This window comes from Bidens hawaiensis, unplaced genomic scaffold, assembly GCF_021521415.1.
Source record: "Bidens hawaiensis isolate Kalapana, Puna unplaced genomic scaffold, B.hawaiensis_p1.1 tig00063334_1, whole genome shotgun sequence".
Taxonomy (NCBI): domain Eukaryota; kingdom Viridiplantae; phylum Streptophyta; class Magnoliopsida; order Asterales; family Asteraceae; genus Bidens; species Bidens hawaiensis.
This window is the reverse complement of record NW_027501325.1, coordinates 1-61,722: the sequence shown is the minus strand read 5'-3', so window position 1 is coordinate 61,722 and position 61,722 is coordinate 1. Positions and strand designations below refer to the sequence as shown.

Here is a 61,722-nt window from a genome sequence, read left to right as displayed (position 1 = left end):
TGTTCGATCCCTTGAAACTCTTCATCAACTAACTTTTGTACGGCCTGCATCAAATCATCAAACTTTTAATAAATATGACATTATGATAAACAAAAAAAGGTAAGTAGCATACATTTGTCATTGTTGCAGTCACCAAAACGGTTTGAAAACCAAGCCCGTCAGGTTTTTGGGCCCGGTTTTTTAACGGGGCAAGAAACTTGCGGATATCCGGTCCAAACCCTCGATCAAACATTGTGTCAGCCTCATCCAATACCTAATAACATAAGATTTAAAATCATATTAAAAAATGTGAAATATAAACGGATACGTAACTAAAATTAAGGGTCAAGTTATTCTACAAAGGGGAACAATAAATGAAAAGGATTTCAGCCACACAAAAAAAGCCCCTAAAAAAATTAATAAAAAAATCATAGCTTAAAATTTGATAAAAAATGAAAAAAGTAAAAACACAAAAACGTGTCCACCGTCTTTCACGTTCTCAAAAAAAAAAAAAACAATGGTAAGTGAAAAAAGTCGCTGTGTCTTTTTGTTTATCATTGTGTTTTGTGTTTATTTTCGTCATAGATTGTGCCTTTTTTCCCTGACATTGCGTCTCTTTTTCTTTATATTGTGTTATATTACTCAACATTGTGCTATATTTTGTTCGGCATTGTGTTATATTTTGCGATCTATTGTGTCCTTTTTAGTTATCATTGTGTCTTTTCGTCAATTTTTTTGCATTTTTTTTACCGGGAATGATGGCTGAAACATTTTAAATTTTTTATTTTTTTCGTTTTTTATTTATATTTTGAGTTATGATTTTTTTTGTATTTTTTTGAATTTATTTTTAAGGGGTTTTTTGCAGTGTTTTAAAAACCGGTTTAAACCGGTTTTCGCACAGAAGACCGGTATTTTGAGTCCGGTATTTTTGACCGGTTTGCTAGAACATCGTACCGGCGGTTTATGTCTAAAATACCGGTTTTTACCGGCAAACCGGTTTTATGTCCGAGAAATTTTTGATATTTGCGGCCCATATTATTTCTATATTACTTTTAACCTAACAATTAACATTCAAATGTGTAAACTTTATGACGATTTTTTTTTAAAATTGAATGCTTTTGCATTATTTTTTTAATATGGATTAACATTTGGATTATTTTTTGTTATGAAATCATTTACTTTTGTGTTATTTTTGCATTAAAGTTACATTTATAAGAAATTATAAGGTAAATTATTCAACCGGTTGAACCTTCCAGTATAACCCGGTTCAACCGGTTGTACCATTTTTTAGCACAGTCCGGTACAAGTAAAATACGGGTTTTTAAAACATTGGTTTTTGTGTGGTCAGAAATCCTTCTCACACTTCTCATTTTTGTCTCCCTTTGTATTTTAACTTAACCCCTAAAATTAAACCATTTATAAGTAATAGGTTACCAGATATCTGATATCACCGTAGACCAAGTTCCCTTCTTCAATATGTTGAAGAACCCTGCCAGGTGTCCCCACCACCATGTCTATCGGTGAATTCAGTGCATCCTCTTGCGGTCTTATACGACCACCACCACTGACCATGGTTGACCTAAACCGAGCATGATGACTAATAGCCTTTGCAACACCAAATACCTGCAATAGTAAAGAAATATTATTTATTAAACAGACGCATGTCGTTCTTAGAAACAATGAAATCATGATATTATTATTATATTATTGTTAACCTGTTCGCATAGCTCCCGTGTTGGGCAGAGGACAACTGCACGTGGACGTCTGGGCTTCATCACCATGCCATTGATTGCTTCATCTTGTCTCAATAACTGATTATAAAATAATTAAATAAAAAAAATAGAACAAGTATGAGTGATTGTATACATGTATTATACTATATATATAAGTAAACGAATGGCATTTAATAAGCACTTACTATCAAAATGAGTTACCGAATAATCATCTTCCAAACTTAGTCCATACATTTTATCTTAATAAAACTTATACTTCATTTAAAGCAATCAAACCCCTAATATTGTCAAAATGCGCAACTCCTAAACCAAACAAACCTTCATTATAAACAATCAAAGTGTCTTCCCAGAACCGGTATAAAACCCCAACTAGTTAATATAAACTAGCCGAGAATCCGAGATCGAGCTCAACATTTCAACTAGTTAATATAAACGATCCAATCTCGAGTTCAACATTTTAACTAGTTAATATTAACAAGTCGACCTCTAGCACAACATTTCAGCCTGTTAATATAAACAAGCCGAGCTCGAGCTCGACATTATAGCTAGTTAACGTACTTCAGCCCGTTAATATAAACAAGCCGAGCTTAAGCTCAACATTTTAACTAGTTAACATAATTCAGTACGTTAATATAAACAAGCCGAGCTCGAAAACATTTCAGCTAGTTAACATATTTCAGCCCCTTAATATAAACAAGCCAAGCTCGAGCTCAGCATTTCAGCCTGTTCATATAAACAAGCCAAGCTCGAGCTCATCATTTCAGCTAGTTAACATATTTCAGCAAGTCAATATAAACAATCCGAGCTCGAGCTCAACATTTCAGCTAGTTAACATATTTCAGCTAGTCAATATAAACAAGCCCGAGCTCAAGCTCAACATTTTAGCTCATTAATATAAACAAAACGAGCTCGAGCTCAACATTTCAACTAGTTAACATATTTCAGCCCGTTAATATAAACAAGCCAAACTCAACCTCAAGCTCAACATTTCAGCTAGTTAACATATTTCAGCTAGTTAATATAAACAACCATAGCCCGAGCCAAAGCAAATATCTAAACATATAAACCTGCACAAGAGGCAACAAATAAGCAAGCGTCTTCCCGGAGCCCGTATGCGACCCCAACACGACACTCTTCCCCTCGATAACCTTCGGTATCCCAAACGCCTGTATTTCCGTCGGCTCGGCAATCCCCATCTCCTCTAAGGCCGCCAACACCTCATCACTCAACCCCAATTCACCAAACCCTAGAAAAATCTTGTCTTTTTCACTCTTTTTGTCAAAAGTTTGAACCTTTTGAGTCTCAGCTTGCAAAATCTTGGGTTTGGGCTTGTGGGTATTGGTGGGTATTGAGTCTTTGAGGTGTTTGAGTCTTAAACGTTCGAGTAGGAGTGAGTGTTTTGAAGATTCTAATGTGGGTTCGTCGGAGATGGTGGTGGCGGCGGTGGTGGTGATGGGTTTAAAGGATGGGTAAAGGTTAATGGGTCGGTAGAATTTGGGGAAATTGATTAAAGATTGTGTAAGACGGAAACTGGAGGTTGAAGATAATGATAAGGTTATGATTCTTGAACTGGTTGCCATTTTTTTGCAGTTGAAGGTCGAAGATTGAATGATTGAAAGATTGAAGAGTGGGTTTGATCTTTAAATGGATAAAAGAGTTGGAAAACACGGAGAAGCTCGAGTTCGGCTTGTTTTAATTTAAAACTCAAAAGTGGTCGAGAGTAGGTTTTTCAAGCTCGAGCGGTTGTAAACGAGTTGCGCCGAACTGAGCTTGTTAAGGCTTGAGTTTGGCTCGTAAGCTCTGTTTATGAGTAGTGTTAACTTGGGCCCTGTCTGTTTAGAGTTATATTTATTAAGCTCGAGCTCGGCTTGTGACAAAACCAACGGTGTAAACGAGTTAAGCAAGGTTGAGCTCGTTAAAGGTTGAGTTTGGTTCATTTTAACTAAAAAGGACTCAAGCTTTATGCCTAAAGTTTAAACTCAGAATGTGAACACTTTCTTTAAGCTCGAGCACAACCACAAGACCAGGGGTGTAAGCAAGCTTAGCGGGCCCAAACTCGTTAAGGCTTGAGTTTAGCTCGTTTAAACTTAAAAGGGCTTGAGCTTTAACCTTTGAGTTTAAGCCCATATCGTGAGTACTTTTTTCAAGCTCGAGCTCGGCTTGTGACAAGACTGGACCTGGATATGACCCGTAGAAAGAAATAGGTACTCAACGATTTTGTTCAACCCTTGTTTTTCTTAATTTCTTTTATTTCATTGTACATGATCCGTTTAAAAGTTAAATTATAAGACTAGATGTTCATGTATAAATAGGAAAAAATCCTTATAGTTTATACACATCCTGTCATGAGATTTGGAGGGGTGACATGGTTCGGTTCGGTTTAGATCGACCGATATGGTTAATCCAACATGATGAAAATTCGATATGGTCATGGTGATGATAATTGGATCATAAAACGGATCCAATTAGGTGTACCCGGGTTGGATACAACCCCACATGTAAAACTGGGAAAGGTTACATTTTGTAAGAATTTGGTTTAAAAATTATGAGATTTAATGTGATAGTGACAATTGACAAATACTTAAGTTTTATCTGAGTCAATAAAAATTAAATAGTAATAGCACTTTCACATGGTAATAGGAAATCTTAATAATTTTACACTTGCAATTGTTAAAATTTAAGCATTTGCAACATCACAAACAAGTAATTGAGTGCACAAACTATGTAAGAATGTGCATTACATTTTTTTAAAGAATTTACTACTAGTAATACTGCACCGATGTCTACCACACAAAACTCGAATCCTCCGCCTCCAAATTACGGAGTACCTTACACCACACCAAGATATACTCTTTTTTTCTTGTCTACATCATCAATACACGGTGGAAACCATATTGATACTTGTCTACATTTTCTTGTCACCATTTTGAAACCTGCAACGAGATTTACCTTACAAATGCATATAATAGAAAATTTGAAAACTTAACAATAGCGAATGGATTGCTTTAAGCTATTTCATTTAATTGTTTTGAGACTAAATTGTAAGTCAACCTGTTAGTAACGTTTTTAATCATTGTAACCTAAAATTAAAATTCAGAAATGAAATCGAACCATACTAAACCGTTACTAACAATTTGATTTTACTAATTAGTTTGTGGGGTTGGATACAAACTTATGACTTAGAAGCATGTCAAATGCCAAACAATGTTGGGAAAAACAAACTACACAACACTTCACAAGCTCACAAAACTATTTATTTTCTGGGTGCAAACTTTTCATGGGTTGGTCGCGGATTTATTTTACTCAAGCACGCTTAATTATTGAATTTCCATCGCATCCACAATTAATACATCCAAAACTCGATGATATTTGAGGCGACTTATTGCTTGTGAATAAGATGACAATTTCTATTTAAGCATGTTTGAGTGGGAGCAATCATAAGATGTCTTCATTCAAGCAAACGAAAACAAATAAGTGAGCTCTTCGCAAATAAAGCAGACAATGTTGCAAAGCATGAGTGGTCGAATGTTAAAAACACATTAGAAAGATATTTGACATACGCTTTTTGGACTAAAAAGGAAGTCAAGCCGTTAGTAACGTTTTCGATCATTGTAAATCAAAATCAAAGTGTATTGTGAAACATATCGACCCAAATGGTTGCCAACGATTTGATTTTACCGTTAAAATCTTGTAGGGCTGAATAAAAAGCTTATAATTATGTCAAATGCTAACCAAATAAGATGGTATGCTCTCCACATAAACGTGTTTTACGCCCAAATCATGCTGATAAAACTTTGGTCAGGTGATTGCTTGTCAATGATAGGACAACTCCACGTTTAAGTATATTTAAGACCATGTGTAGTAATAAAGCTCCACTACCAGGGGTTATGTGTCACGTGGCGCCCAGTCAGAGTTATGGTTTTGTACAAAAACAAGCTGTAGTCATAACTCTCCACTGCCAGGGGTTATGCGCTACGTGGCGCCCAGTCATTATTAATTTTATTTGTTTTTTTAAATACTAAATCATTTAAATAAATTAACATAAAATTAAAAATTACATTAAACTTCCAAATAAAAAATACATTAAACTAAATTAAAAAAAAATACATCAAATTAAAATAAAAAAACATAAATAATACTAATAAAACTAAAACTCATTTATATTTTTCTAAAATTTTCGCTCGTCGATTGGCTTTTAGAGATTGAACTATCGGGTCGTCTTCGGATAGCTCGTTTGATAAAATCTCGATGTCTTTGTCCATCTCATTCCTTCGAAGTAGGTCGACGGCGTCCAAATTTACTTGAAGTCGTTGGGTTCCAAGTTGGTGTAAATCTTGGAGTCGAGAGTTCATTAATTGGAATTGGCTTTCCAATTCGGGATTCGAACCCGTTGCCGACGACGAACCGGCCCCTTTCCCCTTTCCTTTGCCTTTGGTTCTTCTACCCCCCGGCCGAGGCATGTCGGTAGTATTCACGGGGTCATTATCGCTTAAGTAGAAGTTTCGAGCGTCGGAACGAAGCGTGTCTGGATCAACCGAAGATGATGTTTTAGACTTTTTTTTACGCGGACCACCTTCGCCTTCGGCTTCGCCTTCGGCATCTAACACCATGCCCCATTTTGGGTGATGCCTCAATAGGTCTTTCCAAATGCCAAAGTAGTTGAAGGTCTCGCCGACCTTATGTTGAAACTCAACCAACGCGTTATCCATGACTTCCGCGTCCGAGAACCGCTACTCCTAGTTCGATTCATCCGAGAGAAAACCGCATGGAAAGCCATGCATTTGGTGTTTATGTCGCCCCATTTTGACAGTAACGAATCTTTTTCTCGACGCGAGTTCCCGCCAAGGTTGTGAAACCTCTCTATAATTTTGTGCCAAAATACCCCCGTTTTTTGATAGTTCGCTAAAAAAATAAAAACATTACAAATTTAATGTTTGTTATAAGAAATTTAAAAATATATATATGCATTTTAAAAACCTACCGCATTTGGCATCTTCCGATATTTGACACCAAGCACGAGCACATAGTACGCACTCGTCGATACTCCACGTTATCACCGTCTTTTTAACCCGAGGTTCGCCGGCAGACTTCTTTGCGTGTTTTTTCGAACGTCCGCGTTGGCTCGAACCGCCCTCGGGTTGTGTCTCCGGCATGAACTCGACCTCGGGTTGGGTCTCCGGGGCGGGTTGGGAACCCGAACCCGGAAAAATGTTTGTCATTGGGTTTTGGAAACCGGGCAACGCATTTGGCATAGAGCTTTGTAGAAGTGCAAAGTACGCGGCCATTTGCGGGTCATACATTTGCGGGACGGATATGGTTGGCGTCGGGGCGGTAGATTGGTTCGGTTGTGGATTTTGGTTGGCTTGACGGGCATATTGACCGAAATCGAGAATATTTTGGTTGTTGTTTGGAAACATGATGGTAGAAATATTAGTGTAAAAGATATAAATATTTGTGTAAATTGGTAGATTGGAAGGAATGTGTTAAAAAATATGAGTTTGGTTTGTTTATATATAGTATAAATATAATTAATTAATTTTTTTTTAAAAACCCCAACGGCTCCAAGACCAACGGTATTTTTTTTGGATGTGTGTGCCATTCTCGCGTTGTATCTAAAACGCACAACATAACGCGGGGGGGGGGGGGGGGGGGGGGGGTTGTACCCCCCACGTTTTCACCCACAACGCAGCCATTACACATGGTCTAAGTGAGAGCAATCAATGTATGGCGTCATCACGTGATGTTTAACAAAACGAACAATATAGCTAAGTATGATCAGTCTGATACTACAAACCCGTTCAAGATAAAGATAAACCTAACAAACCGGCTATATACATTAATTACAAATAATTTTATAAATAACACCGTTTTTAATATGAATTTTAGAAAATCGTTTTTTTTGTTAACCATATACAAAACCACTCTAATTTGAACATTTATAAACCTATCGACGATTTTTTTAAAAAATTAACCGTAAAACCAAACTAATAACCGTTTTCACCAGACTGGATCATAAACATCCTTAATTACATAAATAAAATACAAAAATCTAATAGATCAATCACATTGTTTCTAGTGATAATGGTACAAATAGGAAATCAAAAATAAACTAGAATGGTAATAAATTTGCAGATTATTTAGATGTTTTACTAATAAAAAAAATTTATATAAACATAATTTTATACTTCTAATACTTTTAATTATTTATAAAATCTTACTTATATTAACACGTTATAAACTAAATTCAAACCGATTACACCCGCGTTAACTATAACCACACGAATCTATTTAACAATACGATAGACGATCCAACAAACACCCATAATATAGCAAACAACACACCAAGAACCGAAAAAAACACAATACTTCTACTTGAACTCGGTTTTCCTAACCTTGCCATGGTTGTAGTGCGGCTAGTGGTCGAGGCGGAAGAAGCTAAATTTACAATTCTACCCCTGCTAAAGCTAGATATTCGCTTAAACGCCCTGTTCACAAGTGCACTACTTTCTGAGGCGGAAGCCGGAGTGGTTGGTATTGAATCAACAAAAGCCCATAAAGCAGATGAAAACTGAGAATCCGGATTATTATTGTCCGTGTTTTCGGGACATTGATTTAGATTTAGATAATATTCGGGTTTGGCGACGTTTCCTTCGATTACCACACCTAAAATTAAAAACCACGAAAAACGCGGAGAAAAAACACATTATCAGCTAATGATATTATACCGCTCATGAAACGGGCTAAGAAAGCTTGGTCTTGAACTCCACGAGTTGGCCTCGAGAGCTCTTGCCATTGGCCCATTATCCATCTGATCATGAGCCCGATAACGTTAGAAAAAATGTAAAAAAGAAAACGACATGATAAACGACTAAATATTATTCTACAAACTTACTAGTATCGAGTTATTAGTTACTTATATATTATCTTTTCACATTTACACGTCCTGTTTAGAAATCTCGGGTACAAATTCAGTACCTGATGACAGGTTGGAAACGGGCCTGCTAACTGTCTGCATGCTCGTCATGCTGCTAACGTTTTGATCACAGTGATTCCATAGATTGTAGCTTACTGGAAGTTCGTCGAGAAACTCGTGACCGTTTTCGGGCCCACCGGGCCCGGGCCCAAACTCCAAATTGTCCATATTATGGTAAAAGTCGAACTCTGATAACGAATTAAAATCAGTAACCGGGTCACAAATTCCCATTTCTGGACCGATCAAATCATCGATTTCAAGAAAATCTTTCTCGACATGACTCGTTGAACCCTCGGTTACGGGTTCAGGAAGAGCTTCGGGCTGGTCAATAATTTTATGCAAAAGCGCGACAATATCATCCGAAAAGCCCGTTTCTTCTTGTGTATTTATATTTTCGAATTTATTTATCGGGCCAGGGCCCGAGTCCGAAATGGGCTTTTGGGCCAAAAGAGAATCAATATCCAAACAATCTTCATCATCCCATTCTTCTTCAACAAACGGTGCACCGTACTGCTCACCGTTCTTAGGCCCGGCCCCACTTTTCTTGAATATTTTGGACAACACATAGTGTTCTTGAGCACTCGGGCATCTTTTGAGTTCTTCTTCATTCAAGGTGTACTCATGCATGACCCAATCGGTTCTTAGGCCCGAGGGTGCACGGCCTTGATAATAAACGAGGGTTTTTATATTCCCGACTGATGATGATTTTCGTTTGATGACTCGGTCTTTACCGGTTGCTTTCCAGTAACCATTCCTTGTGGCTCGACTTGATCTTCCACCGTTCGGGTATTTTCTATCTCTTGGGCTGAAAAAGAACCATTGTCGGTCCCCGGTTTTCAACTTAGATAGCCCTGCATATCATAAAGAAATAATATTAGAACTTTGACCGATTTTGACTTGAAAAGTACCAAAAAGTTGCTTACTTTTGTTAAATACTTGCAAAAAAAATCCTAAACTAAACAATCAGCACAACAAGCAAAACTCATAACAAATAACAGTCAATAAATAATAAACAATTTGAGCTCAAGCTTTATTAAAAAAGCTCCAACCAAGCCGAGCTCAATCTCTAGTAAGTTAACGAACCGAGCTCGAGCTTAATGAAAAAAGCTCCAACCAAGCCAAACTTGAGCTCTGGTAAATCAAAACAAGCCAAAGCTAGAGCCTGGTTGAGCTCGGGCTCGGCTCGTATACACTACGGAAGAGTCAAAACTTTTAGAGAACATAACCATTAACGGTTTCCCTCCAAAGAGTTCATACAAATTCAATATTTAAAATATGTAACTCTCGTTTATATTAAGATAGTTTGAATAGGTTTGATTAATTTTTATTATATATTTAATATTCCAGATATGTAGCTTGTAACCGATTTCCTTTTCCTTTTCTTGTATTTATACCTTGCTATTATTAATAACGGATTAAATTGGTTTGATAAACTTATTCACCAAATAATCACAAAATTCTAAACTTAAAACAATCAAATTCTTCAATGAACAAGATCCTAAACTAAACAATCATCACAATAAACAAAACACACAACAAATAACAAACGAGCCGAGCCCGAGCTCTATTCAAAAAGCTACAACCATGCCAAGCTCAAGCTCTCGTCAACGAGCCAAACAGCCAAGTCGAGCTCGGGCTCTGCTCATATACATCATAAAATCAAAACCTAAAACAATCAATCAATCAATAAAGCATTTCATAATATCAACAAACCCTAACTAATAACAAATAACAGTCGATAAATAATAAACGAGCCGAGCTTTATAAAAAAAAGCTCAAAACCAACCAAGCTCGAGCTCGAACTCTTGTTAAGTCAAACGAGCCAAACTCGAGCCTAGTCGAGCTCGGACTCGGCTCGTTTACATCACAAAAGAGTCAAAACCACCAAATAATCACAAAAATTAAACAGCATCATAAACTGCACAATCATCACAATAAACAAAAAACAAATAACCGTCGATAAATAATAAACAAGCCGAGCCCGTGCTGAGCTTAAGAAAAAAGCTTGAAACAAGTCAAACTCGAGCTCAAACTCTCGTAAGTCAAACGAGCCAAACTCGAGCCTCGGGCCCAGCTCGTATACACCACAAAAGAGTCAAAACCAACAAATAATCACAAAAACCAAAACTTTAAACAATCAAATACTTCAATCAACACAATAAACAAAACCCACAACAAACAACACTCAATAAACACTAAAACAGTAATAATATTATTAAGTATTGACATACCAGGTAACTCTTCTGGGTCCCACTTATACACATCAACTTCGGCAATAATATCCATCTGAAGCGATCTCCGGCAGATCTTCCTCTTCAAATAATACAAAACCAGTTCTTCATCCGTCGGATGAAACCTAAACCCAGGTGGAAAACACTTAGAACCCATCAAAATTAGACCAAATTGAGATATGGGTTTGCTGAATAATCAATCAATTGACTGAATTGGAAAGTGGGTTTGGAGAATTAGACCAATTGGGATATGGGTTTGCTAAATAATCGATCAATTGACTGAATTGGAAAGTGGGTTTGGAGAATTAGACCAACTTGGGATCTGGGTTTGTTAAATTATCGATCAATTGAGTGAATTAGACCAAATTGGGATCTGGGTTTTCTGAATAATTGATCAGTTGATTAAATTTGAGTGGTGGGTTGAAAAATTAGACCAAATTGGGATCTGGGTTTGTAAAATTATCGATCAATTGAGTGAATTTGAGTGGCGGATTAGAGTAATTGGTTGATCGGAGAGTGAATTTGGGGGAATTGAAGGAAACGTGTTGAACAAGAAAGAAATTGAGACCCCCAATTTGGGGGGATTTTGTGGGTTATGTGTTTTCTGGTTTGTTTATGGGTTTTTATTTGGTGGGTGAATGGATGGATGATGAGTATCTAGGAAGCTACCTTAAAGTTTTGTAATTGACATATTTACCCGTATGTCTTGATAATTTTTTGTTGCGTTTGAAACCGTCTTCAATACTTCAATACCTAAGTGAGTCTTCTTAGGATAATAGGATGAGATGCCAAATGTTTACACTGATTTTGACGCTTCAAGTCTGACATACCCAAAAACATCATCAAAGAGGCAACCCGCCATTATGAAAAAACTCTATGTTAAGTCAGGTTTTGGACTTGAGTGTGTCTTGAGAACCAACACGTCTTTATATCTTTGTGTTTAATGCTTTTGGTTTTGTTGTGTCTGATGTTTTAGAGCTACTTAGTCATGCCATTGTTATGGCCTAAGTAAAAGTAAGGATTAATAAATGCATTTTTAAACGAATTAGTTTTGTTTTCTGATAAGGGCTAGTAGTGTATAGATTGTTATCCTTAGACCGTGTGTAGTCAAAACACCTCACCATCAATTGAGAATTATGCAAAAAGTGGCGTAGTGGGCAAAACGCCATAACTCTCCTACAAATAATTACATTTATTCCCTTCTTTCTCCTCTCCCCACACACAAACTCATGTAGAAAACGCTTCCCCAAAACGCTACCCCCATAACGCCTAAAAAGCGGTGTTTTCCAACATTACGAAGAAAAATGCATGGGATACCTTATCCACTATGCTTGATGTTATACCTTTATTTTCATGAACATGTATAATCTTATATTTTTTTAAAAAAAGAAAAAGAAAGTTGAAAGAAACAAAGATGAGTAGATGACAAATTTAAGATTTTAACTATGTATGGGTGAGTATGAAGTTTCGTTGAAGATGTCTCCAAACTTTGGTGATGATACTTGCACTACTTAAAGTTTGACAAATGGCATATTCACTCACTTTCAAGTTTGAAGTTACATTATTTTCTTTTTATTAAATAATAACTTTAAGTTTATATTTATATAAATTTATGTAGAACATGATAGTTCGGTCTATATTTTGCTTTCCCTTTGACTACATGTCACCTTTCTTATTTGCTAAATTAGTAGCATGCACTTTATGTTATGTTAAAAAGTAAAAAAAAAATGTAAAGTCAGGAATTTCTTTTTGATGTAGGATTTGTATCTCTTAAAAAATAGAGGTAAGGTTTGCATAACCCGTCCCATTTCTCTATAAGCGGACTTCACTGTTGGCCCAGACGGATCAAACAATCATATCAAACAACCTTATCAAACAAACGAACACGATATATTGGTGTGACAACCCACGACTCTTTTTATATAATCAAACGAACATAACAAACAAACTTCACGAACTTATCAAACGTACATGGAGATGAGACTCCTTGACTCTCTCATAAAACTAATAATCTAGACCCTATATATAGACTACTAAACGTGCTTTCCAAGATATACCTTTTTCTAAACCTACTACAATTCAATTAAGTAAAATAAATAAATCATAATAAACCCTTAACTTTATTAATATTCAAGATTAATCCTTCACTTATTGTGCGTATTTATTTATTTATTTATTTATATGTACATATTAGGCTAAGTGGTGTCACAATTTCACTTTCAAGTTTCAAGTGATACATGCTCAGTCAAGCATTTGCATCACATCACTCCAACTTAGACATATATAGGCATTGTTCACACTTAGATGTAACACATTTAAATTCTTCGGTCATTTTGTTGACCAATATTTTCGTGGTACAAGACAACTGGACGAGATACCTAGTCACCTCGTATAAATAAGATTTTGTGTTAAACTAACTTTAGGTGGGTAATATGTATAGCAGAAAACATAAAACAGAAAGACACTAATTAGTTCCGGAACTAAAACAAAATATAAACAAAAAAATATATAAAAATTAAAGTGGACTTTGTCGGTCCCGGTCATTGAGGTGGGCGACTTAGGTTGGTTTTCGTTACAAAAAAATATAAAAATTGAAGTGGTCCAATGGGGTGGCCTCAGTCTATGAAACTCAGACGTTGATAAACCCTGAGCGTTGTCGGTCCCAAGTGTCGAAGCGGCGAGTCTACGTGGTCTCCATTACATTGGTTACGATACCAAAAGTAAAGGAATTTTTTTTGTTGTTTATTCATTTGTTGTTGCTGTTGTCACCCTTGGCATTTTTATATGCAAGGTTGGCTCGTGCGCGTGCATTGTGGTAAAATGACAGCGTTTTTCATAAACTAAAATGTACGGCATTCATGTTTAACTACTGAGTATTGATTTTTTTTCTTGTGGAAGTGAGGGTTTGTTAAGTTCTTTATTCGGATTTTGACACTGTTAACTGAAATATGAATCACGATTGGATTTGTTTGGAACGATTTGAATAATATGGGTATTTTGGTCATTTCACTGAAAAAATTCTGACGGAGTTGGTTTTGGGAACGAAAAAGGTTAAAAAGGATACCATAGTGGCGAATATGACAAAAAGTCTCGTTTTTTGCTGTACTGGTTAAAACACTAAACCACACGGACGAAAACAAACGTAACTCTAGTTTTTCGTTAACACATTTTGATTATCCTATAAGTATGTAGTGTTTCAAACCTACATGTAACTTCTTATTAAATATGACATTTAATTACTTATGTAACAAAAACAGAAATCATAGTAAATTCAATGTATGGAACTATGGATAGCCATTTCCATTAAAAATTAATTAATGCAACTTGTGTACAAATTCATATGATGCCATCTTAAGTTCTTAACATTCAAAATGCTTTTGAGAAACAAAATCTCCGTCTTCTTGTTGTTGTCGTTAGCAATATTTATACATTGCGAAGCGTTACGTCGACACCATAAGTTTTTTGTAAGTGGTTGTCTTTTGAAGTTCCTCGTCCGGTTCTTTGATTTTGCGTGTACATATCTTATCGTGTAGGTGAAGGAGGCATCATACACACGCCTTTGTGAAACGAAAGACATTTTAACTGTAAACGGGCAATTTCCAGGACCAACGTTGCACGTTCGTAAAGAAGACACCATTTATGTTAAGGTCCATAACAATGGAAGATACAACATCACCATTCATTGGTATTTCATCTTTTATCCATTATAAATTATTACTTTATAACACATGAACATATTCAAGTGAACGTTTTTTTAATATAACCTCTGCCGTTCAAAAAACATTGTAGGCACGGAGTAAAACAACCTAGGAATCCATGGTCAGATGGTCCTGAATATATCACACAATGTCCGATTCAACCCGGACACTCATTTAACTATAAGATCATATTTTCTTTGGAGATTGGGACGATTTGGTGGCATGCTCATAGCGACTGGTCTAGAGCCACGGTCCATGGTGCAATCATAGTGCACCCCAAGTCGCGCACAAACTACCCGTTCTCCATGCCCCATGAAGAAGTGCCCATAATTTTAGGTAACACATACATGGTTTATTACCTTTATTAAACATAATTAAACATAAATTTATTTTTGGCGAATTTATGGTAGGCGAGTGGTGGAAAGAAGATATAATGACAGTGCTACAAGAATTTGTAGAATCCGGTGGTACCCCTAGAGACTCCGATGCTTATACCATCAACGGCCAACCCGGTGATCTTTATCCGTGTTCAAGTGAAGGTTAGCTTAGTAATTTCACATACACATACACAAAAAAAAAATATGAATATATTATTTTGACATTCTTTTGTTTAAATTTGTTAACTTTCAGAGACATTCAAGTTAAATGTGACATATGGCAAAATATATCTTTTACATATGGTAAATGCAGCCATGAACGAAATCCTCTTTTTCAGCATTGCAAATCATTCACTAATAGTTGTGGGAGCCGACGGTAGCTACACCAAGCCACTAACAAAAGAATATGTGTTAATCTCACCCGGCCAGACACTCGACTGCTTGCTAGAAGCCAACCAAGTGCCACCACACGGTCGTTACTACATGGCAACCAGAGCATATACTACTGCTACCAATACCCCTTTCAATAACACCACCACCACCGCAATAATCCAATACAATGGTGACGACTATATATCCACCACCTCTCCTATCCTCCCTTCGTTACCTTATTACAACGACACCACCACGGCTTTCGAATTTATTAATAGTCTTAGAACTTTAGACCCCCTTTTATTCCCTTTAGATACACATGACACACAAATTTATTCCACCATTTCAATAAACACATTCCCATGTCGAAACAATACATGTGATGGTCCAAATGGCACGCGGCTAGCGGCTAGTATGAATAATATTAGCTTTGTATCTCCATCCATTAGCATACTTAAAGCTTACTATAATCACATTACTGGTATCTTTGGCACTAACTTTCCTAGCAACCCGCCTTTGTATTACAACTTTATGGGTAGTAATCTACCGTTGTTTCTACAAACGCCCGAGCGAGCCACAGAAGTCAGGGTGATAGAGTATAACTCGATCGTTGAAGTGGTTTTTCAAGGTACCACATTGGTCGTGGGACTTGATCATCCAATGCATTTACATGGATTTAGTTTTTATATCCTCGGTTGGGGATTTGGTAACTTCGACCCGTGTAAGAACCCACTGAGCTATAACCGGGTAGACCTGCCATTTCGGAACACTGTTCTTGTTCCCATAAATGGTTGGGCTACAATTAGATTCAAGGCTATTAACTCGGGTAAGACACTTATGTTAAAGACATATCTTCAATTATGAATTACCTTCTTCATTATACTAATGCTTGCTTTTTTATTATACGGTATTGGGCCCGGCCCATGGGCTTCTATCGGACCAGTCAGGCCCATTGGGTTTTACATGGATTTGATTTTTTTTTTGTTACTAATATGATATATGAGTGTGGTTTATGCATTGTCATCTCGAACGACATCTTACATGGGGGATGAATACAGTGTTCATTGTTAAAGATGGAAACAGGACAGAAGAACGCATGCTACCACCGCCTCGTAAGATGCCTATGTGCTGATCATGAGTATGCATATCTTATACTAGTTATAAATTTCTTAAATTGTTTCAATAATAACTATAATGCATTGTTGAATTGAAATAACATAATATTTGTGTTTAATCTATATTCCTCAAATAGAAAACTAACTTTGCTACAAAACAAAGTTATAATGAGAATACTTAGTTGTAGTCTTGTAGATATACACATATAGATATACAAAGTGATGTAAAATAGTTTAAGTTTGTTAAGTATTTGATTTTAATTAAACAATCTTTTTTGAGAACAAGACTAAGTAAAACTCGATCTTTTTTTTTTTGAAAATAGAGAGAGTCGCGGCACGTGTTGTGCATGATTATTTATTCGGTACATAGGAGGTTTCTGGTGTTGAATCAAGCGAAGTAAATTTAACCAAGAAAGCGAAAGTAGACCCTCTCTTGTCTTGTTGGTGATCATCCAAATAAAAACATGTAACTAAGAGCCCAAACATTACACGCACAACCAAATACCTGATCCAGTTGAAGTTGAACTCTGGGGGAAGAACTAGCACCATCCAAGCGAGAAAGGAACAATAAATGCCGAGAAGCTACCAATAAATTTCAAAATGGTGTAAAAGACATCCCTCATTACTTGCCGACGACTACAAGGGTAGAAAATGCAACGATGCCAATGATCTTAAACACTATGTTATTTTCCAAATTAGCGCGTATAATTTCATACTCTATTGTTTTGGCTGGTAAAAAATAAAAAAGTTCTTGCTTTTAGATGTAAAATGGTAAATTTAAAGAAATAACATGTGAAAACAATAAAATAAAATAAAATAAAACTTTCCGGTCAACGGTCGTGTTCGTGTCGCGTTTGGGTTCACGTTTCTGACATGATTTTTGGGTTTACACTGCGTTGTGAATTAACTACACACTTTTTAACACCCCTAAATTTGAGATTCCAATGGAGATGTTGTACCCTCGCGGTTAAATCCATCTTCGTCGATGATTCTGATGCAAATACTTCCGAAAACATTGTTTACATCGATTAGCTCAACATTCATAGATAATATATATGGTTAAAGTAAATGTGTATTGATTAATACATTTTGAACCCACGAGATATGAAAACTATAATATGTTTTAATTAGTTGTTCGAAAGAAGTTTATTTGTAACGCGTAAGTTCTTAAAATAAGTAGTTTTCGAAACTTACCTATGGATCCGTCCTACATATATAATAATAATAGTAAATGTGCACCATAGATGTGGATGTTGTTTCAAAATGTAATTATAACAGAGAGTCAGGTAAGCGGACAACAAGCTACGTCGCCACCTCCTTTTAAATGACAAAACCGATCATACTGAAAACAACGTTATAATTTAAAAATTAAAAGAGTGATATGTGTAGTCTCACCAAACAAACATAATACGGATACATAATAATTCATATATAAAAAGTTCTTGCTTTAAATCTATAAAATCCTCCAGCAATTTGAAACGAAATTAGCATCTCGGCATGTGAACTGGCGGTGGCAGCATGCTTTCTTGAGGTTGTTTGCCATTCTTAATGATGAAGACCGTATTCATCCCCCATGTAAGATGACGTTCTAGATGACAATGCATAAACCATACACCTATTTAACATCAATAGAAAAAAGACAAGGCATTATATATAGATAACAAAAATAAATAAAACGTGATTGGTAATTTAGGGGTGTTTAGCTGAGCTTCTTAAAACTGCTTATCTGCTTATTTGATTTTTGAAAATCAACGGCAATTGTGAAAAGCTCCAATTTGAAGCTTTTCAAGCTTTAAACTAAAGCTTACCAAAAAACTTTTACTTTTCAAAAATCAAATAAACAAATAAGCAGTTTTAAGAACCTCACTCAAACACCTCCTAGTTAATATAAATTTTATTATCTTACCTGGGTTTGAAGCCCTAAATCGAATCGCAACCCATCCATTTATCGGGACGATAACAGTGTTTCTAAATGGCGGGTCAACTAGGTTATAGTTCAAGGGATCTTTCTTTTCATCATAGTTACCGAACCCCCATCCGACAATATAAAAATTAAACCCATGTAAATGCATAGGATGATCAAGCCCTGCAACCAAACTAGTCCCTTGAAAAACCATTTCCACTTTTGTCAAATATTCTAACACCTTAACTTTTGTTGCCTTCTTAGGTGTGAGTAGATACAATGGTAAGTTATCACCAGTAAAGTTGTAATATAATGGTGGAACATCAGGAAAATGTGGGCTAAACACGCCGTTGATGTGATAATAGTATGCCCTAAGTATATCAACCGAAGGAGAATCGAAGCTAATGTTGTTCATACTAGCCGCAAGTCGTGTACCATTTGGACCGGCACATGAGTCGTTTCTACATGGAAATGTGTTTATCGAAACGGTTGAGTATATTTTTAAGTCATACGCGTTTAATGGGAATAAGAGTGAGTCTAGGCTTCTAAGGCTACCAAGGAAGTTAAAAGCGGCGGTGGTGTCGTTATAATATGGTAGGTTAGGCAGTATAGGAGGTGTGGTGGTTATAATAAGACTACCATTACTGCTGTATTGAAGGATTCCGGTGGTGGTGGTGTTGTCAAAACTAAGCTGACTGGCGGAAGCGTATGCTCTAGCTGCCATGTAGTAACGGCCTCCTGGTCGAACTTGGTTTGCTTCAAATATGCAATCAAGTGTTTGACCAGGGGCAATTACTACATATTCTTTGGTCAATTGCTTGGTGTACATACCATCGGCCCCCACAACGGTTAGTGAATGATTTGCAACGGCGAAAAAGAGTATTTCGTTCATTGCTGCATTTACCATACGCAACATGTACCTTTTTCCATATTCCACATTTAACTTGAAGGCACCTATAGAAATGTGATCAACACTATAGATAAATATACTCAAAAGTTTCGACTTTTACGTATGTGAAATTACTAAACTAACCTTGGCTTGAGCATGGATATAGATCACCGGGTTGACCATTGATGGTGTAAGCATCCGAATCTCTAGGAGCACCACCGGATGCGACAAATTCCTCTAGCACTTCCATCACATCCATTTTCCACCATTCGCCTAAAAATAATTTGACACGACTAAAATTATAAACGTCAATAGACTGGACAGGTTGATTATTGGATCAAAACGGGTCGGCATAATCATTATTAATAATAAAATGTGACACACAAAATAATTGGCTAATTAATAATAAAATGTGTAAAGTTTGCTACTTCTAATAAAACATAACCATTTAGAAATAAACACTAATAATGTATCTTGTTTGTGTGTAAAACATGTAAATGTACCGAATATTATGGGTACTTCTTGATCGGGCTTGGGGAAAGGGGAGGGTGTGCCAGGCTGGGGGTGCACCACAATCGCACCATGGACCGTGGCTCGAGACCAGTCGCTATGAGCGTGCCACCAAAGTGTTCCAACCTCCATAGAAAATATGATCTTATAGTTAAATGTGTCACCCGGTTGAATTGGGCATTGTGTGACATATTCAGGACCATCTGACCATGGATTTCTAGGTTGCTTTACTCCATGCCTGTGATTTAAACTTATCATTTAAAATATGTTGATATACATAGAATCAATATTTATAGAGGTTAAGAAGAAGTATGATTCAATGTACGCGAATTATAATTCATTAAAATTAAACTAAATAAAAAAAAGATACAATTGGAATGTTTAATGAAATTCCCATTAACATTATCATTAACACTAAAAAAAATATTATTTTCTTGGAAACGGAGAGATTTTTAACTCTATTTTATATTGTTCGTATTTTTGGTATGCTTATAGAAACTGTAAAGTTTTCTTTTCTTGAGATGAGTGGTTAAAAAACTTTGTTTTGTTTTTTATTTCTTGCCGAATTCTACGTTTTTAATATAATCTCTGTCATTAAAAAAACACTAAGAAAATATTGATATGTAAATTTGAGTTAGTATAATAATAATAAATTACTCAATAAATAAACATAACTTTATTATAATAAAATAATAATAAAATGTGCATAATATTCATATAATAAAGTGTAATATAATATGATGTAGTGTAATATAATATATTATGATATAATATGATACAATATTTCATGTAATATTATTAACTATGCATTATTTATTTTTATCAAAATTTTGAATAGCAATGAAATTGTTAATTAGTTTTCAATCACTTTGAAAAAAAAAAGTTTAAATCCTTCTATTCAAATCTTTCGATTTGTTATTGTCTTATAAAGATCTTGACCACTTACTTCTTTTAGTTTAATATAGGTTCAAATGAAACAAGCAGAAGTTGGACCATATGTTCAATTTACCTTTAAATATCATTTTTTTTAAAATGTTAAGAGAATTCACAGTCGATCCTTCATATTTATATAAGTGAGTTATCTATATTGTATGGAGTGGTTTTGAGTGGAGAAGAAATAAAATTTTGTTGTTCATCAGTAAATTTAGTATGTTCAGCCTTTTTAATTTGTTAATATTTTTTGAAAGTGACTGTGATTGAAGAATATATAATAGGTCATACATAATTATATAAAAAATATTATTTAATTGAATATGAGAGGAAAAACAAGTGATTTTTTGTATAATTACATATATAAGATGAAAAATAGACTATGAATGCTCTTATATTACTTGAACAAAAACTAATAAAATATGTTTATGACAATGTTAGACACGGTCATGTAATCTCGTGATAATGTTTCATTTTTAGTTAATAAACCAAATTAAATTTCACTAAAAATAAACACAAAACAGAATAATAATAAACCAAAATTGGTGTTTAAAATATTCTGAAGCAAAGAGTTCTCATACCAGTGAATGGTGATATTATATCTTCCATTGTTATGCACCTTGACGTAAATAGTATCTCCTTTATTAACATACAAAGGTGGTCCAGGAAATTGCCCGTTTACAGTTAAAATGTTTTTGGTTTCACAAAGACGAGTGTATGATGCTTCCTTCACCTAAAGGATAAAAAAAACCGGATGTCACACATTTACATAAACATGCAAAAGAATGAAAACTTATGTTCCATTTCAAAAAAAAATTACTTACAAAAAACTCATAGTGTCGAAGCAATGCTTCGCAAAATACGAATTTCACTAACGCGATAAAGATTAACGACACAATCTTGCTACACGACATGTTGTAATACAAGGTGATGCCTCACACGGTTTCTGTAGTCGATATCACATGAATTTATACACAACTGTTTGAGGTGTGATATAAATTCTAAAAAGTAATGTCTATATGATAATATATTCTTACTCTTTTGTATTTGACTTATTATGGTTGAAAAAACCAATTAATGTAGCGTTGAAACTAATATTCATTCGGATAATATGATAACAATGTGAAGAATATGATAACAATACGAAGAATGGCAGAAAACACGGTTTTATGTCAGATTGTAAAGTCGTATCTCATATTTAATGCATAATTGATGGATATAAGGCATGTTTGTTGGTTTATTAAAAGTTACACTTCAAATTCCATGTACATTTTTTACTATTAGTTTTTATACAATAGTTAGAACTTAGAAGTATAAAAAAATAAAAAAAAGTCGGTGATCTATTAGTAATCTATTGCCCAAAGACAACATAAATAAGAATAAAAGAAAATGATTAAGGTGTTGAAGAGGTAGGTCCCCGCAAAGACCAGTTGGACCCGCAAGACACACCTTGAAGAGGTACGTCTGCGCAAAGACCAACTTGATCCGCAGGACCCACCATGCTCAGAGATGAAGACCTTACACGCAGTAAGCCAGCTGTTCCCGCAGGAAAGCCTCCCTTGGTACAGTACCCTGCCTGTTCCCGCAGCTGTGGGTACAAGCCAAGAAGGAAGGCTACCCGCACTAACAGTAAGGCTACACGCATAAGGCACTAACTCTTATACTTCAGCAATGTCACCTGAAGGAATGAGCAGTGCGGGAATATTCCCGCCCAAAAGAGCCATTCCGTACGCTTCTAGAAGATCTTTTGTACTATACCTACCAAGGTATGGACAAATAGACAAGATCTGACAAAAGCAGCCCATGAACCAATCACAGGGTGACAGCTCACCGACAATAGTACGAGGAGGAGCACGCTCCAGTACAAAATGTCACTATCAGCCGCTACCTACCCATCAACTCCCATTGTGGCACGAACGTAGCCCGTGGTTGGTGGAAAAGGAATATTATATACAGCTGGCCGTACCTGCTTGGAAACCTACCTTCGGTTATAAATACTCCAACACCTTGGAACGGTATCAGGATCTTATCTTCTCTAGCTATTTCTCTCTATATACACTTATATTCAGAGCAATCTAGTCTGATTCTCACGCCGGAGGGTGGTCACAAGGAGGAACCCCCCCTTCTCAGTGACGAGCTCACGGTGTCTGTTTTGCAGGTCGAGAAGAATAACCGTCTTTGCTGGACCTAACCCTCGTGGGAAACATCTACTTAACCCCCAGATTATCCTTAATCTGTCGGGGTCATTTAGTGTTTCTTCATTGGCGCCATCCGTGCATTAAGCTAGAACTAATTCCTTTTCTCAGTTTTTTCAAACTTCTGGAAAGATGGTTAAGGTTACTCCGACGCCAAGGCCACCGAGTGACCAAGAAACTCCGGTAACCACAACCCCAGCTACTGGGGGAAACACCGGTGAATACACGATTTTTACGAACACTACCCCGGTTACCCAAGCCGGGGCAAGTGCAGTAAACAATCCTCCCCTGGGATTCATTGATACCCAGTTGGAGAAACAACAGACGAGGCTTCCCCGCTAAACACTAGAACAAGTTAAAGCTTGGGCGGAAGCACGTCAGAAAGAATTCCAAGCCGAGTTGGATGAACGTTTACGTTCACTCCAACAGGCCAATGACGAATTCGGAAGCATTCGACAACAGCTCAACATGAGCAATGATTGCGAGTATGTGGATGATGAAGATTGGGAAGAATTTGACAGTGACGCAAACCCTCGTCATAAGGCGAAAGGGAAGCGTAAAGAAAACTTCCACTCGAAGAGAAATTTCGAGGAAACCTTCAAACCAAAGAACACAGGGGGAAACCCACGTGACTTCTCCAAAACTTTTAGACCAACTGTTGCGAATGCGGGAACTTCCAAATTCGCAAGGGACATTGCGGAAGCAATCGCTCCAAAGAGTGCCAAACAGATGTCCAACATAGGCACTTACGATGGCATATCTGACCCGGACGATCACCTGAATAGATTTATAGCGGGGGAAACCGTCAGTAATTTGACGGAACCCACGTGGTGTTACATGTTCCAAATGACGCTCGTCGGGGCAGCCAGAGCGTGGTTTGATCGTCTACCGGTCCACCACATCTATGATTGGGCAGACTTCCAGCACAAGTTCAGCCAGCACTTCAGTCAACAAAGAAAATATACTGAAGAGCAGTGGACGATCCTCAACTGTGTCCGAGAGGAAGACGAATCTTTGCTAGACTTCATCACTCGCTTCAACTCAAAGAAGCTAAGTCTAGGCACCATTAGCGAAGATCTTGTTCGCAGCCGCTTTCATCCAGGGCGCTGAGTACCCAGAGCTCATCCGCACGTTGACGGGTAAAGATGGCATGCCATCCACGTGGGATGCCATCATGACGGCAGCTAAACGCTTTGCCGAGATGGAGAAGCAACTGGGTAGAAATCTTCCCCAGAGCACAAACCTCTACACGCAGAGAACAAGAGAAAATAACGTCCGTACCGCCCGACAAAATAAGAAGAGGAAGCTTGGTATTTGGCAGTCAAGGATAAACTTTGACACCTCATCCAGCTCTCGCCCTCTCTTAGGCGGAAGGGACAACACACACTCGTCGAACTGGAATCCCAGGTGGACGCCACTCACCAAAATCGTCACCGAGATATTTGCCACCGAGAAACTCCCATGGCCAAAGGCTCCAATAATCCGACAGCGTCATAACGCTGATCAGAGCAAATCCTATGACTTCCACGGGACCAAAGGCCACACCACGGAAGAATGCACATCTTTGAAGGATATCGTCGAAACATTCGTCAAAGATGGAAAACTCACGCACCTCGTGGCGTCAATCAAGAACGGAGGGAGGAACGACAATCGGTACAAGGGCAATGGACGAAAGCCCGTCGACATCAGCATTCACATGGTTCATGGCAACGTCAGAGGAAGAAAACGACGAACAACAGAGCCAAGTGCGTGGAAGGAAGCTGAAGTGCGCTTCCCACGTGTGCCAGGAGGGCCCAACAAAGAAGGCCCCATAATCATCAAAAGCCAGCTGGGGCCCTACATCACATCCCGCACTCTTGCGGATAACGGCGCTTCTTCAACGGTCATGTACAGGCAGTTCTTCGACAAGCTAGACGACGAAGACAAAGAACGCCTAGAAACAGTTTACGCCTCGATGGAAGGGTTCGATGGCAGCACAAACACCCCCTTGGGTATCCTATCCTTCCCCGTCACTCTCACAGACGGGAAGTACTCCCGCACAGAAGACGTGGACTTCGTTGTAATGAGGAAGCCACACCACACATACGACATTCTCTTCGGGAGAGATGGGATGGCAAGATTTAATGCAGTGGTGTCTTCGGTCCATGGGATGATGGGATGGCCAACAGCTGAGGGTGTCGCGATGATCACGGGTATTCCCCAGGTATGCATCGCATCTGTCTCATCTAAACCCAAACCAAAGATGGCTAAACCAACCATTACCGAGCCGGAAGAATGGGCCTTCAATGGCAAGTACCCTGACCAGGCCGTCACCATTGGCCCAACGATCACTAATCCCACGCGCACCTTACTCAAACGCTTATTGCAAAAAAATGCTGACATCTTCGCGTGGACACCAGCTGACATGACTGGTGTACCCCGAAGTAAGGCGGAGCATAAGCTCAAGTGTGACCCGGCTTTTACGCCGGTCATACAAAAGCGTCGCGTAATAGGTGCGGAACAGGCTAACGCGTGTAGAACCCAAGTCAAGGAACTCCTTGACGCAAGCATCGTACGCGTTAGTAAATATCAAACATGGATTGCAAATCCCGTCATGGTACCGAAATCCAACAAACAATGGCGCATGTGCATAGATTTTAAAGACCTAAACAAAGCATGCCCCAAGGATTGTTACCCGTTACCCGAAATTGACCTTAAGGTAGATTCGTTAGCACCGTTTCGCCTTAAATGCTTCCTTGATGCGTATAAGGGATACCATCAAATCCACATGGCCGTTGACGATCAGGACAAAACCGCATTTCGGACGCCCGATGGCACATTTTGTTACCAAATGATGCCATTCGGACTTAAGAATGCTGGGTCCACGTACCAACGCCTGATGGACAAAGAGTTCCATGCCCAAATCGGGAGGAACTTAGAAGTTTACATGGATGACTTGGTCATCAAAAGCCTTGAGCCAGAGGCGATGTTGACAGACATCGAAGAAACTTTCAGCACGCTCAGAAAAATAAACATGAAGCTCAACCCGAGCAAGTGTTCCTTTGGGATGGAAGAAGGGAAGTTCTTAGGAGTCATCGTTACCAAAGATGGCTTCAGAGCGAACCCTGAAAAGGTCGAAGCCATTATGAAAATGGAATCACCTACTACCATCAAACAGGCTCAGACACTGAATGGACGACTAGTCGCACTTAACCGCTTTTTGGCAAACCATGCGGATAGGTTGTTCCCATTCGTGTCAACATTGAGAAATTGCTTGAAGAAAACGCACTTCCGCTGGACACCAGAAGCGGAAGCAGCTTTTCAAGAGATTCGGTCACGCTTGATCGAACTCTCAACGCTCACAGCACCAGAAGTGGGGGAGGAATTAATTCTCTACCTCTCCGCCACAGACAGAGCAACCGGGGCAGTCTTACTAGTAGAACGAAAAGGCATCCAGATGCCCATCTACTATGTAAGCCGCGTCTTAACGGACGTGGAAACCCGGTACTCTACCCTGGAAAAATTAGTCTTAGCACTTGTACAGGCTTCACGCAGGCTAAGACGATATTTCCAAGGTCACCCAATCACCATTCTCACCAACTTCAAACTTGCAAACGTTCTAGGCAAACCCGAGTTGTCGGGACGCCTAGCCAAATGGGCAATTGAGTTGAGGGAATACGCGATAAAGTACAAGCCAAGACCGGCCATTAAAGGCCAGGTCTTGGCCGACTTTATTGCGGAAGTCCCCGCATCGCGGGAAAAAGAGTGCCAGGAAGAGGCTCAACCCTCTCCAGCACAAGACATTAACGATGTCTGGTGACTCTATACTGATGGAGCAGCCAACAACGAAGGTTCAGGCGCAGGGTTGAAATTAATTAACCCGGCAGGCCAAGAATACACTTACGCTATTCGGCTTGATTTCCCAAGTACGAACAATGAAGCGGAGTACGAAGCATTCTTGGCCGGATTAAGAATTGCGCGTAAGATGGGAGTGAAAAACTTGGAAGCCCACGTGGACTCCATGCTAGTAGCCAACCAGATAAACGGGACGTACACGGCCGTGAATGACATAATGGCCCAGTACCTTGCGCAAGCCAAAACCCTTATGCGCGATTTTAACGATTGCAAAGTTGTGCACATCAAGAGAAGCGAAAACAAATCTGCGGATGCGTTAAGCAAGCTTTGTTGGTGCATAAATGTCAGTAGTTCATAGTCTAGTGTCTGTAATCGAGTCTGTAATGTTATTTATGTTTTTGTTTAAGCGAAGTTGTTAACAAGTTCGCCTAGGCGAACTTGTTGAACAAGCGAAGTTGTCGTGTATTTATATATAGGTTACGGATTGTTTTGTAGAGGTTAATCGTGGAGTTAGTCGTTTGAGTTAATCGAGAGTCTGTATCAGTGATTCATATCACGTGAGTTCGGTTATTAATATATAACGTGTTTCGGTTTGTTCGTGTGTGTTTGTTTGATTTGCTTTCTACGCTCGTAACGATCTACGCAGGGATTCCGCACCTGAGTAGACCGGGATATCTCGTGTGATCCGTCCAGGGAACCTACAATTGGTATCAGAGCATTTGCTCGATTGTGTGGTTCGGGATATTCACGCGGGTGTAGAAATCGTCCCGTTTCAACTATTCGCGGGACGTGTTTTCTGTGTTTTTGATCATTCTTACCTCTTACCATCGTGTTCAAGCCTTTACACCGTCAAAAACCTCATTAAAATCCGATTTACAGATCTGCAGAAACTTCGTGTTCATCAGGCGAAGTTGCCGTCACTGTTTGTAGGGTTTCGGCGAAGATATAAGGTTAAGCGAAGTTATCCACAACTTCGCCTACCTTCTCAAGTTCGCTTAACTCAAGCGAAGTTCTCTACAACTTCGCCTACCTCTTAAGTTCGCTTACCTCAAGCGAAGTTAACGATCAGCGAAGTTAATCAGCAGTGTTATCAGCGAAGTTCTTCAGCGAAGTTCTCTACAACTTCGCCTACTTCAAGCGAAGTTATCCGTAACTTCGCCAACAGTACTTTAAAAAAAAAAATTTTTTAATTTTTCAGGTTTCTTACTTTTCGGGAAAGATGTCGTCAATCAACATCTCTGAGTTAGTGAAGATGGAAGTTGAAGCAGGGTCAGCTACCAAGGCCCCAAGATTGCTGAAGGGAACCGATTTCGTTGCATGGAAGGATCGGTTCATACAATACGTCAAATACCAGGATGCAAAGATGTGGGTATGCATCCAGGATGGTTATATTCCACCAGTTATGGAGTATGAAGGTCGTGATCAAATTAAAAAGTATAGTAAAATGGAAGAAGAAGAAGAGAAAAAGATGTATGAGGCCGAGAGCAAGGCTCATGCTGCTATTACTATGGCTCTTCCTCAAGAGATCCTTCATACGTTCAGAAAGTATACGTCAGCAAGAGAGCTTTGGGAAGCTCTTGAGAACAGATTTGAAGGGAATGTAGGAATCCGTGCTTCAAAGATAAAATTGCTCAAAACCCAGTTCTCAGTCTTCAAGTATTTGAAGAATGAATCCTTAGATGATATTATCACTCGATATTACCATCTGATGACTGAATTGAGCAACTATTCAATTTCCTACCGAGAAGAAGAAATAGTTGAGAAGCTTCTAGATGCTCTCCCACCAAAATGGGAGATGTACACTGTGCTGATGAGGGAAGACAAGGACTTTCCCACATATGATCTTGAAACGGTAGTCAACAAGCTCAGAACCTTTGAGCTTAACATGGTCAGAAAAGAGATACCTATGGATCAGGTTCAAGATCCAGGTATGTATGGAGCTAAAGTCAACACTAGCTCAGGATCAAAGACTGAATCTGCTGCCTACTACACGAAGGGAGAGTCGAGCGCAAACTCATCACATGAGGGTCATGTGTCAGTCAACACAAATGGTGATGTTTGCTATGTAGCAGGTGGATCGAGTGGTTCTCAACCCCAGGTAAGCAAGAGTAGTTGCTCTCCAAGTTCTCCCAGCAACAACTACTCCAAGATGCCTATGAGTGTCAAGTCTGCTGAAGAGCAGTTTGGTCTCTATGCTTCTTTCATTGCTTCCTATGAGAACTACATTCAAGGGAAGGTTGTTGATCCAGCTATGTTGGATGAAGATTATGACCAGATTGATGCTGATGATATGGAAGAAATGGATTTACAATGGCAAATGGCCATGATCGTGAGAAGAGTAAAAAGGTTTATGAGAAAGACGGGAAGGAAGTTTATCGGTGGAAAGCCGGGGTTTGACAAGGCAAAGGTGAGATGCTACAATTGTCAACAAAACGGTCACTTTGCAAAAGAATGCAGGAATGAGCGTGTGGAACGAAGTCAGGGTAGGTCTCCACAGCAAAGTGAGGGTAGAAAAGATTATAGTGCCATGATGTCCAGAGAAGATGGTGAATACAACTGGAACCTGCTGTCTAAAGAAACTTTTGAGCAGGCAAATTTGGCGAAGGTTGAAACTGAAGAAAGTGAGAAGGTTACCGGAGAGGAAAAAGCTCTTATGGCAGACGTTAATGACCAGCTCTCCGAGGTATGTTCTAAACCAACTTGTTCAAAATGTGAGAACTTGTCTGAGCAACTAGCAACCATAACTGATCAGTATGTTAGTTTGGATGCTGAATTTAAAACCTTAAAAGAAGATCATCACTTTATTAAATCAAGAGAAAATAATTATAAAATTAAAATAAAAGCTTGTGAAAAAGATGTTAAAAGTTTAAAAACAAAACTTGCTGAAAAAATTGAAGTGATTGATTTAAGCTATGAAGTTTTGGAAGAAAAGACCAAACTAATTGCTGAGAGAGAAAAACAGATTGCTGACCACCAGGTGAAAGTGGTGGAACTGAATCGAAAACTGGAGCAGTTCAGAAATTCTTCTGCTATTCTTGATCACCTTGTTAGTGATCAAGGTTCCTCTGCTAAGAGAGGAGGAATCGGTTATCATGAGGTTCCACCACCGTACAATCACAATTACACTTTTAACCCTAGTGTTCAGAAATATGTTGACTTTGAGGTTGCTCAGACAGTGCCAATTAAAGTAACTGTTAAAGAACCAAATGTTAGTAGAGGCGAAACAAGTTCGCCTGTTTCTAGTGTTGAAATTTCTGATCAAAGTCCAGTCTCGTCAGTTTCGGATAAGTCATCCGAGTCTGGTAAGGCAAAAGAGGAGGTTGTGTTACCCAAGAGTGAAGAAAAAGATAAAACAAATAAAAGGAGTACTCCACTAAACCCGTACGTCCCACCATATGTGAGACGAATGGGCGGTAATATAGCCTCGACATCTAAAACACCTGTTGATAAAAAGGTTGAACATATGTGTTGTTTTAGATGTAATCAATTAGGACATCTTGTTGCAAATTGCCCTCTGAAGCAGCGATTCAGAGGTGTAAGGCCTACTAAAACTGAGAATAATACTAAGAGTTATTATCACGCTGCTAAAAATGAAAACCACTTAAAATTCAAAAATGTGAATAATTCAGGTTTTCATAGAAACAAATCTCAGTTTTACACTGCTCATAACCAATCCACAAGTTATAATTCTTTCAATTCACAAAGGTTTGGTAGGCCTCACTATCAACCTTCAATGAGATATCCTAATGGGACTTACAGGAATTACCGAGATACTAACTTTGGAAAGCCAAAGTTTGGGATGTATAGATCCAAGACCAATTGGTCTTGGGTCCCTAAATTCTAATCTTTTGCTTTATTGTGCAGGAACAGTTGAACAGGGCTGCCAACAATCTTTGGGTTGTAGATAGCGGCTGTTCCCGGCACATGACGGGTAACAAATACTTGTTACACGATTTGAAACCTGTTCAAGGAGGGAGAGTGAGCTTTGCCGGTGAAAGTGGTGGCAAGATTACTGGAATGGGAATGGTGTCAAACGGAAAGATGACTTTGGAGAAGGTTAACTTTGTAGAAGAATTGAAGCACAATCTGCTGAGTGTGTCGCAGATCTGTGATAAGGAGTACACCGTTCATTTTACAAAGAATGAAGCGATTGTGTTGAAACCTGGTTTTCAGATACCAGAGGAGTGGATTGTGATGAAGGCTCCACGTGAAAGAAATACATATATTATGGATATGAGATCAACTGAAATGGCCACGGCAGAATCATGCCTTATGACAAAAGCAAGTGAATCAGAGTCCGAATTGTGGCATAGGAGAATGGGGCACATTCATCTTCGGAAGATGAACCACATTGTCAGGAATGGACTTGTGCTGGGCGTTCCCTTGAAGAATTTCAATTTTGAAGATAAATGTATAGCGTGCAAGAAGGGAAAGCAGCACAAGAAATCCCATCTCACCAAGAAAGTCAATTCAATTGCCAGTACTCTGGAGTTGCTTCACATGGATCTCTTCGGTCCCGTGAATGCAAAAAGTCTAGGAGGAACTTCTTATTGCTTGGTGATCACTGATGACTACTCACGATATTCGTGGGTGTATTTCCTGAAATCAAAAGACGAAACGGCTCAGATGGTGAAGAATTTGATTACCAAAGTTGAGAACGTTATGGATAAAAGGGTTAAGTTCATCAGGAGTGACAATGGAACGGAGTTCAAGAATTTTGAGATGGAGATCTTCTGCCTTCAGAGAGGGATTGAACACCAATACAGCGCTCCGTATACACCGCAACAGAATGGAGTGGCTGAAAGGAAGAATAGAACATTAATTGAAGGAGCCAGAACCATGCTGGCTGATTCGAAGCTTCCTGTGGTGTTTTGGGCTGAAGCTGTTGCTACAGCCTGTTATGTTCTGAATAGAGTCTTAACTGTTAAAAGACTTGGTAAAACGTGTTATGAGCTTATGCATGGGAGAAAGCCCAACTTGAGTGGTCTTGAACCATTCGGGTCCCCTTGTTCGATTTTGAAGGCAAATTCTAAATTTGGTGAAGTAGCCGATGAAGGAATCTTAGTCGGTTATGTTGTTGGGACTCCCAACAGACGTGTCTTCAATACATCGACCAGCAAGGTTGAGGTGGTGTGTAACACCGATATCACAAGTCACCAACCGCCAAAACCAAGCAACGGACCTGCTGAGTTTTTCGACTATGTTAAACTTTTTAAGTCTTTTAACATACCATATTTGGATATTGCTGAAGAAGAAGAGAGAGTTGCTACGAAGATGATCCTTGATGAGGAAGAAAATCTATTGCAAAGACAGCTGATCGATAAATGTCAACCTTCCTCATCAAATGCTGTCGATACCCCTACTGCCTCGACTGAAGAAGAATTTTTCAATCCATTTCACTCTCAGCATGAAACAACCATTGACGAGCTCTCTTCTAACTTGGAAGACAATTTGCATGTTGGTTCTGTTCCGACCACGAGAATTCATAAAGATCACCCTTTGGAGAATGTGATTGGTGATGTGTCCTCCGGTGTACAAACAAGACGTAGCTTGAATGAGCACACCTGTGTTTACACAAGCATCAAGGAGACAGGGATAATCAACGAATGCTTGTACACCTGCTTTATCAGCCAGATTGAGCCGAAGAATTATCAAATGGCTTTAAAGGACAGCTCGTGGGTCGAAGCCATGCAAGAAGAGTTGGCTCAGTTCAAGAAAATGGAAGTATGGACTTTGGTTGAAAAACCGAAGCATGTGCATGCGATAGGCACAAAATGGGTGTTTAAGTGCAAGAGAGATGAGAAAGGGATTATCATAAGAAACAAGGCGAGGCTAGTCGTGAAAGGATTTAATCAACAAGAGGGGATTGATTATAATGAAGTGTTCGCTCCTGTCGCAAGGTTGGAAGCCATTAGATTGTTTTTGGCGTTCGCTGCTTATAAGAAGATGAAGGTATTTCAGTTGGATGTGAAGAGTGCGTTTCTGAATGGGAAAGTTGATGAGGTAGTGTATGTTGAGCAACCTCCGGGTTTTCCTGACCCAGACTTTCCTGATCACGTGTACAAGTTGAGCAAGGCATTGTATGGACTACATCAGGCACCTCGTGCCTGGTATTCAACTTTATCAGATTACTTGCTTGAAAATGGTTTTGAAAGAGGGAAGATTGATAGCACGTTGTTCGTTAAGAGAGAAGGAAGCGACTTCCTGCTGGTGCAAGTCTACGTGGATGACATTATCTTTGCTGCATCTAAAGTCTCCATGTGTCAGGAGTTTGAGGACGTCATGAAGAAAAGGTTTGAAATGAGTGCTATGGGTGAACTAACTTTCTTTTTAGGATTGCAGGTTGATCAGAAGAAGGATGGGATGTTCATTCATCAGACCAAGTATGTCCATGATGTGCTCAAACGCTTCAAGATGGAGGACAGCACTCCATTCGACACTCCAATCTGCGTCAATCACAAATTGGGTGCTGAGTCAGACGGTGATGCAGATGTGGACCCAACTCAGTATCGGGCTATTATAGGTTCTTTAATGTACTTAACTGCTTCTAGGCCTGATATAATGTTTGCTGTTTGTCTTTGTGCTCGTTTTCAGGCAAACCCAAAAGAATCTCATCTGAAGGGTGTGAAGAGGATACTGAGGTATCTCAAGGGCAAACCGAAGCTAGGGTTGTGGTACCCGAGAGGAGGAGACTTGGAACTAGTCGCTTACACAGATTCTGATTATGGAGGGTGCAATCAGGGTCGGAAGTCAACAACTGGAGGATGTCAGTTTCTTGGCGGCAGATTGGTGTCGTGGCAATGCAAGAAACAGACTTCGGTCGCAATTTCAACCTGTGAAGCAGAATACATGGCAGCATCCAACTGCTGCTCCCAGGTTCTTTGGATTCAACAACAGTTGCGCGACTATGGTCTGAATTTCTTACTTACACCTATTTGCATTGATAACACAGCTGCTATCTCAGTAACTAACAATCCCGTGAAACATAGTAAAACTAAACATATTGACATACGTCATCATTTTATACGGGATTGTGCTGAGAAGAAACTGATTGTGCTTGAAAAGGTGGATACGCTTGATAATTTCGCTGATCTTTATACTAAAGCGTTTGACAAAACAAGATTTCAAAACCTTATCGAGCTGAATGGGATGATCAATCCCGAGTAACCATGCTTTTCTTGTTATATTTAAAAAAAAAAAACGTCACTATCGCTTAAAATATGTCGGTTACCTCAGTTTGAAGGACTTGTCTTCGGATATGTTTTGGTCCTCATTTTCTACTTGTAAATTTTGAGGATAGCCATTAACCAGATGACTGAAAGTGACCGGGGCGGTTTATGATGAGTTTTCAGTCTTTCGCTTAAAATTAGTCGATCATATTAATTAGTTAGAAGGACACATACTAGTATGTGGTCGGTCCAGCTGATCCATTGGATCTTCGGGATAGCCGTTTACCTGAAGACTTTGTTTTGGTCGGGGCGATTAATGTTAAAAATTTTTTTAAAAGGGGAAATGAAATTATTTTTCAAGTCTACTACTTCGTAAGAAGTTCGTTAGCTATGTTTAACAGAAAATTGATCCAACCTTGGAAAATGATAGATATACTGATTCTGTGTGCTTAACTAGTGAAGTTATTAGGCTTAAAAGGCTTTAGGACAGTCATTGTATGTCATGGTAACTTTTTATGGTGCGTAAAAGTAGATGTGATACAAACTAAAACTACTTGATTTTACGTGGAAACTCCTTACGAGTTTTGCATGTCTTCATATATATCTTTCCGAATGATAGGCAGAAAAGCGATTACCCAGTCATACACGAGCTCGTAAGTGTTCTGATTCCCGTGAAGATAGCGTTTCAAGAAACTGCAGTGATCCAGATTCGGGACTTGCAGTTGGTTACTACTCTGAAGTCTATGTAAATGTTTATCATAAAAAAAAAAAAAAAACTTATGAGTTATTGAAACATTCTAGAGTTCAACATATCAAGACTTCTTAATCATGGAATAAGAAAGAGAACGGGAAGGAGATGAAGAGTAATTACAAACTTAATCAGACACTAAGGGTCGAAGTCAATTCGGGGTGACTTGGGGAAAGCCAAATACGCTTTGAGAATAGATAGGAGGCATCATAATCTCTGAGTTGCTGCCCACTTAATTTTTGAGCTTAATTGAACTTAACTCGTATCACAGAAACGATGAAAACCATCTTAAGTTATTTACCTGTTTACAACCTGTCTCTATATGTCATAATACAGCTAAACACGGATCTATGTGACAGTCACGTAATTAGTATGATTCCTGTTCGGATCTTTTCTAAAACGTAGTAGTCCCTATCGAGACTGAAATTTGATCCCTTGTACGTTAATTTTTAAAAAAGTTTTTTCGTACTTAGGTAGTTTATGATTTTATAACTGGTTACTTGGACTTGATCGTGTTATTTAATTCTTAAAGGGAAGTTTTAAAAGTTAATTGCAAAATGTTCAAATTATAAGGGTTGATTTTGTAAATATAGGCGATGTTGTTAAACAGGCGAACTTGTGAATAACTTCGCCTAGGCGAAGTTAACCGTAACTTCGCCTGTATAACTTCGCCCCTATATAAGGATTATCAAAGGTCATCAGTTCATTATTTGAAATATCAGCGAACTTATCCTCGAACTTCACAGCGAACTTATATCCGATTTTCATCCGATTATCTTTTTTCCGATTTCAATCAGTATTCAAGGTGTGTTTGGGTTCTATATCTTATACTCGATGTTCGATGTTGTTAATCCTAGGTTGTTTAGACACCCGGTTAACGACCTCGGACGTTCGAAACCTATACCCGATTTCAAAACTTGTTTTACGTGTTAATGAGCAAACTGATCGTCCGGATTACTTTCCTATCATGTGTTTTAGTCTCCTTAATCGTCTAAATTGGCCGAAACACCAGATTTTCGATGTTTGAATCGATCTCACTGTCGCCGATTCAGATTCAGGCGAACTTAAGGTTTAGGCGAAGTTATCCGTAACTTCGCCTGAGGCTCAACTTCGCCTGAGGCGATGTTGTGGTAAGGCGAAGTTGTCATTAACTTCGCCTGGACCTTTTAAAATTTTAAATTATTAGACGAACTTAAAGATGAAGCGAAGTTGTTCTCAACTTCGCCTCAACTTTAACTTCGCCTATACAGAAGTTATCACAACTTCGCTCATGGTGATAAGCGAACTTGTGTTAAACCTTAACGTGTATCTAACTTGGTTCGTTTGTTGCAGATATGGCTGCTGTTGCCGGTGCTGGAGGTGCTGGAGGCGATGACGGAGATAACCAGAGGCAATTTTTTCCGGGTCACAATATGTACATTACCTTAGACCCGGAAGCGAGCGGAGTTGAAGACTACCGTGAGATCATCACATTCCTCATTCGCTCGAGGATATTCCACGCTATCACGACGACTCTGCCGATATCCTTACCCAATATCGAGGACTTCTGGCAGACTGTGGAGTACGATTGCCGCGTTGAGCCCCCGGTTATGCGAGCAACCGTCAACAACCACGAAGTTCAGTTCTCGTCTGAACAAATACGGGTGGCGTTACGTTTTGGAGAGGAGACTCGGGACGACCCAACTGACTTTTTGGCTCCGTTTCGTGATGGAGCATTCCTACGAATGGGCTACTCTGGTCCATTAGGTGATACCCAGAGGAGGAAGGGTTTCCTTCTAGATCAGTGGCGCTTCCTCATGCACGTCATGATTGTGTGTATGTCTGGGAGGAAGGCGGGTACTGACGGAATGGGTGCGACCATGCAGTCAGCAATGACTGCTCTGACTTATAACAAACGTTATAGCTTTAGTCAGATGGTCTTTTATGAGATCGACAGACAGAGGAGGGCGATAGCTCGTGAGCGGTTCATAATGTATCCAAGATTCATCCAGATGATCTTGAACCATGTGGCTCCAAATTTGCCTCAACGACGCCCAATAAGATACGTGGAGAGTGTGAGCAAACGTATCTTTGCTCAATGCCGTACTTCGAGTGCGAGGAGCAAGCCTGAACTTCGTCCAATGCATACTCCACTCTTTGGGTTCTTAATAAACCCGGGGTATGTGCCAGCTCGGGGGGATGAGTTCAGAGACCCTCAACCACAACAGGCAGGAGCAACTCGAGATGTACCTACTGTGCCTGTGGTGGCGGCTGAGGAGGATGTAGACCTTGATGCTGCATTTGGCGGCCAAGGATTCTTCGACATGGACCGTTTTGATCCACAAGAAGAGGTGCAGGTCTCTGCTGCACAGGTTCGGGAAGTGCGTGTTACTAGAGCAGCTACGACGGTGGCTGACTCAGATCTTGATGACGTTATGGATGAGGCGAGGAGGATGTTGGTGACTAGAGAGAGGACGTTAGAGAAGGGAAAGAGAACGGTGGATGATAGTGAATCAGAAGAAGAGGAAGAAGATATCCACAAGTTAATTAGACGTTCAAGACGGGAGAGGACAGGTGCAGGTATGGGAGCTGGAGAGACTTCAAAGGTTGTACGTTTCGCTCCATCCGCACTGTCAGGTATGTCGATTATTCCTACGTCTGTACAGGTTACAAGCGCCGCGGATGTTCCCGTGGTGGCTACATCAGCTGTCGGCATCCCATCCATCACACTACAGACGATGACTCCGGAGATTGTGTCGTAACCACCTCCAACGCTTACTCCTTCAGAGGTGGTGGCACAATTTGTAGAGTCTACCGTTGTTGCAACTGCAGGGTTGTCGGTCACGATACCACCTGCGGTTACGTCCACAACTGCTTCTGATGTCCCGGTTACATTCGAGATCCCTCCTCAGTATACTCAAGATACATCTAACATGAGGTTTGATTTCGATGCAACCCTCTCAGACTCGGAGAGAATAGCTGCACTTGAACGGGTTGTGGCAGAGCAATCAAGGATAAACTTTATCCAGACCCAGGCTATTCAGCGCCTTGTGGCAGAGAATCAATTACAGTCGTCCCTCCTGGTTGAACATGGGCGAATTATAGATGCTATGAAGGAGTTCTTGGCATCTCAGGGGGAGACAGGCTGTAGAGGCGACGAGTTAAGGACGAAGAAGCGTTTTGATAGAGACGATGATCCCAATGCACCGAAAGGTGCAGGTGGTGAGTTGCCAAGAACTACTCAAGCTCTTGGGACTTCCACAGCTCAGGGGGAGTCTGCGGGTGCAGTTGGTGGTGATGAGGTGGTGATGGTTGATGATGATGATGATGTGATCGATGCGTTGAAAGAATTGGATGATGATATGCTAGAGGATGATGTGATGTTTGATGATGATGTGCTGCCTATTGAGGAGATTGAGAAGATTGGAGCACAGATTGTGATTGAAGATGAGATTGAAGAAGGTGAAATAATTGAAGAAAATGTTGAACATGAGATCCCAGATGTTGAGAAAGCCGATATGGGTACTGAGATGGAAAATGATGAGACTGAGTGGGAGGAGCAGCCTAGGTGGAAGGAAGGTTGTGCTCATTGGTTTATTAAAACTAAGAAGCCTGCTGTTCCAACCATGTTCAAGAAGAGTTATAATATCAAAGGCTATGCTGAGTCGAAGAAAGGAATTATTTGTTGGCTATATGATGAACAGATAAAGTTGTTTGTGGTGAAACGTTTTGATGGGATTCAGTATTTTAAAAGAACGTTGAGATCTCTCAATACATTGCCGGAATGTGAGGTGAAGGATTTGGCTAGATTGGGGCTGATCAATAGAAGCGACGATAACATGGCAAGGGTTATTGGGAAGATCGTGTGGAAAGAAAGCATAAAAGAGAAGAAGTTTGAGTTATTAAAGCCACAGAAGGGAAAGCTAGTGGAAGATAAAGAAAGGGGGATGAGAGCAGATGGCAAGCCATGGATGGTAATGAAGTATAAACCGATTCGATGCATTAAGGAGGTTCCAATGAAGATTATGCCTCAAGATGTGTTGAAGAATCTTAAATGGTGGTATGTTGATTGCCAGACTGCTGAAGCCGTGATGGAAGACGAAGACGAACAAGAAGTGCTGAGGGTGTATGATCCGATGCATCTTGTTAACTTATCGAAAGCTGATCTGCAAGTGTTGAATGAAAAGAATATATTCTATATTCCTGCTTGGAAAGACGAAGCGAGGAAGTATCAGCGAGTAGTCACGGTATGTGTTAGAGAAGGAGTTCATGCGTGAAGATTACAAGACAAGTGCTTAAAGATCAAGATATGAAGCTACTGCCAAGGGGGAGTCTGTTGGTGCATAAATGTCAGTAGTTCATAGTCTAGTGTCTGTAATCGAGTCTGTAATGTTATTTATGTTTTTGTTTAAGCGAAGTTGTTAACAAGTTCGCCTAGGCGAACTTGTTGAACAAGCGAAGTTATGGACAACTTCGCCTGAACATATCAGGCGAAGTTGTCGTGTATTTATATATAGGTTACGGATTGTTTTGTAGAGGTTAATCGTGGAGTTAGTCGTTTGAGTTAATCGAGAGTCTGTATCAGTGATTCATATCACGTGAGTTCGGTTATTAATATATAACGTGTTTCGGTTTGTTCGTGTGTGTTTGTTTGATTTGCTTTCTACGCTCGTAATGATCTACGCAGGGATTCCGCACCTGAGTAGACCGGGATATCTCGTGTGATCCGTCCAGGGGACCTACAAGCTTGCATCGTTAGCCTTCACCCACTTGGGAAAGGACATCCGCGTTGAACTTCTTGGAGCACCATCAGTCCCGCACAAGGAAATTTGTGTCATCCAAACCGGCACGGAACCATGGATGACACCAATCATAAATTACCTTGCAGTGGGTATACTACCAGAGTCGAAGACACAGGCAAGAAAGATACGCTGTAAATCACTGAACTATCAACTTGTCGATGACATACTTTACAGGCGTAACTTTCTTGGCCCACTCCTCAGATGCGTTGATGACCAAGATGCCGACTATCTCCTAAGGGAAGTACACGAAGGCATCTGCGGAGTACACGCAGGTCCACGCGCAGTTGTAGCTAAGCTAAACAACGCGGGATACTTTTGGCCGGGAATGCACACGGATGCGCTGGCCTACATCAGAAAATGTAGGTCCTGTCAGCTTTACGCACCCAACACACATCGCCAGAAGAACGAACTTGTTTCTGTCACTTCTTCATGGCCATTCCAGAAGTGGGCCATCGATGTGACAGGCCCATTTCCCACAGCAGCAGGGAACGTTCAGTTCCTAGTGGTAGCCATCGACTACTTCACCAAGTGGATAGAAGTAAAACCCTTAGCCCAAACAACCGCAAAACATATCAAAAAATTTATTTGGGAATTTATTATTTGTCGTTTTGGACTTCCACATAATTTGGTAAGCGATAACGGCACCAACTTTGCTGACCAGAAGCTACAAAAGCGGCTGAAAGAGCTTCAAATCACCCACACCTTTACCTCGGTGGTGCACCCGCAGGGTAATGGTGAGGTGGAAAGAGCAAACAAGAGCATCGTCGACGGCATTAAGAAAAGACTCTTGGAGCATAGATCCGGCTGGGTGGACGAAGTTCCACATGTCCTTTAGGCAAACAGAACGCTGAAAAAAGCAAGCACGGGCGAAACTCCGTTCAGCCTCACCTATGGCACTGAAGCCATGGTTCCAGTCGAGATTGGTTTACCCTCTCACCAAGAGTCATAACTCAACCAGAAGACAATGATGCGGAAAGACGGTTAGACCTTATGCTAACCGAAGAACGCAGAGACTTAGCCGCAACGCGTGAAGAGAACTGCAAGCGACAAATGCAAAAGTACTACAACACGCGGGTAAAACTCTGCAACTTCAATGTCGGAGACTACATACTGCGTAACAACGAGGCTTCAAACCAAGAGCGCCCAGGAAAGCTGGCCCCGGTCTGGGAAGGGCCATACATTATTAAAGAAATTTTGGGAAATGGCGCATACCGGCTCGAAAGGCTCGATGGCACCCCCATCCCAAGAAAATGGAATGGAGCTCAATTACGCAGATGTTACATGTAGATCAATTCCAAACTTGTAAAGAAAAGGCCTAGAGCCACTTCTAATGGAAATGATTCTCCTTATCACATTGTGTTGATAGCCTTACCTTTATACTTATGAACTGACCACACTGATATGCCGGTATTCACCGCATAAATAAGTGAGGGAGGAAGTAAGTCGTTGTGTGTGGAAAGCGGCACAACCCGCATAAACACAAAAACAGTAAATATTTCTAAGGGGAAGATGAGGAAAACCTTCACGCAGGTCAGATATAGATGAAGTTTAGTCATCCTACTAAGTGAAACTGACGGTCCTACCCGCACAATCATGATAGAGGAAACAGAACATTAACCTATTATTTGACACGCGCCGAAAGGTTAACTTATTCAAACACTTAGAAAATTGCTAAGTTAAACTAAAATATGCATGAGCAAATCATATAATGTTTACAAGGCAAGGCGTTAACAAAATATTTTTATTCACAATAAAAGTTGTTCAAACATTACAAAATGGCTAGCTATCTACCCGCCTACAAAAAATACAAATCTATCCTAACGGTTGGGAGAAATCTCAAGATTCAAGCTTCGGGACCACTTCCTCCAAACCCACTTGAACCCGCACCATCAGTCGGCTGCGGCGGTTCGAGGAAAGCTTTGAGAACAACTAGCCCGTCATCGCAGCAGCAACTTCATTCACCTTCTCCACAACCGGATGCGGGAAGGCGGCATACTGATTCACAGCTTGGTCATAGGCAGCTTCAGTATAAACATCGTGTAAAGGAAAATTGGAAGGCGGGATGCCTTTCTCTGCAAATCCTAGACCAAGCAAGAAACCAGCCTTCTCCCCATCCTCATGAGAAGCGTTGAGGGCTGCGCTCATGGCATCATCATAGGATGTGTTCGCGAATATCCGATGCACAATCTACAATAAAAAATATATAAAAAAAACTTTTCTAAGTATAAAGAAAAGCGCAAAGCAAAGAAATTATGGAGCTACGCATACCTGCGGCAACGCTTCTCGTAGAAGCCAATCCTTATTAGATAGAGCTTCTTGAAGGGTAGCTTGAGCTTGATCGCGGGCGCGTTCGGCTTCATTCTTGTTAAGGTTGGCAAGCAACACGTCCTTGGCAGCAGCCTCTTCAACGCCTTTAAGCTTGCGCTCAGTGCGATCAAGCATACCCCTCTGATCCAAAAGCTCCTGTAGCTTCTTGGCATCTTCTAAAGCCAAAGCCTCATGAGCCTGCTGAAGCTTCTCCAGTTTGACTTTAAGCTCTTCATTCTCAACGCGCAGAGGCTCAGCAACGGCTTCGGCTTTGGTGGCCCTTTCGGTGGCATTACGCGCAGTTTCCTTAGCCAACCTAAGCTGTTCGTTAACAGCTTGAGTAGCCTTGGAACGGGCCTCATGCCTGGCTTGGATCTCGGCCTCAAGGTCTTTGAAGGCCTTCTCCTTCTCCGCAGCGATGGCGGTAAGCCTCTTGTTTTCCTCCCGCAGCGATCGCGCCTGAGCCACCTCCAGGCTACGCGCAGTCTTTAACTTGTCGTTTTCACGACAAAGTAACTCGACACGCGGCTGCATCTGGGCGAGAAGGATTCGAAGCTCATTGGACAACCTACCCTCCTGGTAGCTTGCCATTGCCTCCCCCAAAGCACCGCTTGGAGCAGCATGGCGCGCCCAGTCGACGCAGTCCGCAGCCGTCCTTAGAGTTGTTCCCCGGCGGATATTCCACCTTGGAGCATACACCTCATTGGAATCCGAAACTGCAAAAACAAAAAACAGTTAGGAAAAAATGATAAGAATGGATAATAGGCCAAAATAACCCCACGCACCTGTAGGGTCGATAACAGGCCGATAGCCGCTAAACCCATCACCTGAACCTAAAGGATATCCATCCAAGAGGTCAAGGAGATGGGAAGGAGGCAAAGGTTGGACTCCCTCATCAACAGAGGTAAGTCTAGAGGTTCCAACTCTAAACATACCTGGAGAACTGGCCCCAACAGAGGTAGTCGCTGACGCCGAATGCGACAATGCAGAAGCCATTGAGGTAGACACCATCGGAGATGAACTCATTTGAGATGAACTCATAACCGTGGTAGCAGCCGCAGATGAGCTCGCGGAAAATGTCACCGCCGGTCCGGTGAAGGATGTAGTAAAAATGGCACTGACGGCCGGCGGAGATGACGTCATAACTGGAACAGTTGTTTCAACAGTATGAGCAACTGAACCAGCACCAGAAACAGGCGCAGCCGCCTGGGTCATCGCTTTAGATAGGTTAACCAAACCTATCGTCGTGGGTCCTGAACCGCTGCCTCCCGCACCGCCCTCGAAAGCGGATAAGTCCACTCCTACATGAAGAAAAACAAGATATTAAAAACAAAGGCGGAAGGAAATGCGGAAAAGGTGAACAAAAAATATACTTACTGGCTTTCTTGATCCTGAAAGACCTGACATGCGGAGATAGACCCGATGGGACTGGCCTCTTCACGCCAGTCACCTGCGCAACGCTTGGTGGCTCGGAAGTGACAGTTGCCTCAACCTCTGAGACAATGGTCTCGTCACCACCACCAAGGTTCCCCGCCGCCTCCTCACTTTCAGTCTCGGAATCAGACTGATTCCCCAGGTCGACGACGGAAGCAACCTTCGCCTTGCCCTTCACGCCAGCAGCCTTCTTCTTCCTCACAAAGAAAGGCCCATCTGCGGATCCCTCATCAGAAGATGACAAAATCAGAGGAATTCCAGCAGAAGTTTGAGCATGAAGAGGACGAGGATTAAAGAACTCCTTACCTGGCCGGGTGGCGCTCAAAATCTCGTGGCCTGGCGGATAGACCTCTACGAATTTATCCGCGGTTTGCTCCAAAATGGGCAACTTGTTCTCATCGAGATCACGAGTACCCAACTGTGCGGGACCACCAGTCTCCCGCGGATGCAAGAGCGACTGTAAGTCGTTCCCCTCTGAAATAAAAAAAAGATAACAATGTTAGAAGAAAAACCCTAAACCAACACAAAAGACGGAGCATACCGTAAGGAATAGAGCTCAAACCGTATTCAAGGACGATGGGTATTTGCGGCGTCCCAGACCCGGCATCCTTCCACACGCGGCTCATCCCAAGCATCACCATCCCAGACTCCGCGAAGCGATAAACCGGAGTCTGGATCTGGGAGATCTTGGCGAACCATTCCGTCTCCTGGTAATTGGAGGCGTGAAGGTTAGGGAGTGCCCTCCCATTCTTGAACGTCATCGCGATGGGGATGACGCGAGCGGAGATGTAGAAAAACTCCCGCTTCCAAGAACGAAGACTACGCTCGGTAGCGCAGATCTTCAACCCCTTGATCCGAGTAACAAGGGTATACCAACCCTGGATGCACCTCCAGGTGTAGAAGGTCATCAGACGGTCGACGCGGGGCTCGATGCCCAAAATACGGCACACCCATTAGAAATGGCGAACTTTAGCAATCGCCATTGGGTGCACCTCCGTCAAATGCACACCGTGTTTCTCCAAAACACGGTATACGAACTTCGTTAATGGGAATCTTAGATTCCCATATATGAAGAACGAGGCGTAAACCCCTATCTTGCCCTTAGGGGCATCGTACACCGTCTGGTTGGGCTCCGGAAACTCTGGCTCATACGGCTCCAGCATGAACTTCTTGACGATGTAATGGTACACATCGACAGAAAGAGTACACTGGCACTCGCCAGCAGTACTCTTGTCGTCCTTATCGGACGTAGACGTCGGGTTCTCGAGGTAAACGTCAGACTCCTCGACGTTAATCTCGGGATCATGAGTAGACATTTTTTAAAAAAGTTAAAGAAAGCGGTTTCAGAAGAATGCTCGCCGGAAAAGATGAGTATTCACCGGAAATCGCTTAAGAGGAAAAGAAGAGTGAAGTGAAGGTATGGGATGAGATGCACCCTCTCCCCCCTTATATACTCATTGCAATGAATGCGATGAATTTAATGCGGAGGAGAGAGAGAGCGCAGGTGCAATGAAACAGCGACACGTGTGGATAAAGCAAGCTGGCAACAGGTGTCAGAATGGCGCGTGACATGAAACTCACGCCCACGCGCCTGAAAAAGCGTCATGATTGACCACATGCTGTCACGTCGTCATAACTTCCTACACGTCCTGAAACCGTCAGAAGACGCCAACGTCCCTACAGCCGTTTGGATTGTCCTTATCCTTTCACCAACTCTTCGAATTTCAGAAAGATTCAAAAAGATTCAAAAATAAGAGGGAATATACCCCCTTACCTTGGAAAACAAGAAACCATAAAACAAGTGCGGGTACAGTGTCAAGGCGAAACCCTTCACATACTTAGCACTTGCAGGGAATTGAAGCCAAGAAGATACCTTGGAAAACAAGGAACCGTAAGACAAGTGCAGGTAAAGTGTCAAGGTGAAACCCTTCACATACTCAACACCTGCAGGGAATTGAACCCAGGATGGATCTTATGGATCATGCTTGCGGAAAGGGAACTAACACCACCGCATGGCGGGAACGTTGAGAACTAGATTGTTCGAAGCTTCAAGGCGGAATTGGTTGTTTAACATAACTGATCACTATGTCTAAAACTACCAATACCCCGTGAAGAATCTATACAAGTGAAACTCAACGCTCCCGACTTGCGAAGAGGTTACACACCTACCCGCATCATATCCAAAGATCAGGCATAAAAAATCGGGAATTTTCTGCAAGTGACATTAGGAAAACCGCGGGAAGAATCCCCACGGAGAACCTTAAAAAACGAAAACCCCTTTTTAAAACCCCTTGCTTAAAGTCCAAAAGTTCCTCTCATTAACAATTCATGAGAAGAACAATGGACTGGGGGGACTTGAAGAGGTAGGTCCCTGCAAAGACCAGTTGGACCCGCAAGATACACCTTGAAGAGGTACGTCTGCGCAAAGACCAACTTGATCCGCAGGACCCACCATGCTCAGAGATGAAGACCTTACACGCAGTAAGCCAGCTGTTCCCGCAGGAAAGCCTCCCTTGGTACAGTACCCTGCCTGTTCCCGCAGCTGTGGGTACAAGCCAAGAAGGAAGGCTACCCGCACTAACAGTAAGGCTACACGCATAAGGCACTAACTCTTATACTTCAGCAATGTCACCTGAAGGAATGAGCAGGGCGGGAATATTCCCGCCCAAAAGAGCCAGTCCGTACGCTTCTAGAAGATCTTTTGTACTATACCTACCATGGTATGGACAAATAGACAAGATCTGACAAAAGCAGCCCATGAACCAATCACAGGGTGACAGCTCACCGACAATAGTATGAGGAGGAGCACGCTCCAGTACAAAATGTCACTATCAGCCGCTACCTACCCACCAACTCCCATCGTGGCACGAACGTAGCCCGTGGTTGGTGGAAAAGGAATATTATATACAGCTGGCCGTACCTGCTTGGAAACCTACCTTCGGCTATAAATGCTCCAACACCTTGGAACGGTATCAGGATCTTATCTTCTCTAGCTATTTCTCTCTATATACACTTATATTCAGAGCAATCTAGTCTGATTCTCACGCCGGAGGGTGGTCACAAGGAGGAACCCCCCCCCTTCTCAGTGATGAGCTCACGGTGTCTGTTTTGCAGGTCGAGAAGAATAACCGTCTTTGCTGGACCTAACCCTCGTGGGAAACATCTACTTAACCCCCAGATTATCCTTAATCTGCCGGGGTCATTTAATGTTTCTTCAGGTGTGTTATAGTAAACATCGGGCAGGGTATCACTAACATCATACGAATACTAGAGCCGTAATTTCTTTTAAAAGAAATCCTTACTCGATTCTATACGTGAATACATGTCCCGAATATTTAGGATTTACCCGTTGGTTTCTAGTTTGATTACCATCCGTATCAATCAATGACAAAGGAGAATTGCTTCTCAACAATAGTAATCAATCACCTTAGAAAATCTTCTATGTATATGGTTGAACCATTGAATTTTGACTTAGACCAACCAAATCCAATAAAATAAAATAAATAAATTTTGAAAAAGTGTTTATAATGTATAGCGCAATATTGTGAATTTAGAAAGAATTATTTTGATTTAACTTGATAAATTAGAGTAGTAATAAAATATGTGTTACAGATGAATGAGACTAGGGCGTCAAGTGTGTCGGATTATCACCGTTTCAGTTTTAAGTTTTACCCGGTAGATTAATTAATTGGATAATATGCAAATTATAATGAGCCTGGATAGGCTCAATTATAAAACATAAGAATTTAGAGGTTGGCGGGTGTTGGGTCGGGGTCTTCAACCCTCACCCAACCTATACACTTATCCTTGTTGTGCAGAACCCACTTAAATTTGTATCGTGTTTCAGGTTGACCAATTTATTGTTCATTCACGAAAATGAGTAATACTCAATGACTTGGTAACAATTTAAACAATTAATTACTTCATTTTAAACATTGTTGTATTTTGTGTTATTATTATAATTATTGTGTATTTATCTCCTATTCACACTTAACAAACGTGGGTTTATATATTTAGCTTCAAATAAGAATAAACGAAAGATGTAACATCCCCAAAATTTCGATCCATATTTGACAACTTAGGAAAGTTGAGGGATCAAAAATAATCTCAAGATAAGTAATGGAAAAATATTAAATCAGGAATTATAAGAAAAATAAGGAAATATAAATATTTCCTAAGTTTAGTTTACTTACATGAAAGAAATTCCATCCCACATTGGAAGATGTAAGAAAGTGTAAGCATTCCACCAAGGTATAAATAAGGGAAATAGAATCTATCCCACATTGGAAGTGGTAAAGAAATAGAAGCTCTTTATAAGGAAGAGATTTTCCATAGTTATATTATTTTATGAATATCAAGCACCAAGTGGTCCTAGCGGAGGGTGCGTAGCACCCGACGCGCACGCGCTCGGGCGAGGACGATGGCGACGGCGAAGGGCGCAATGTGGCGCTTTAATGGCGCACTTTGCACGTAATGAGTCAGCAACACGTGTCGCACTCAGGCGACACGTGGCAACATACTAGGACACATGGCAGAATGTGTCAGACCACGTGGCGACACGTGGCAGACGTGTTAGGCCACGTGGCGATATGTGTTGGTCGCGATACGCGATGGAGTCAAGAAAGGAGCCCATCGCGTACCGCGATGGGACTCATTTTCAGCTATAAATAGGAGGGGCTACGGCTCATTTGCATACACCCACAACCACTCTCTCTCTCTAGAATTTACACTCTCTATTTACCTCGTTTTACGTGACGAGCATCGTTTTGCGTACCACCGACCTGACAAATATCACCTCGTAATTCGCGCCAAATACCGGTGTATTCCTCGAAGTGCGGGCCACCCAAGAAGTAACCCGACATCCTGCTCGAAGTACGTGCACGGCCCGGCGACATGTGAACATCGCCTCGATTTTCGTGCCAAGGAAGGTTGATCAAGAACGCCTCGATAAACGTGCATAGAGTAGAAGTGCTGCCCGTATAAACTTAGGAATATCTAACTCCAAATACCCGTGCGAGGTAAGGAGTTCTGCCTAAGTTATTATTATTATAAATAGCTTAGACTATAGTCGAAAGTATAGCCGAACCTTGATTATGATTAAGAATAATATAACTTTTCTTAAGAGAAGGTTATAGTTAAAATAATATTTCTTTATTATTAAGAAATATAATATTCATATAGAAAGAATATAAAGTTAATGTTTCTTCTTGAAGAAGAAACATAATATGAAGATGATAAACAAACAAAGGGACTTAAGATACAAATGTTTTGAATAAACAAATGTTTTTATCAAGGTTAAATCTATACAAAGCGGACTAAAGGTCTGAAGCTAGATCGTTGATCTAGTTATTTATACAAAAGTTATTCTCGTACTATAGGTCCGAGGTAACAAAAAGAAGAAGAAGGAAACAGAAAACAGGAATCAGTAACAGAAACTGATTATAAACAGACAAGGTGAATACGCCCCAAACCTATAATGAGTCTGAATGTTTGCATAGGATTTACGAATCCTTAAAAACTTTGTGTACAATAATAAGAAACGGACACTCTAATTAAGAGTATACATGTGTCTGAATCCAAACATACATGGTGACTCGGCATTTCCCCGAGGCCATGCATATCATCAACATGCCTCTGAAGGTCTACGGGACTGTTCAGATAAATGATATTGTGTATATAATTAATTGTACATGGTACTTAGGGTAATTTGAACCCAATTTAGTTGGGTGCCTAATGAGTAGTCACAAAGGTATTATTGTTGGTTTCACAAAGGTATTGAAAAGAGATTTTAGAGTCAGCGTTATTCACCAGCTGTATGCTGACGTATTTTCCCACCCATGTTACAGGGAAACAAGAAAGGTTAGAACATACAAGCAAGAAGGAATAGAAGATTGGAGTTATAGTCATTAGATACTATCTGATGGCTCAGATATTTTATTTTAAAATATTACAAAGAGTTATGTTTTCTAAAGAAATGTATTGTAAACGATGAACGGGTATTTAAACCCGACTTTTTAATAAGTTTTCAAAGTAATAATATTTTATTAAAGACTTCCGCTGAAATAAAACCTGCAATTCTGATTTATTTACAAAACAGGTACCAACTATTGGTCATACGCCTAAGCCCTAAAATGGGTGTGACAAAAGAAATAATCGAAAAATAGACAATTAGAACTAATGAAATAAATCTGATGGAAATAAAAAGTAGATAACAAATTTTTAAAAGCCGGATAAGTTTCACTTTTGAAAGATAAAAGTGACATGAAAAAAAAAACATAAATTATTAAATTTGGAATTTAACATTTCTTAAAGGTGGTGTTCGGATTGACCACTTTTATTAAGAAAACATGCAAGTCATGTTGACCGACACCTAAAAACCACCCATTTTTAAAAGCACTTGTGTTTCTGTTATTGACACACAAAGATTATATGAAAAATGTATTTGAAAAGTAATGTTTTGAAACCCGAACGGCCAAATCTAAACCTGAACGGCCAAATCTACTGGATGATATATTATCGATAGAGCCAGTTGCATGGCCTACCTTACAAAAGTTGATGTTGTAATACACCATACTAATTACTTTAACAAATCTATACTAATTAAGAAATAAAGGTTTTCTTATGCCACATGTCATCTATATTAAATCCTTACAAAATTTTCTCTCATCTCTCTTATATTAAACAAATTTCTCTTTTTAATTTTTAATAATCACATCTTAATTTAAAAGAATTAATATTATCATAAATATGTTAATTTGTTTAATATAAAATATATTGCATTAGTTATTAATATTAAATTTTTATAAGTAACCAATACGAAACGGGTGGGTTCTTTAACTGATTAAAGTATCAAACATTATTCATGCCAAAACACTTTAAGATTGAAATGACTTTTGGTCCACGAGTTGGCTTAAAAAAGTAGTCATTTTCAACTAAATTTTGATAAAGAAAATAACAAAGAAATAATTTATGATTTATGAATTTCTAACAACTTTTTATTTCTAAATTGCGTAATGTGTAACTTTTTTACCGTATAATATTACCTTTATATATGTGATACATTTTTTTTGTATTTTACATTATGTTATTATTTAAAAAAATTACTTATTTTAACCCGTGTGCTACACGGGTAACTAACCTAGTTGCTATATAAATTTTTTAATTTAAATGTTAGTTGTGTTTTAGTAAGTTCAAGTCCATTTTAAAAAATTTAGACTTGGTAAACCAAGCTAGTTTGGTGTAAATTTTTTTTAATAGTCTAATATATTGCTATAGTTTTCTGATAATTTTGTGATACAAGTAAACATTATAATAATTTTCATAAATAATTAAACGTGATTATAATATCTACTCTAATGATAAATGGATACATATATTTAGTGGCTCAGATTTGAAGATTAAAAAAGTACAAATATAAAATATAAAGGGTTTTATATAATTTCTTAGGAATTTATATAAAGCAAACTACATGTATCTCATAATCACACACATATGATATAATCACATGTATGATGAAATATAACATGATAATATAGGAGTAAATCCTATATTTCATTGAACATTAGATACTGAAGAAGATTGAACTAGTTGGTTTGACCAGATCCACCTGAGCTAATCGGACCTCTCTCCGGACGGTGTCTTGCGAAATCCTATGCCGACAATATATAATAAATTGTTAAAACGAAAGTTTTCATATTGCATATAGTTAAAAGATGAATAGTCAATACATAATAAATTTAAGGTGGATAACTGAAAATATATCAAATAAACATTTGTACTTGGAGCATATATTGCTTTAATATTTTTAGTGGCGTTTGAAATTTTTTAATGTTACTTTTTTTTATATATATAAATTTCAAACCCTACTAAAAATAATTATTACATCAAAATTTGTATCACTTTGTTATGAATATGCAAATAATTAATATTAAACGCATAAATTTATAATATAACTTATTGTAGGAATATGAAAAAACAGTGTTTGTTAAGAGTAACGGCCGTAGAAATGAGCATTTCTTTATGGAGTTGGGGGGGGAGGGTAGCTCGTGCCACGCTGAGGGTGCACTACAATTGCACCATGGACCGTGGCTTGAGACCAATCGCTATGAGCGTGCCACCAAAGTGTTCCAACCTTAGTAGTAAATACGATCTTGTAACTAAACATTTCACCCGGTTTTATTGGTTGAATTGAACCTTGTGTGATATATTCAGGACCATCAAACCATGGATTTTTATATTGCTTTACTCCATGCCTGTTATATAAACTCATATCATTTGATAATATTCAAATACCTAAAATGTTATGGTTTTATCCAAACAAATTATAATTTGTCATAATAATGATGACATAATATGCATATTCTAGGTTCAAATGGAGCAAAAAAAAAAGGGTTTGGTGATATGTTAAGTTTACTTCTAAACAACATTTTAACTTCTTATAAAATAAAATAATATTAAATCAAAATCAGTAATTAATATATTATGAATTAAACATATTCATCATACCAGTGAATGGTAATATTGTATTTCCCATTGTTATGCACCTTGACATAAATAGTATCTCCTTTACGAACATGCAACGTTGGTCTTGGAAACTGCCCGTTAACCGTTAAGAAGTTTTTGGTTCCGCTAAGGTGAGTTTGTGATGCTTCCTTCACCTACACCACATAAAAAAAACCGTAGTAATAATAACATCTAATGAAACGGACAAAGAATGAAAACTTTTGTTCGATCTTAAAAGAAAATTAATTACTTACAGAAAACTCATAGTGTGGAATCAATGCTTCAGAAAACACAAATGACAAGATAAAGAATACTAATACAATGTTACTACAAGGCATATTTAAAGAGTGACACAATTCTTTACACCATTTCTCTGGTGTATTTATATACTTGTGTAAGCTTTATAATAGAAGGTTTAATCAAAGTTAAATTAAAGTAAAAGAGTTCATATGACTTTTTGTAAAACATTTTAAATATATAAAACACCATAAATAAAAGGAAGTATTTGTGTTTAATAAATAGATTAAATGACATACAAATTTAACACGATTAAATACATTCTTCGATTGCACAAGATACACAATTTACAATTAAATATAAGTAGTTTAATAACACGACACTTTCAACACAATTATAGTAAAAAGTTCCCTAAAAACGACAAATTAAATAAGAAAAATTAGATTTTAATAATTTTAAGTTTTTAACCATGACTTATTAGTCGAGAATCATTCATACTTACATTTTGACCAATGATGATAATAACTTCAATTTTTGTTGCTAAGAACAATCTTGATAGCATAATCATCATACATTTATACTTGATTTTCACTCGATTTCTCCCACACTAATGATTATCAACGAAATAGAGAAAGCACTAGCGAAATTGAGTACATGTCAACTGTAAATTGAAATAAAATCTATGATGATTATGCTACCGAGATTACTCTTTTGCAAACAAAAAAAGGTGAGTCATTGTTATTATTGGTGAAATGTTGAGTTTGGATTATTATCGATCAATTAAGCCAATGAGCTTTAGTTCAGCTGACATTGGCAGAGAAGTGGAGATTTAGGCTTAGAGCCGCAAGGTCTCAAGTTCAATATGATCTCAACCGAATTTTACCGTAGTGGGCTTTCGGGCGGCGAGTTTTCCCTGGAACATGTGCGTTTGGGCTGCCCGGCGTTGTCTGCGATCACAGGCGTACGGGGTCCCCTTTTTTCTTTGGGTTACCCCGAGTAACTGACTTTATTTGTTAATCATTCAAAAAATTATCACCCAGTTGAATTATTAAAATCCAATTTTTTTATCAAATTATAAGATATGACTAACACGATAAATAAAAGTTACATTATTCATAGTATTCATTAACATTTCGTGTGGAATTGTCTACCAATTTTAACACGATTAGTTAGTGTTAGTTGTGTACACATGTCGTTAACGGGTTCGACAAATTGAAACTAATTAAACACGTGTATATATATATATATCATGTAATTAGTTTATGTAATTAGTTTGTCAAATATGTATAACTTGAACCCATTTGATTCAAACTCTTAACCCCTTTAAGCTACAATGATACATGTTAATGTTATGTGATCTGCATTTAAATGGACATGTGTCATCTAATTGATATAATCAACCTATAATTGTTGATGAGCTAACATATATGTTTAGTTGTTTACTACTTTTTTTCATCACCACCTATTTTATTTTCACTTATTACATAAAAGTAAGTTACATATGTGTTATTAAACTGGAAAATTGGATTTAAATAATCTCGACTATTGACTACTGACAAATAATAGTCTCAATCTTTTTCCAATGACTGGCGAAGAAACTTGATTTTTCTGGTTATAAATGTTTTTTTCCGGCGACTAACAACGTTAAGATTATGTTAGCCGCGGATCGTTAGGAGCAAATATTTAAATGATAGGACACAACAGGATTTCATTAGTTGGGACTATTATTTGCCTATAGTAAATACTAGTTAAAATTATTCAAATCCAATATTCGTAAAGAGGGTTATTCAAATCCAATATTCTATCTTCAAATATGACATTATCTAAAGCATTAAAATTGGGCTTGATGTTCATATAAAACTGGGTTAAAATCAAAGAGGCCCAAACGCTATTTTATACAGCCCAGGTAGCCAGGCTCCAACATCTTTTTACAAAGTTCAAAGTAAATTAGATTTAGAGGTGCACGAATCGAGAATTCTAAAACCAGAAATATGTAGGAACTGGTTCTGGGTATGATCGGGTTTTTGATTGTGTCTTGACCGGTTTTTCCTAGATTTTATCGGGTTTTGGCCAGGTTGGATTCAGGTTTTGACCGGGTAGAGGTGGAACTGGTTCAAGTGGGTCAGGTCCAGTTCGGTTCCGGGTATGGTTTATCTAAAGAACTAAACCTCGTATATGTGGGTCAGGTACACCGGGTCCAATTTAACGTGGTGACCCAGCCCACCACTTAGGAGAAAATCCCCTGCTCAACCTAGAACAAATTGCTTCTGACGAAACTTGAACCCATAAACACCAATAAGAAAAGTCATAAGCCTACCTTTGGACCAATTGACGACTTGACGTTTTGATAAATTTATGACTTTTGAGCTCAATTTGACAAACTTTGACCAATTTCTGATCAATATTTTTTTGGTATAGTTTTGCATTATTATATAATCTTGAAACTTACTTTAATCAGTTTTGTTATATATTATGTTTATATTTTTCATAAAGTAACTCCCAAATTGGGTTTTATATAAAATCTTTGGAATTTATATAAAGCTAACTAATCAAGCACATATAATCACAAGTATGATAGAAATCTAACATGATAGTTTAAACATCCTAATATTCATAAGAAAAAGACGGTTGCAACATTAATATACTCGTCGAGGGTTAGAAGGCGAGGAAGATTTAACTAGTTGGTTTGACCAGGAGGTCCAGAGGTAATTGAACCTCTCCTTGGAGGGCGTCTTGTGATTCCCTGCGCCAACAATATCTAGTAAAATGTCAAAACAAAAGTTTTCATATTACGTATATAGTAAATAGAGGAATGCACAACACATAATCAATTCAAGGTAGATAACCGAAATTAATAGTCACATAGACAATTGTACTTAGAGAAGACATCCAACACCGCTCGCGTGGCAGTGCCCAAAAGTTACATATCCAACCAAAAAACACTAGTACTGTTTTAGTGTTATTCCACTAGACCACCACCCATTTCTGCCACCCTCGAAGAAAATTTGAAATATGATGTGAGAACTAATGAGACAGTTTATGGGTGTTTGGCGTTGTAGTAACTTTCGTAGTTCTATACTTAAAAATTGATTCTTTGCTTTACGAGTATAACAATAAATAACTAACAAGCATTCCATTATGTTTACAAAATTAAAAATATTGAGATATTAAAACAATCACAAAATTGAATTTCATTTGAAGTTGTGAGTTTAAATCTCAACAAGTGTAACATAAATATAAAACTTAGGTTTTAAATATTGTCATTCAAACACATTATTTAAAAGAAAAAATTAAAGTTAACTTTCAACCGGTGTTTTTTAAAAGATAAATTTCTTTTACTTTCAACCACTTAATTTTCGATGAAAATGATTTTGAAATATCATGTATATCAAATGAATTAGAATAAAATTATTATAAATAAAAATTTAATAGCTTCATTTTACCAACACTTGCATTAATATGTAAAACATAATTAATATTTATGTTGTTTTTTTCTTTTTCTCTGAACAACTTTAATGTTTATGTTACACTAAACCTCAAAACCGGTCCTGCGATCAATAAATATGTAGTGTTTTAGTGTTAATGTATTTCGTGTAACTACAAAGTAATTCGAAAGCTAGTAGTTTTTTTTATGAACGACCAATGAAACGAGAACAAACCCAGCCACACCACAATAACTCCTAGCTTTCGTTAATTCTGAAACGAAGGCCAGGAGTTATCTTCTTTAACATAAATAACGTCATGGCTTGTGCATATGAACTTATAATTTATAAAAACATAGTTAATTATTACATCAGAAAATTTATAACAATTGTTACAAATATACAAATAATTAATACTATACGCATAAAAATATAATAAAATTTTATCGTATGAATACGATAAAGAATGTTTGTTAAGAGTTACTTACGGTTGTAGAAATAGCTCTATCGGTAGGATCCATCATAATTGTAGGTGGATCCTCCATCTCTCCACCACCGTCACCACCACCATCGCCGTCGCTTGTGTTTATTTCCTTTCCTTCTTGTTTCTCAAACCCTAAACACCTTAAAAAAGCTTTTAAACACTTCTTGCAAATACCTACAAGGGTTATCATATACAACTTCAACACTTTCTTCCACCATTTTTTACATATGTTATTGCATATATGAATATATGATATGTCTTTGTTGAAGTCAAAGAGAGAGAATTGAAAGAAAGTTAGATTTGTTCATAGCATTTATTTAGAAAATAAATGTTGTTGTGTATAATTTAAAGCTCCATGAGGGTAACACTATGTAGTATTCAATGCATGGGTTGGTGGAATTTTCTTCTTGGAAATTAACTTTCCAGATTGCAAAAATTTAATGAGACAAAACATTATTTTATATTTTATATTTATATCTCAGGAGAGTATGACATAATTATTTAGTAATGTAATTAAATGTGGTATTTTCTTATTGATAGGGATAGATCATTATCTTGAAAAAACTTTGTTAAAAATAAATTGGACTTGTCACTCTTTACCAAATAATTTATTGAATAAAAGTTTTAAAACATGCACCATGATATATTGATATAGACCATTGACCAACTCATGTAGTCATTGTTTATTTCCTAGAGTTTATTTAAATAAAACTGCAAGTTAATTTAATTTTACTAAAAATATATTTAGTTGGTTAAAGGTAAAGTTATAATTAAAACTAAAGGTTTTTTTTAACGATCAACAAAACCTGACCACCCGGGTACACCTATTGAACAAAACCTGATCCGGTCCACCACCAATTACAAGGAAGTCCACTATGATATAACCCTGGCTCGCACACGATATGTTGTCACGAACAAGACTTGAACCGGTGATCTTTCCAATCGAAAGTCACCGGGGGTAGTAATAAGTAGGAAGTTTAAAGCAGATTGTTAATCTTTTAAATTTACTAATAAGTTAATTTGTAACCCATATCATGCAAAGGATTCAATGCATTAACCTACCAATCTTGGCTTTTAATTTCTACTATTGTCATGCTTTATAATAGAGTTATAATTGAAAGAAAAAAAAACAACAAAAGTAAATGAATCAATCATGCATGTCTTTGTCACACTCTATAGTGTACTGCTTCTTTGTTGGCATCATTATGCTAAGAATCTACCAACGTGCACTCGGGCCTATCACAATAACAACGTTTAACCTAAGTATGTGTCAATAATAACCGATGTAATTCTAATCTAGCTAGTTGCATTATACGACTGCCTCATCTCATTCACATGAATTGGTTTTCTTTTGCTACATGTGATAGTGATATACTTAAAAGTAAATAGTCACTAGTAGCAGGGCCGGCCCAGAGGTGGTACCGCTGATGGCTCGTTTTCGATTGGGATTCAGATTTATTTTTAAAATTATATATATTAAAAAAAAGTAAACTGCGGTTTTCGTCCATGTGGACTGTCCAAATATGCGGTTTTAGTCCAATAGTTTCAAATCTGTGATTTTCGTCCCTATGGTTTCATTTCACTTGTAATTAAACCCGATCCCACTAACCCCGTTAAATCTAATCATTAAACTCATCAGCATGTCCTTCACGTGATGAGCAATTTTGTTATTTTTTTCCCACCAAATACACCTTAGCTCCTCACGAGAGGGGCTTGCGAATTAAAGTTGGGGTTTATTTGGGGAGGAAAAGGACAAAACTGCCCTCACGTGAAGGGCACACTGATGGGTTTAATGACCAGACTTAACGGGGTTAGTGAGGTCGGGTTTAATTGCGAGTGAAATGAAACCACAGGGACTAAAATCACATATTTGAAACTACTGGACTAAAATTGCATATTTGGACAAACCACATGAACGAAAACTGCGGTTTACTCATTAAAAAATTTGGGTAAATCAAGGTGTTGAAGCTTATGGAAAGCAAGGAATGAAATCATTTGTTACAAAACAAAGATGTTGATTAATAGAATCAAAGAAAGCATAAAAAGGTTATTGTTCTTATGGGTGAACAATTGGTGAAGGGTGATCGATTTAGAGCCTGGGTGGGGGGGGGGGGAGTACCGAGACTTTTTTTTTTTTCATTTTGAACAATCTCTTGTAATTATGGTGTAATTGATCGTGTACTAAGTGTATCCTTTGTGTATTGTGTGACTAGCTACTTGCTAGTTTCATGAAATGATCGGTAAACAAAACTTGTCGTTTAAAAAAAACAACTTAATAGTTAAGGTCTTGACTAGAATGTCATGTTGAAATATCTAACACAAATTCCTTTTGACATTGTCTTCAATCGTTCGTTGGTAGATCCAAGCAAAATGATGATACATAGAACAATATGCTACGAGTACGAGAGAGATGTATAGAACTAAACCACTTTTCATAGATTCTTTTTTAACGACGAACATACACCACTTAGAATCAACTTGAAAATCCATCTAATGACCACCACTTTCTCGTATGACTTTGTCAGTGATCATATTAGCTATTCCCGTCTCAACCAAATACATGATTATTTGGGGGCACGAACTTTTTTTATACATATTACATATATATGTTTTTGGTGTTAAAAGTAAGGTTATTTGCAATGGTTTATGAGATAATTACATGTTCAGAATGGTTTCTGCTTATAATAAATCGGTCGATAAAAATTTTATCCATATACGCTAGCGAATAAAAAAAATCTCGTTAAGGCCTAAGTTCCTTTTTATTTTGGCTCGGCCGAGGTATTTAAATTCTCGAAGACGGCCTGATTATAGGAACCGTATAATTTGGCGAACATCATCTTACACTACCCGTATAATCACTTTTCATATATCATACAACCCATATAATATTTTCTCATGTCATATGTTACCATAGTATGTCACTCGATTTAGTTTATCAAAACCCTAAAGAATACATAAACATGTAGTATATATAAAAAGGCTATATTATCTGGAATGTTAAAAGGTTGAAGAACAAGAAAACGAAGTTGTACCTACTCCAAGTGGAGGTGTCAGACAAAACTTAATTGTTGTGTTTGGCATTTCTCACCGTGCCTTTCGATCCAGACTTTGACCCATGCAAAAACTAGACATTCAATTTGTATTACCTTTTAAATTTTGCTTTTTATATTTACTTTTTTCCTGAAGTAACAATTTTTTTCTTATTATATTAATACTATGTATATTTTTTAACTATTAATAAATCTATTAGCAATAGGCCAACCGCGTACACGATCGTAGACTGCGTTAGTGACCTGACCCGTCATCAATTCCTGGGAAAACACACCATCTGAAGGCCATTGTGGTAAAACCTCCTGTCTATGCACGACATTTTGTCACGAACGAGACTCAAACCAGTGACCTTCCATAGAAAAAATCACCGAGATACCGCTAGAGTACTACTCCTTATATATAACCATCAATTTTTCGTAAGGATGAGATTTTTTTTTTCAAATACGATCTCTATTTCTGTATTGAAACCATACAGGTATCAATAATACCTTGCATTACTTTCTATAATACTCGTACCGAAATATTTTTTTACTTTTTATAATACTCTTACCAGTAATGTAATTGCATCAAGATCAATGGTGATTAGAAAAAAAAATCAAAGCGATATCAAAGTGGGTATCGTCCAAAAAATATCAGTACCGTACCAATAAATTTGATACAATATCCGATACCAGTTTTATTATAACTGATAATTCGGTACCAGTTTTGTTATGATTCGATATCAGTATTGGTATGGTACCGATCTCATCCATAATTTTTAGTATGAAGATAGAAGGTTTAGTTTTATTAATATATATTAAACAGATGCTATTTATCATTGTTACGATTATTATTCATGAATCTTAATATTATAACGTTTAGGGTGAATTACATTTTAAGTTAATTGGCGTATGTTAAATATTATGAACTACTTTTAAGTTATTAACTTTTTTAAAATGACGATCATACACACCTAAAATCTACTCCTAAAATCTATTTTAACACTTTGTTTAAGGATGGCAATCGCACCCGAACCTAAACCCGCTGGGCAACCCCAAAACATTTCGGGCAGGTGACGAGGTGAGAATTTGGGAATGAAACCCATTGGATTAGCTTTTAAACTTTCGTGAGATTAGGTGATACCTGAAAAAATTAGCCATTTGGTCTAATTGCTTTAAAAGTTTTGAAATTTAGATTGTTATTAGTGATTTTTTTCGGTTGTAGTTAAATGGTTCACTTAACCATATGTTTTAGGGTCTTGCTAAGTGTATCCTCCTCCATACTATTTTTTACTGATTGTATTCTTCTCTAAAATTATCAAAATTAGTTATTATTTTCCCTTAAACATTATTTTCATACATATTAATTCTTAAAATATTTTTTTCACTTAATTGTCTCCACTCAATATATATAATTAAATACTATTAAGTTGATAATATTAATTTATTTTGAATATTGTTAATATTATTATTATTTTTTATATTTAATAGCATTAATATTAGTATCAGTCACACTCATATACACACACACATATATATAGTTTTATATATATAATAATGGCATCAGCAGAGCAGCAATAGTACTAACTATTATTATGATCAAGAACAATAAATATAAAAAAAAACTTTACAGTTTTTTATTTAATATTATTAAGTGAGACCATAAAATGAAGGAAAAAATAAAAGTTAAAGTAACTTTAAATAAAATTGTTAAAGTGATTGAAAGTTTAAGAGATGAGGTATCATGACAAGTAAATGGGTAAGCCTAATCCTTTAATTAATAAAGTAAATCATGCAAAATATTAACATTCAAGATTAATTAATTATTAACACTCAAGATTAATATTAATTAATTCAAATATTTGAATTAAGCTTCTTATCTCCAGCATATATATCATGCCTAACTTCCATATTAGAGTTTAAGAAGTTATTGTATTATCAATTGTAAGTATATATTATAATCACTAACCCAAACATTTAAAGAGCTTGAAAACTTTTTTTTTTAGGTTTAAAACCATGGAGTCACAATCTTCGGCTTCCAAATCCAGGCCAGGGTATGTTCCAGGTTAATCTAGTTTCCTTAACAATAATTTTTGTGACATATAATGACATATAATAACTTCATTGTTTCAGGCTTTTCGTGTATGCTCTATCTATGCATAGATTGTTCTTCATCTCGGGATTACTGATTATCCGACTATTAATGACAAGAGAAAACCAATCTGCTTTTAATATTAACGAACACGCCAGGGTGTTTCTTATCATTGCCATTGTTGCATTATTTGCGGTTGAAGTCACATCCGGGATATTGTTATTTACAAATATCATGTCATATTATTACACTATTTTGAAATTTTTCAGTATCCTCTTGGCGGACCTTGCTTTTTTATGTGCTTACGTTTGTGCCGGATCCTCCCCTTCAAGTCAAATGTGCATGGGCTTTGTCATTTAGTGTTTCGATCGCAATTGCAATTTTATCTTGTTGTGATGAAGGTGGCAAGAAGCTGAACAAGTTCGCTAATTGCTATCTTCACTTACTTGGGACTTGTTTTTGTACCTCTCACGCTTGTGATGGTGTTATTCGTCCCGATAAACCTCAATGTGATTGTCTATGTAGTCATATATCCATGTTTTGTGATGGAATGTGTATTCTTCATTATTGTTAGTTTCTTTAATCTTGTCAGGTGAACCTATGTATGAATTATGATGTCTGTTTCATTGCTTATGTAAGATATTTGTGTTCAACTTTATGTTTTAAATGATTTATTTAGAATTCTTTACAATGTTTAATTTTTTGTTATTGTAACTTTTAGTCTACTCTATAGATATACTATGGATGTGCGTGGTGCGGTTCAGTGCAGTTTTTGACT

General features: G+C 38.3%; 4 protein-coding genes and 1 long non-coding RNA gene across 5 annotated transcripts; 1 reads left to right on the top strand and 4 right to left on the bottom strand.

Moving 5' to 3' along the window:
- Positions 1-5: 5 nt before the first annotated feature.
- LOC143603914 (DEAD-box ATP-dependent RNA helicase 39-like) lies at positions 6-3,315 on the bottom strand (the record flags this gene model as incomplete). Its single annotated transcript, XM_077080573.1, has 5 exons — positions 2,780-3,315; positions 1,695-1,790; positions 1,414-1,602; positions 113-253; positions 6-44 (listed from the first exon to the last, which is right to left on the bottom strand). Coding segments are annotated over exons 1-5 (978 nt in total), but the record flags the coding sequence as incomplete, so codon positions are not given.
- A 4,665-nt stretch (positions 3,316-7,980) lies between these two features.
- Positions 7,981-11,582, bottom strand: LOC143603917 (NAC domain-containing protein 17-like). The gene is made up of 3 exons (XM_077080575.1): positions 10,917-11,582; positions 8,688-9,536; positions 7,981-8,375 (listed from the first exon to the last, which is right to left on the bottom strand). Exons 1-3 carry the CDS (start codon positions 11,071-11,073, stop codon positions 7,981-7,983), a joined length of 1,401 nt encoding a protein of 466 aa, XP_076936690.1. The 5' UTR covers positions 11,074-11,582.
- A 2,705-nt stretch (positions 11,583-14,287) lies between these two features.
- LOC143603915 (laccase-15-like) lies at positions 14,288-16,495 on the top strand. The gene is made up of 6 exons (XM_077080574.1): positions 14,288-14,380; positions 14,450-14,601; positions 14,706-14,950; positions 15,025-15,153; positions 15,245-16,189; positions 16,368-16,495. The coding sequence occupies exons 1-6, from the start codon at positions 14,288-14,290 to the stop codon at positions 16,493-16,495; spliced, it is 1,692 nt and encodes a 563-aa protein (XP_076936689.1).
- Positions 16,496-17,962: 1,467 nt separating this feature from the next.
- LOC143603918 (laccase-15-like) lies at positions 17,963-21,624 on the bottom strand. The gene is made up of 6 exons (XM_077080576.1): positions 21,535-21,624; positions 21,292-21,443; positions 19,774-20,018; positions 19,415-19,543; positions 18,385-19,335; positions 17,963-18,093 (listed from the first exon to the last, which is right to left on the bottom strand). Exons 1-6 carry the CDS (start codon positions 21,622-21,624, stop codon positions 17,963-17,965), a joined length of 1,698 nt encoding a protein of 565 aa, XP_076936691.1.
- Positions 21,625-54,495: 32,871 nt separating this feature from the next.
- LOC143603916 (uncharacterized) lies at positions 54,496-56,213 on the bottom strand. The gene is made up of 2 exons (XR_013148171.1): positions 55,828-56,213; positions 54,496-54,660 (listed from the first exon to the last, which is right to left on the bottom strand). It is a non-coding gene; the product is annotated as an uncharacterized LOC143603916 (long non-coding RNA).
- Positions 56,214-61,722: the final 5,509 nt, after the last annotated feature.

Coding starts and splice junctions, on each gene's coding strand:
- LOC143603917 (XM_077080575.1), bottom strand. CDS start 11,073: ATGGGTTCTAAGTGTTTTCCACCTGGGTTTAGGTTTCATCCGACGGAT. Junction 9,537..10,916: donor GGACCCAGAAGAGTTACCTG/GTATGTCAATAC, acceptor TATGATATGCAG/GGCTATCTAAGTTGAAAACC. Junction 8,376..8,687: donor CGTTTCCAACCTGTCATCAG/GTACTGAATTTG, acceptor TTTTAATTTTAG/GTGTGGTAATCGAAGGAAAC.
- LOC143603918 (XM_077080576.1), bottom strand. CDS start 21,624: ATGTCGTGTAGCAAGATTGTGTCGTTAATCTTTATCGCGTTAGTGAAA. Junction 21,444..21,534: donor TTCGACACTATGAGTTTTTT/GTAAGTAATTTT, acceptor TTTATCCTTTAG/GTGAAGGAAGCATCATACAC. Junction 19,544..19,773: donor AGAAGTACCCATAATATTCG/GTACATTTACAT, acceptor AATTATTTTTAG/GCGAATGGTGGAAAATGGAT.
- LOC143603915 (XM_077080574.1), top strand. CDS start 14,288: ATGCTTTTGAGAAACAAAATCTCCGTCTTCTTGTTGTTGTCGTTAGCA. Junction 14,602..14,705: donor TACAACATCACCATTCATTG/GTATTTCATCTT, acceptor AAAACATTGTAG/GCACGGAGTAAAACAACCTA. Junction 14,951..15,024: donor AGAAGTGCCCATAATTTTAG/GTAACACATACA, acceptor AATTTATGGTAG/GCGAGTGGTGGAAAGAAGAT.